This window comes from Phyllostomus discolor, chromosome 14, assembly GCF_004126475.2.
Source record: "Phyllostomus discolor isolate MPI-MPIP mPhyDis1 chromosome 14, mPhyDis1.pri.v3, whole genome shotgun sequence".
In the NCBI taxonomy this organism is placed as follows: domain Eukaryota; kingdom Metazoa; phylum Chordata; class Mammalia; order Chiroptera; family Phyllostomidae; genus Phyllostomus; species Phyllostomus discolor.
The window spans coordinates 46,382,238-46,454,326 of NC_040916.2; the positions used below are offsets into that span (position 1 = coordinate 46,382,238).

General features: G+C 41.4%; 1 protein-coding gene across 1 annotated transcript; it reads left to right on the plus strand.

The window, feature by feature from the left end:
- The first annotated feature begins 19,168 nt into the window (after positions 1 to 19,168).
- Positions 19,169 to 48,969, plus strand: LOC118498117. Its single transcript, XM_036015229.1, has 9 exons — positions 19,169 to 19,535; positions 19,770 to 19,897; positions 20,210 to 20,222; positions 20,571 to 20,741; positions 20,859 to 21,103; positions 21,260 to 21,376; positions 21,533 to 21,649; positions 21,806 to 23,161; positions 48,820 to 48,969. Exons 1-9 carry the CDS (start codon positions 19,292 to 19,294, stop codon positions 48,967 to 48,969), a joined length of 2,541 nt encoding a protein of 846 aa, XP_035871122.1. The 5' UTR covers positions 19,169 to 19,291.
- Positions 48,970 to 72,089: the final 23,120 nt, after the last annotated feature.

Consider the following 72,089-nt stretch of genomic DNA (forward strand, 5'->3'; position numbering starts at 1 on the left):
CCAGCCTGCTGAGCTCAGCTTCTTCATAGGCTGAGTTGTATGGCTGTGAGACGGGTCATTTCTCCCTCACACAACCAACCAATACAGAACCCTCTGCTTACATGGCCAAATCTTAGTCTGTTCAGACCTGATAAACTGCTGGCCTCACCCTGATGACTCCCTGAGACCCTAACACTACCACAAAGGTCTGCAGGCACCCAGCAGATAGCAGCTAGGTTTGGTATGTCCTGGGACATTCATTTCCTGAGTGGCCACAACCCAGCATTGGCACTGAGTGTGGCCCAAGAAAATTCTTCTTCCAGTGTGGCCCAGAGATGCCAAAAGGCTGGACACCCCTGCAATACAGAGTTCAAAAAAAATTATAAGGATGCTCAAAAAACTTAGTGAGAACTTCAATAAAGAGATAGGAAGCATTTAAAAAAACACAGAAACCACAAAAAAGAACTAGTCAAAATGAAGAACAACATCTGAAATGAAGAATACACTAGAAGTAATGCATAGGCAATGAAGCAGAGGATCAAATCAGCAATTTGGAAGTCAAAATAGCAGAAAAACCCTATCACAGCAGAAAAAAAATCTTTAAAAATTAAGATAGTTTAAGGGACCTTCCAAAAGAAAACAAAACACAAAGCACAGCAACATCAACATCATAGGGTTACCAGAAGAGAAAAAAGAGAGCAAGGGATCAAGAACCTATCTGAAGAAATAACAGCTGAAAACTTCCCTAACCTGGTGAAGAAAAAATACTCCCAACTCTAAAAAGTACAGAGAGTCCCAAACAAGGTGAATCTAAAGAGGCCCACACCAAGACATATAATAATTGAACTGACAAATGTGAAAGACAAAAAAAAATCTTAAAAGCAGCAAGAGAAAGAAAGTTAGATACCTATAAGGGAGCTCCCATTGTACTGTCAGGTTATATCTCAACAGAAACATTTCAGGCCAAAAGGTACTGGTATGAAATATTCAAGGTGATGCAAAGCAAGGACCTACAACCAAGACTACTTTACCCAGCAAGGCTATCATTTAAAATTGAAGGAGAAATAAAGATGTTCCCAAACTACAAAAAGCTAAAAGAGTTCATTACCATGAAACCAGTATTACAAGAAATATTAAAGGGTCTTCTTTAAGATAAAGTAGAAAAAAACAGAGAAACATAGTCACAAAGAATAAAGTGGCAATAAATACACATCTATCAATAATCACTTTAAATGTAAATGGCTTAAGTGCTCCAATCAAGATACATGTTACTAGAAATGAAAAGAAAACAAAACACATATGCATGTTGTGTATAAGAAACCTACCTGAGAATAAGAAATATAAACAGACTAAAAGCAAAAGGATGGAAAAAGATATACCATGCAAATTAAGATGAAAATAAAGGTGGTCTAGCAATACTTGTATCAGACAAAATATACTTCAAAACAGAGGCTATAACAAGAGACAAGGGAGGACATTACATAATGCCGAAGATGTCAATCAAACAAGAGGCTACAACCCTTGTAAACATTTATGCACTCAACATAGAAGCATCTAAATGTATAAAGTAAATGTTGATGGACAAAAAGATAGAGATTGACAGTAATACGATCAGTAGGGAACTTTAACAACCCATTGATATTAATGGATTAAACTTCCAGACAGAAAATCAACAAAGAAACAGCAGCCTTATAATGATACACTAGATCATATAGATTTATTGATATCTTCAGAGCATTTCATCCCAAAGCAGCAAATAAACATTCTTTTCAAAGAGCACGTGAAACACTTTCTAGGACACACCACATGTAAGGACACAGAACAAGTCTCAATAAATTTAAGATTAAAATCATATCAAGCATCTCCTCTGACCATAACGGTATGAAACTGGGTATCAACCACAAGGAAAAAAACTGAAAAACACACAACCACATGGAAGTTAAATAACACAATGAATGGGTTAACAATGAGATCAAATGAGAAATCAAAAGAGGACTTCCAGCCAAGATGGAAGCATAGATAGATACACTTTGCCTCCTCACAAAACCAAAAGAAGGACAACAACAAATTTAAAAACAAAAAATAACAAGAATTGCCAGAAAATCGAACTGTATGGAAGTTCAACAACCAAGGAGTTAAAGAAGAAACATTCATCCAGACTGGGTGGAGGGGTGGAGATGGGCAGCAGGGGTGGAGAGGACTCAGAGCAAGGTGGTGGCAGGCAGAGTGGAAATGCCACATTTGCATGCAGATAAACAGGGAGGAACAACTGGGGAGTGAGACAGACCTCTCAACCCAGCGTTCCTGCTTGGGGAAATAAAGCCTCAAAACCTCTGACTGAAAAAACCTGTGGGAGCTGAGGCAGCACGAGTAACTCCCAGCCTCACAGGAGAGTTCATTGGAGAGACCCACAGGGTCCTAGAACATACACAAAACCACCTACCCAGGAATCAGCACCAGAAGAATCCAATTTGCTTGTGGGTAGCAGAGGAAGTGACTGAAAGCCGGCCATACACTGTGCAAGTGGCATTGTTCCCTCTTGAACCCCTCTCCCACATACAGTGCCACAATGCAGCAACATAGGTTGCCCCACCGTGGCAAATACCTAAGGCTCCACCCCTTGCTAGGTAACATGCATGCAGAGACAAAAAAATACAGTCCAAATGGAAGAACAGATCAACGCTCCAGGAAAAATACAACTAAACAATGAAATAGCCACCTACCAGATTCACAGTTCAAAACACTGCTAATCAGGATGCTCACAGAATTGATTGACTATAGTTGCAAAATAAAGGAAAATGTACAGGGCACCAACAGTGAAGGGAAGGAAACTGGGACTCAAACCAACAGTCTGGAGCAGAAGGAAGAAATTAAACATTCACCCAGAACAGAATGAAGATATAAGAATTCAGAAAAATGAGGAAAGGTTTCGGAACCTCCAGAACAACTTTAAACATTCCAACACCTGAATCATAGGGTTCCCAGAAGAAGAAGAGGAAGAGCCAGAAATTGAAAATTTATTTGAAAACATAATGAAGAACTTTCCCAATGTGGCAAAGGAAAAAGACTTCTAGGAAATCCAGGAAGCTCAGAGAGTCCCAGTCAAGTTGGAACCAAGGAAGCACACACCAAAGTGCACTGTAATACATTAGCCAAGATTAAAGATAAGGAGAGAATGTTAAAAGCAGCAAGAGAAAAGGAGACAGTTACCCCCAAAGGAGTTCCCATAAGACTATCAGCTGATTTCTCGAAAGAAACCTTACAGGCAAGAAGGGGCTAGAAAGAAGTATTCCAAGTCATGAAAGGCAAGGACCTACATCCAAGATTACTCTGTCCAGCAAAGCTATCATTTAGAATAGAAGGGCAGATAATATGCTTCCCACATAAGGTCAAGTTAAAGGAGTTCATCATCACCAAGTCCTTATTATATGAAATGTTAAAGGGACTTATCTAAGAAAAAGAAGATCAAAAATACAAACAGGAAAATGACAACAACCTCCCAATTGTCAACAACCAAACCTATAAAGAAAAAACAAAAACAAACTAAACAAACAACTAGAACAGGAACAGAATCACAGTAATGGAGATCACATGGAGGGATATCAGCAGGGAAAAGAAGGGAGGAGGATGGGGGGGAAGGTACAGGGAATAAGAAGTATAAATGGTAGGTTCAAAATAGACAGGGAGAGGTTAAGAATAGTATGACAAATGGAGAAACCAAAGAACTTACATATATGACCCGTGGACATGAACTAAGGTGGGGGAATACTGGTGGGAGGCAGGGTACACAGCAGAGGGGAGAAAAAAATGGGACAACTGTAATAGCATAATCAACAAAATATATTTTTAAAAATAAGTAAAATAGAAAAAATAAATAAAGGCTTAAATATAAGACTCAAAACCATAAACATCCTAGAAGAAAATATAGGCAATAAAATATCAGACAGTTCTCATTGTACTATGTTTTTTTCTAGTATATCTTCATGGGCAGGGGACACAAAAGAAAAAATAAACTAACAGAACTACATCAAACTAAAAAAAGGTTTTGTACAACAAAGGAAACCATCAATAAAATGAAAAAACAACCCACTAATGGGAGAACATATTCACCAATGATACATCTGATAAGGGGTTAATATCCAGAATTTGTAAAGAACTTATGCAACTAAAAACCAAAAAAACAAACGCTCCATTGAAAGATGGGCACAGGACCTGAATAGACACTTCTCTAAGAAGGACATGCTGATGGCCAATAGATGTATGAAAATAGGTTCAACATCACTAATCATCCAAAAAGGCAAATTAAAACCATGACAAGATATCACCTCATGCCTGTCAGAATGGCTATCATCAATAAATCAACAAACGAGTGTTGTTGAGAATGTGGAGAAAGTAGAACCCTCATACACTGTTGGGATTGTAAATTGGTACAGCCACTGTGCAAAGCAATATGGAGTTTCCTCAAAAAATTGAAAACAGAACTGAGTTATGACCCAGTGATTCCACTTCTGGGAATACATCTGAAAAAAAAACAAAACACTGATTCAAAAGAGTATGTACACCCTGTATTCATGGCAGCATTGTTTGTAATGGCCAATATTTGGAAGCAGCCCAAGTGCCCATCATTAGATGAGTGGATAAAAAAGCTGTGGTACATTTACACAATGGAGTATGGCTCAGCTATAAAAAAAAGAAAATCTTACCTTTTCTGACAACATGAATGGACCTGGAGAATATTATGCTAAGTGAAATAAGGCAGTTAGAGAAAGACAAATTACCGTATGACTTCACTATATGTGGAATCTAATGAACAAAGTAAACTAACAAACAAAATAGAAACAGACTCATAGATACAGAGGACACACTGACAGCTGTTAGAAGGAAGCAAGGTTGGGGGTCTGGGTAAAATAGGTGAAGAGATTAAGCACAAAAAAGGGGGAGCTGACCAGGTGGTTTGGTTGGTTGGAACACTGTCCTGTACTGCAAAAAGTTGTGGGTTTCATCCTAGGTAAGAGCACACACCTCAGTAGCAGGTTTAATCCCTTTGGGGACACACGCAGGAAGCAATCGATTGATGTTTCTCTTTCTCCCTCTCTCCCTTCTCTCTCTCCCTCTTCCTCTTGCTCTAAAATCAGTAAAAACATGTCCTTGGGTGAGGATTTTTTTTTAAACCCTGGCCAGGTAGCTCAGTAAGTGAGAACATTGTCCTGATAAAACAAGGCTACTGGTTTGATCCCTGGTCATGGCACATACAAAAATCAACTGCTTACTTATTTATGATCCACTATTTATGCACGCATAAATAAGCGGATCAACAAATAAATCTCTCTCTCTCTCCTCTCCTCTCCCCCCAAAATAAGTAAATAATTTAAAAACTCATGTCTATGAAGACACAGACAGCAGTATGGTGACTACCAGAGGGAAGAAGGAGTGGGGAGGTAGAAGAGGGTAAAAAGGAGGTAAATGGTGATGAAAGGACACTTTACTTTGGGTAGTGAACATACAATACAATATACAAGTAATGTATTATAGAATTGTACACCTGAACCCTAATAATTTTATTAACCAATGTCACCCCAATAAATTCAATAGATTTTTTTAAAGAAATAAGTGTTGGAGAAGATGTGAAGAAGAGAACCCTTATACATAGCTGGTGGGAATATAAATTAGTGCTGCCATTATGGAAAATAGTATGGAGTTTCCTCAAAAAAAAAATTAAGAATAGAGCTACCACATGACCCAGCAACCCCTCTTCTGGGTTTTCATCCCAAAAATTTGAAAATGCATATTCATAAAAAAAATATATATATATATATATATAAACTGCAGCATTACTTACAATAGCTAAGACATGGAAATAGCCTAAGTGTCCTTCAACAATGACTGCATAAAGAAGATATATATTAGAGGGGACCCCAAAAAATAGAATTATCTTCTGGAGGATGAGTCTCTTGTAGTACAGGCATCCCCCACTAGGTGAATGTTCTAGGAACCCATCTGTATCAGTGTACCAGTTGGCATTGTGAGAGACTGCGTTCAGCTTCAGTGAATTTTTTTAAGACTCTTTCAATGCATTTGCCCATTTTATGAAGGGTGATTTTACAAGCACGCTTGCCCACACCACAGTGATGTTCAACAGTTTTTGACCCAAAATAGCATGACTCCCATGCTCCAACCTCCCTATTCACCTGATCTCCCCAGAGCAACTCTTTTTTTGGTTTCCCCAAATGAAAAAGTCCTCAAAAAGAAACATTTTGCCGATGTGGAAGAAGTGAAACAAAAAGCAACAGAAACACTAAAAAGGGTCAAAATTGAGTTCAAAAACTACTTTGAGCAGTGGAAAAAGTCTCAATAGGTATATTGTATCACATGGAACATACTTTGAAGGTGACTGGAGTTTAAACATGTAGAAATAAATACACAATTTTTTATAAATAAATTTCAAGTTTTGTGGGGTTCCCCCTGGTATATAGAATACTACTCAGCCATAAAATGATGAAATATTGCCATCTGCAGCACCATGAACTGATGTTGAGAATATTATGCTAATTAAAATAAGTCAGACAGAAAAAGACAATAACTATATTTCACTCATATGTGTGAAATAAAACAAAAAAGCCACAACAGAACAAACAAACAAAAAAACAAACGCATAGATACAGACAACAGAATGGTGATTACCAGAAGGGAAGGGATGTGGGAGAATGGCAAAGGAGGTAAAGGGGTCAGATATATGACGACAAAAGGAGCCTAGACTTCAGGTGGTGAGCATAAAGAATATACAGATATCATATTATAAAGTTGTACACCTGAAGTTTATTTAATGCTATTAACCAATATTACCTCAATAAATTTAATATTTTTAAAAACACATGGATACAGCCTTGACCAATGTGGCTCAATTGGTTGGGCATCATTCTGCAAAGCTAAAGGTTTCCAGTTCACTTCCCAGTCAGGGCACATGCCTGAGTTGCAGGTTCGGTCCCTGGTCAGTATGCATGTAAGAGGCAACCGAACGGTGTTTCTCTCTCATGTTGATGTTTCTCTCCCTCTCTTTCTCTCACCATTCTCATCTCTCTAAAAATACATAAATAATTTTTTTAAAAAAGACATGAATCTAGCTATAGTCAATCAGGAGAGCTCTGGACACTTCTCTCAGACAATCATCACCTATTCAGCCTAGAACTAGTACTAACAGACAGTAAAGATCCAATTTCACTTAGTCCAATGATTATGAAGAAAAATCAGGAGACTAAGATAGTCACTCTGCTCAGATGGTCTAGCTGAACATGGGCATGGGCAGTCTGTATCTAACATAAGAAAAAGAGATGTCTCTAACCATGGAAAATCAAAAGACAGGCCAGGAACTCATCAAGGCTGGGTATCCACTTATAAGCAATATGGGTCTTCCAAAAAAGGATCTCTGTTCAACACAAGGGTAAGAAATTGGTCCACTTATGGACATTCAAAAGGCAGCACAGATTTATCAACTCACAGACAAGCACTGTTAACACATTCTGGATCCAGTATCATTAGACATTAAGGAAGCAGTTATAGTCAAGTAGGTGTTAATAAAATATAATCTGGAGATAGACAAAGTCAAATCACTTGGACAGTCTGAGTATGGACAAAGACAACTAAGCTCTAGCACAAGACGAAAACAAAGATTCAGTCATAGAAACTCATGAGATAGCTCTATAAACCCTATAAACTCTAGATCTTATCTGAGTTGGACATCCACTAACAGTCAGTCTGAATCTACAAATGGGTGGTCAAAACCCAACACCAGAAATAGACAAACAGCAACCATGAACAGACATGATAGAGTTCTAGATAATCAGTGTCTCATCATGGTGAGACATAAATGTATAGACTGTTTGGGTCTAGTAATGGACAAGCTTAGTCCAGTGAAAATATGAAGACACAGAAACACCGTGAACACTTGGAATATAGTGCCAGATGCTTAGAGACTGATCACAAACAATCATCACCGACAGTCTGGAGCAAGTACAAACAGACAATAATGTGGTTATATCAGCTGGTGATGGTGAAGGATAATCGGGAGATTCAGATGAGGAATCAAAATTAAACCATGAAAACTCTAGGTCCAACAGAAGAAAGAGCCAAGGATATAGCCAGAGATAGTCAAGAGATGGCAATGGACATTCAGGGTCTACATTCACACAGTGTGCTATCAGTGTAAGCAGGAAATAGGCATCCAATGAATGTCAATCAGGAGACTGGGATAGATAGTCAGCTTCTATTCATGGTCAGTCTGAATGTGGTCATAAGCTATCTTGGACCAATGAAAGAAAAAAAAAACCAAGGTTCTAACCATGCAGAATTAAAAGACAGGTCTAGACATTCAGGATGTCAACATGACCAGACAGCAATTCTGGGTCCACCCAAGAAGACTCTGGGTCCAGTAAACAGGCAGACATATATCTGGTTATAACAATCTGGAGATAGCTCTAGATACTCTAAGTCAGCTTACAGAAAATCTACATATACAAGGTCTGTATCAAGTATAAGCAAACATTAAGTATCCAGTTATAGTAGTGATAACATACAATCGGGAGACTAACATAGGAAGTCAACATCAGTCCATGGACAATCTGAGTATGATTATGGACAGTTAAGAGATATGCAGTCTCACCAGCAACAGACACATACTAGAAGGAGTCTGGACCAACCCATGAACAGCCAAAACCCAGCACGAAAAGTATACAATTTAGCCATAGATAAACAAAATACAGCTGTGGACATTCAGTTCTACTAACACATAACCATCATTTGTTCAGTCTGGGTCCCATATCATCAGTGGACAAGAAGGATGCAACAATCAGCCCAGTGATGCTAAAGGACAATCAGCAGACAAGGAAAAATAGTCTTTCTCTTCCCATGATACATCTGAGTATGACCAGGCGGAGTTTGGATCTAGCAAAAGAAGAGATTACTCTAGCCATGGAAATCTGGAAATAGGCCAGGGCTCTATCAAGGATGGACATTTATTTATAGGAGAGTTAGTTCTCAGAGAATTAGAGTCCAATACAAAAGAAAGATGTAGATCTATTTAAGAACAATCTGGGTCATCTCACAGGCAATTTTCATCTATACAAACTGGACCCAGAAGAAGCCAGTATCAGGGATCCTGTATTGGTAAAGCCAGTGATACTGAAAGATAGTCAGAAGATCAGAGACACAGTCATAAAAACCCATGGATGGTTTAAGTTCAGTTCAAGAAACCAATATAAACCCACTCATGGACAGTCACTAGGCAGGTCCAGATACTCAGTGTCTCATGAAGGCCTGGGAGCTCAATGGAAAATATAGGAATCTGGACAGAGGACAGCAGAAGGCACAGACAGGATAAACATCCGCATGTTTGTCAAAAGGGCACCTCCGGGACAACAAGTAACAATAGAATCAAGCAAAAAAAAAAAAAAATAAGCTTTTACTATTTTTTTTGTACCAACATTCTAGTCTATAAAGATAGCCACAAGTAAAGGTACCATTATCATGAGACACTAAGAGGAAAGGAAGTAACTAAAAAAAAACTAAGTGGAGACATGAGAAGAAAAATATAAAGCACAGAAATTTATTGTGAAAACTTATTTTTGAGGACAGTTATCTGTCTCTACCCTTTTCTTTACTCATGGCATTCAACTTTAATCCACTTAGCACTAATTTTCTTTTAAAAGATAATGTATATTTGCCTTCCTCAGTTAGCATGTTAGTAGTGTAAGTATAAGTTGTAACAAAATCATAGAAAATTTGTTATGTGGGGTTCAATTAAGATTAAATGAGTGCTCAAGTTTGAAGTTTTTTCCAAATTTCATATCACACATGACCCTTAAAGGAGATTAGATCACACAGCATCATCAGATTGCTGTGACTATAATATCCTTGAATTCATAGGCTGAGCTTCCAAGTCTCTGGTTTCAGACTATCTAATTGCCATTAAGAATTTAGAAATAGTATGTCTTGCCTCTTTTCTGCTCCACTATCCTACTTTATTAATGGTAAAAACTGATCCAAACAAGCATAGAACTAAGGATGGATCTTTGGAGAAGAGTAGCCCTTGAATAAGCCAGAAAAAGGGTGACAATCCAATTGTAAAGTGTTGAAGAGGAAATGGAAGATAAGAGTTACAGACAGGGAGTGCTCACTGCTCTTTCAAGGAGTTAGGTTATGAAGGGATAACATGAGTTCGATAATGGGGATAAATTAGATGGCAATAGTTCATCAGTCCCTTAGCTCAAGCCTTCCCTTTCTCATTTATTGTTTTTCTTAGTGAATGATACCACCACACACACACAGTCATCCAGGCCAGAAACCTTGATTACATCCATTCCCTCATCTTTCACCTCGTGTTCCTTATTTTACTTCATCTCCCCATGGTCTCGTGTCAGTATAGTAGTGAGCCAGGTCATGTCACTCCTCTGCTTAAAATACTACATAATAAATAAGCCAACTATATAGTATGTTAGAAGTATGTGTCAGATAGAGTGGACAGGATAGGTCTTACTGAGGTAATATTTGAACAAAGACTTGAAGAAGATCCACAATAAAGGCAAATGGATATCTGGAGGAAGAATATTCATTAAAAAAACATTTCCAAAGGATGGACTGTGCTTGGAGGTTTTGGAGACTAGCAAGGAAGAAATACAGAGACTATGTGGAGAAGGAGAGTAGAAGGAGAGAAGTTCAATGAGGAAACAGAGGCCCAATCAGTTTGATACTCATTATACCACTCACACTGAAGTCTCTCTCTCTCTCTCTCTCATGCACACACACACACTAAAAGACAAAGGCTCTGGATCTGAGTAAACAGCCAAGCTCTCTATGTCTTGCCTATTCCCTTCCCACACCTTAAGCTGTGAAGTCCCCTCTGGTATCTCCCTGCTAGCGGGTCTTTTGTACTACCTCTATAACATCTGATGGGCCCCTGGGGAACACTTTCAATCATTCTCGTCCATCTTCCCACTTTGATGGATCGGGCTTGCATGCAGAAAGCCTTGAGAAAGTGGGAACTGAGGGATACAGGCTAGGAATGGCCATGCTAATAAGAGCATGAAGTAGCAAGTTAAGGACATGGAAGGAGAAAGATATTGACAAAATAAACAAGAGGATACAAGAATGGGCTTTGGATTCCAAGCGTCTGGGCATTTTTTGAGGTCTTGGAGGATGAAAAAAAAAGAATACTAAGAGGAGAAAGAGAAACAACTGAATAGGAAGATCGATACTCAAGCAGAGTATATTCCAGGACCTGGCTCTGGAGCTAAAAGATGTATCACCATGCCTGCCACATTTCCCCCAAAATACCACTAAACTGTAAAACTATATCAGCTCCATTTTTGATTTTTTGAGATGAAAGAAAAAAAATGGCCCTTGTACCTGGGGAGAAGGTTATGGAGGGAAATGCTTACTGACCAGTTTCATATTATAGCTAAGTTCTTTTGACTCCACCCACCCAAAAAATCATGACAATGAACACTCTTTGCTTGTTATGTCCCTATTTTTACCTAGACTCCTCCTCATTCATGGAGACTGAGCTACAAAGAACTGTCAGAAATATCAAGGGGGAGGTGAAGGAAAAGAAAAGCACAGAGACATTCTGTAGAATTTCCCTACAGCCCAGCAGATGGCACCATAGGAACATTACCCTCTCTTCCAGATGGGCAGGAGAGAGTGCAGGGCTGGAAGGGAACTTCAGTTTTTCCTTACCAGTTTTGGTTGGTTGGTTGTTGTTTTTTTAGGTCACTCACTCCATTCCTCAAGAACAGTTCCCCAACCCTGCCTTTTGCAAGATATGAATAGTTACCCCTTCAGTGCTCTTCCTAGGCAGAAGCAGGTCTGAGTTTGAATTGTGTCTTCTCTACTTAATAGCTAAGTGACTTGAAACAAGTTACATATTTTCTCTAAGCCTCAGTTTTCTCATCTGAAAAATGGAGGTAATAGCACCTACAACATATGGCTGTTGTGAAAACTAATAAGATAATATACTTAAGCCCACAGAGCATTATATTTGGCATGAAGGAGACTGTAATTTCCCTTCTTGTGTCAATACAAGGTGGCCCTGAATGACCTAGAACAGGGGTGTCAGACTCATTTTCACCAGGGGCCACATCAGCTTCACTGTTGCCTTCAAAGGGTTGAATGTAATTTCAACTCTTTGTACAATCCTAAAATTATTTCAGCCCTTTGAAGGCAACTGTGAGGCTGATGTGGCCCCTGGTGAAAATGAGTTTGATACCCCTGACCTAGAACATACAACATACCACAAGAAACCTCTTCTCCTGAATCCTGTCATCTTCAAGGGGAAAACCACTAGCCAAACTTAGGAAGGGGGATCTTCACGCCCACCCTATGACTGTAGAACACATATTCTAGTAAAATTGTGATTCTCAGTTTTGGAAAAGACCTCTGTGATCATTGACTCCAGCTCTCACATTAGTAATTCTCAAAAGGGAGAGGAGAAGCCAAAATGCACATTAAATATGCTTCTTGTTTTGATGACACAAGCCAATAAGTAAAGCTCAAAAAAACTTTGGTTGGTGATACTAAAGGACATTCAGAAAGTAAAACAATGGAAGGATTAAAAGTGCTCACGTGACACATGAAAGTTCTATAATATTCCTCACAATAAACTCAATTACTGGTACTCTGCAAAGAGCTCATTGCACTTTCAGCCAACAGATGTTAGAAATTTCTTCCTTACATCAAGTCAAAATTCACCTCACTTTGATGAGCACCCCTAGGTCCTTTGTTCTGTTCCCTTTACCTACAACCTCAGACATGCACATTTTCTCTCTCACAAGAATTAGTGGCTCTCTGCCCTGGTTGGTGTGGCTCAGTGGACTGAGTGCCAACCTGCAAACCAAAGGATCACCAGTTTGATTCTCAGTCAGGGCACATGCCTGGGTTGCAGGCCAGATCCCCACTTGGGGATGCATAAGAAGCAACTACACATTGACCTTTCTCTCCCTCTCTTCCTCTTTCTCTTTCTAAAAATAAATAAATAAATAAATAAATAAACCTTTTAAAAAAGAATTAGTGGCTCTGATGTCCCACACTTCACAGCACTTCTCTTCCCTCAGATTCTCCTTTCCTGGCAAATCTTCCTCACAAGCAAATGCAGAAGAGGGCCAAGGTGGCAAACTATAGCCCCCAGACCATACCTAGGTCATCACCAATTTTTGGATGGCCCACAAGCTATGAATGTTGTTTACTTTCTGAAGTGGTAGAAATAAATTATGACATGTGAAGTTATATGAAATTTAAAAGTCAGTGTGGATAAATAAGTTTTATTGAGACACAGCCATGAGCATTCATTTACATATCATCTATGGCTGCTTTCACACTACAAGGGCAGAGTTCAATAGCTGTAACTAAGAATGGCCCACAAAGCCTAATATTTACTATCTGGTTTCACAGAAAAAGTTCGCTGACCCCCAGTTTTGGAGAACACTGGCCCCAAGAGCATGTCCACCTGGAGTAGTCTTCACCCTCAACCCTCGCTTGCCTCTTTGGCAACAGCCTGATCCTGCAGGAAATTAGTCTTCACTCAGCAAATTCCACCTCCCCTGCACTCCCACAGTCTGTCACACCTTTAAAAAGTGCATTCCTCTGATGAAGCAGGATGACCCACATCAGGTGTCCAGAGGGAACATGGCCACAGTATGCTGATTTATCATTTTCCAATAATTGCTGTCACTCCTCCCAAAATCCTGATGGTCGTGCTATATAAGTTTTAAGTCTATACAACTTCACTCAGCTTCAGTGAAATTTGTGGCATGTGTTCACAATGGATGGAGTGCATCTGCCTCAGAGACAGGCAGAAAGGTGCTCATGGATTCCAATGCTAAGATTCAATCTATATTCAGGTGAAATCATATCCTCTGAGATGACACTGGCAAGAAAGAGAGGAGACCCTAGTTCTACCATGAAAAAGTAGAAGTTGGGCCCTGGCCAGGTGGCTAGTTGGTTAGAGCATCATCCTATACACCAAAAGGTTGCAGATTTGATCCCCATTTCAGGTACATACAATCCCAGGTCCGGGTGCATATGGGAGGCAACCAAGCGATGCTTCTCTCTCGCATCAGTGTGTGTGTGTCTCTCTCTTCCTTTCTCCCTTCCTCTCTCTCTGAAAGCAATGAAAAAACCTGTCCTTGGGTGAGGATTAAAAAACAAGTACAAGTTGGTCAATGAAGAGCACTGTTGTCATGACCCTCGCTCCTCTTTCAATTCAATTCAATTTGACAAATATTTATTGGGGATATTTATGTGCCAAGCAATTTGCTGAGTCTCTAAATGACTTAAGTATTAATGATGCCCATTCCCTATTGTCAAGCTCATTGTCCAGAAATGATACAGGCACATAGACAAATGTGTGTGTAAGGATATAAACCAAATAACTAACAGTAGCTATTTCTGGATAGTAGGAGTATAGGTATTTTCACTTTCTTTTCCTGGCCATCTTTTCTTTCTAATTTTTATATTAAACATTAATTTCATAGTAAGATAATTTTAGAAGATTATAACAGTATGATTGATATTACAATAGAATTATGAATAAGGTACATAATTGTAACTCTCTCGATTTATTCAAGACAGATTTCCTACAGGGTATCTAATGTGGGTTTTGAGGAATAAATAGGAGTTTACTAGGCAGATAATGAGGAACGATATTTCAAGAAAAAACATGAAATAGTATGGTATTTTCAGGAATTGTAAGTACTCGATTCATGATGGAGCATTAAGAGGAAGAGGGAGAGAGAAGATGAGGCTGGAGAGAAGAATCTTGAACACTAAAGAGCAGTGACTTCTTCCTAAGGTTATACAGTGATTGAAAAGAAAGCTATGTTGACAAATAGCCACTAAAGTCTGGTAAACAGAGTTAGGTAAAGAGACAATACGACTTCTGCAGCCATTATCCATTTCAAGAGGTAATAATATCATGGGTGACACCTTGGCTGGAATCCTGCATAAGAAAATTTAGCATTAAAAAAAAAAGACTTCAATTAGATAACCTTTAAGCTTCCTTTTAAAAATATTCCATGACTCTTTGACATTTGTTCCCTGATGTCCCTGTACACAATCCATTCAACTTCAGCTAAAGTCTACATAATTTGTTATCGATGCATTATGCGAGCTACATAATTGAATACGCAAGAGGTCTTGGTACAGCGTTCAAAGACTCTGACAGGTGGAACTGATACTCGCCCAGATCTGGGACCTGCTAATGCAATCTCAGGTGACTGTGTAAGGAAGTAAGAAGGTAAACACTAGGAGGTGGGGATGGAGGTGGAGCTGGGTGTGTTTGGGAGGGCATTAGGACATCTCAAAGACAGCAGCTCCTCCCTAAGAAGGGCTATTATAAAAAGGCCACTATCCCCAACTGGCAGCACCCTGTAAGCTGCTTCAGCCTCCATCCTACTCATTCCTCTGGTGAACTAGGTAAGTGAGCAGGAGTATTTGGAGCTATAAATGATGAGAATCTAGGATGTGCTCTAAGGCAAAGAGGCACTGGATACCAGTGTTCTTTTTAATATACTTTGGAAAGCTTTGGTATAAGTTTATTGAGAAGAAAAATGAAGAGATAACTAGGACTGATAGCACCTCTTTTCTTTTGGGTGATTTCCTTAAAGATTATGGGCTCAAATTACCCAATAGGCAGGTTGTCTCCTTTTCTGCTGAGCCTTTTCTCTCTGTTGTCTAACTGATAAAGCCTGAGGGTTACCATATTTTTTCGGACCATAAGAGACACCTAGGTTTTAGAGGAGAAAAATAGGAAAAAAAATTTTGAAGCAAAAAATGTAGTGAAATATTTAATAACATAAATAATATAATATTTCGCCAATGTAAATATAAACAGAACTTAACAGCAGCATTAACAACCATTATTCCTCCCAAATTTGCACAGGAGTGGGGGGAGGGGTTTGTTTTATAATCCAAAAAATAGTAGTCCCTGCCTAAACAGTGAAAACAGAAGCTGAGCCTGAGAGTAGACGCCCCCAGTTCCATATCACATAGGCCTGCTATTGGCTTTGCTCACTTTGTCTACTTTCTCCGGCCTAGAAGTCTTGAGAGTCTAGTTTAGACACTGGCACCTTTTGGTTGGGTAATAGACTTGTCCCTCCGTAGTGGGATGGTTGAGACCTGGAAAGGAACTGAGGAAATGGCTGAACAGGCACACCCAGGATTTCTACAGCTCCAGAACACAGCTCAGAAAATTATCCCTGGTAGAGACAGAGAGACCAAAAAAGAAAGTCATTGCTTATATATTCATTCAGGAGTAGAAATATAAGATACAGATTCTGTTCCTAATTTCTTGCTCCATGACTTGAACAAATCATTCAACTCTGGATTGGCCCTTGATTACAACAGACTTAAATTAGTCATGCCTCATTAATTTTGAACAATTATTACAAATGATTGAAAGTACTTATGTGTTTAAGCAAGAAAAAAGAACAATAAGAAGTGGGTCTCTCCTTTTTTCCTCCTTTAGGTTAATTATATCAACAAAAAAGATGCCTAAACTTCTACAAAGCATCGTCACTGTCATCGAAGTTTTCTACCAATATGCCACCCAGGATGAGGAGTGTGACATGTTGAACCAGGCAGAACTAAAAGAATTTTTGGAAAATGAATTTCATCAAATTATGAAGGTAAGAACTCCATATCAGGACTGAAAACAACTGCAATTCCTTTCTCCTCTCTTTCTACCTTTTGTCACATATGTCAAACACCTAGAGGACTCTCTCTACTTGGTAACAGAGAACACTTTTTTGGTAAAGGCTTGAAATAAGATCAAAAGTTGACTTGTAATGGTTTCTATACATTGACCAAGGGAAGTAATCCTACAGAAAAAAACAGACAAAGGTCCACAGATTAAATAATGTCTTACGTGAATTATTCTTCTTGAACAGCAACTGAGATGATCCTTGGAAAAACTGGAAAGTACATAATAGGCATCTTCTTCCCTTTCTTTGTCTTTCTTTAGACCAAAACATCCTAACCACTGTCCATTTCTGAAAATCTGGCACTGAGTTGAGGAAATTAGCATCTTACTCCAAAATCATGAAAGAGAGTGACCACCGCCTTAAAGTGTCAGTTCTGGAAATAAATATTTGGGGGATTAGATCTATCTATTGATCTTTAACTCATTAAATCCAGCTGCATACTAAATATTTTTATCTGGACTCCTATCAGTATCTTAAATTCAGTATGTCAGACACAAAACTTATCATCCTCCTTTCTAAACTCTCCTCTTATTTGCCCAAAGCAGAAATCTGGTACCATTCTTAACTTCCTCTCTCAGCATGTTCCTCTACCCCCCAACCTCCATCAAATTCACTAAAAGTCTCTCAAAAGAGCCCATTTCTCCACCAGTCTTGCTATCCTCTCATTCAGCCACTTCTTTCTTCCAATCTCACCATTACATAGAAATCTAATCATTTCACATGCAGTTCAAAATCCTTCAACAGGTCCCAGTTCTTAAAGTTCAAATTTATTTAATATGACTTAAAAGGCATGATTTGCTCCATATTCATCTCTCTAGACACATCTCTTGACTTTTGAGACTCTAAATTTAGCAATCCTACATTTCTTTCACTTCCTTGTATATGAGTTATGTTTTCTCTCATCTCCAGCTCTTTGTTCATATTGTGCCCTCTGCCTGGGTCCTACCCTTCAAAGACATCACTTACTCCCATTAACCATCCTTGAACCCCAAATGGTTCCCCTCTGGTATACCCATAGAAACATTATCTCAACAAATTGTAATTTTAAATTTGTGTATATGGCCCACTAAACTTTAAGTTCCATTTTGTTAAAAACCAACTTGTTCACTGCACCTAACTCAATGCTAGACAGATAGTAGTAGGTACACAATAAATCTTTGTTGAATGAGTAAATGAATTGAGTTGATCAATTAAGCTACGCAAATTTTTTAAAGTCATATATAATTAATATAGGTATCCAAATTGTTATTTATAAATTAGCTAATCATTCACATCTCACCCATTCCTTATAAAAATAATATTCCAGCTGCATACTCTTCTAGCTATCACTGCACCAGAATTTCTCACTGCATTATTCATTACATATCCCTTCTCTCTTCGTGCTCAGCCTAGGGCAGCTCAGCCTAAAGGACCATGTGGTTTGACTCTACCTATGTAAGCCAAACATTCACGTTTCTACAGCCCTCCTTCAACTGGTTAGCTGCATGTGTGGTACATACTGACAGAGTTGCCCTTGTACCTTGTTCCTATACAGAATCCAGATGATCCAGACACTGTAGACATCATCATGCAAAGTTTGGATCGAGACCACAACAAGAAAATGGATTTTACTGAGTATCTTCTGATGATATTCCAACTGGCTCAGGCTTGTAATAAAATCATTGGGAAAGATTACTGCCAAGCTTCAGGGTCAAAGCAAAAGGGTCGTAGTCACCAGCACCAAGAGGAACATAGTGAAACAGAAGAGGAAAACAAGAAGCAAGAATCATCTTGCTTCCCTTCAAGGAAGGGTACAGGAGAGAATGATTCATATTCCAGGGGCTCTGGAAGAAGCATTAAACACAGGCCTCAATTCAGCTCCAAAAGAATTGGACATCAAGGAGGTTTATCTAGTTTGGGGCACGGACAAAGCTCTGGGGAATGCCATTTCAAAGATGGTAAGAAAAATAAGTATGGTTCTCATCAACAAGAAAGGTCAGGGAGCCAAGAAGTTAGCTATACTCATTCAAGTAACTATAAAGAAAGATCACATTCAGCAAATCAGTCAGGTGGTTATGGAGAAGGGCATGTTTGCCACTCAGAAGATCAGTCTTTCAGTTCTGATCAACACTGCTCTGACTCAGACAAATCTTCAGGAAATAGCCAACATAAGAAGAAATCAAGCCAGCATCATGGATTCAGCTCAGGAAGCCATGGAGGACAAGAACACCAGTCAAATTCAAATACACCCAGTGGCTGTGGTCATGAGTCTGGCTCAGGTCAGTCTTCTCAACAGAGACGGCATGAATCAAATGCAGGATCTCAATCAGGAAACTGTGAAGAACAAGGATATTGTTCTAGTTCAAGTGAGGCATCCAGTTATGGGTCACGCTCAGGCCAGTCTTCTAGTGAAAGAACATATGGATCCAACTCAGGTAGTCAGTCATGCAGTTGTGAAAGACAAAAGCATGGCTCTGGATCAGAGCAATCCTCTAATTATGGGGAATATGGACCTGGATCTAATCAATCTTCTAGTCAGAGGAACCATGAGTCTCATTCAGAATCCAGTTTAGACAAGTCATCAAGCTATGGACATGGATCTGGATTTGGTCAGTCTTCTGGTTTTGGTCAACATGGGTCTACATCAGGACAGACTTCTAGGTACGGAAAACATAGTTCAAGCTCAGGTCATTCCTCAAGATACAGTCACTATGGGTCTGCATCAGGTCAATCTTCTGGCTTTGGACAACATGGTTCCACCTCAGGACAGTCATCAAGCTATGGACATCATGGAACTGGCTCAGGTCAGTCTTCTAGCTATGGCCAACATGGGTCTGGCTCAGGCCAGTCTTCTGGCTTTGAGCAACATGGGTCTGAAGCAGGTCAATCCTCTACTTATGGACAACAAAGTTCTACTTCAGGCCAGTCATCAAGCTATGGCCATCATGGAACTGGCTCAGGTCAGTCTTCTAGCTATGGCCAACATGGATCAGGATTAGGCCAGTCTTCTAGCTATGAACAACAGAGGTCTGAAGCAGGTCAATCCTCTTGCTACCCCCAACATAGGTCTGGCTCAAGTCAATCTTCTAGCCATAGCCAACATGGGTCTCAATCAGGTCAATCCTCTGGGTATGGACAACATAGATCTAGCTCAGGTCAGTCTTCTAGCTATGGACAACATGATTCTGAAGCAGGTCAATCCTCTACTTACGGACAACAAAGTTCTACTTCAGGCCAGTCATCAAGCTATGGCCATAATGAAACTGGCTCAGGTCAGTCTTCTAGCTCTGGTCAACATGGATCAGGATTAGGCCAGTCTTCTAGCTATGGACAGCACAGGTCTGAAGCAGGTCAATCCTCTTGTTGTGGCAGACAAAGATCTGGCTCAAGTCAGTCTTCTGGCTTTGAACAACATGGATCTGAAGCAGGTCAGTCCTCTGGCTATGGCCGACACAGGTCTGGCTCAAGTCAATCTTCTAGCCATAGACAACATGGGTCTCAATCAGGTCAATCCTCTGGGTATAGACAACATAGATCTAGTTCAGGTCAGTCTTCTAGCTATGGACATGGGTCTGAAGTAGGTCAATCCTCTGGCTATGGCCGACATAGGTCTGGTTCAAGTCAATCCTCTAGCCATAGCCAACATGGGTCTCAATCAGGTCAATCCTCTGGCTATAGACAACATAGATCTAGTTCAGGTCAGTCTTCGGGCTATGGCCAACATCAATCAGGATCAGGCCAGTCTTCTGGCTTTGGACAACATGGCTCTGGCTTAGGTCAATCCTCTACTCAAAGACAACATAGTTCTACTTCAGGGCAGTCATCAAGCTATGGACATCATGGAACTAGCTCAGGTCAGTCTTCCAGCTATGGCCGACATGGGTCTGGCTCAAGTCAATCTTCTAGCCATAGCCAGCATGGGTCTCAATCAGGTCAATCCTCTGGCTATAGACAACATAGATCTAGTTCAGGTCAGTCTTCGGGCTATGGCCAACATCAATCAGGATCAGGCCAGTCTTCTGGCTTTGGGCAACATGGGTCTGAAGCAGGTCAATCCTCCACTTATGGCCAACATAGATCAGGATCAGGGCAGTCTTCTGGCTTTGGACAACATGGCTCTGGCTTAGGTCAATCCTCTACTCAAAGACAACATAGTTCTACTTCAGGCCAGTCATCAAGCTATGGACATCATGGAACTAGCTCAGGTCAGTCTTCCAGCTATGGCCGACATGGGTCTGGCTCAAGTCAATCCTCTAGCCATAGCCAACATGGGTCTCAATCAGGTCAATCCTCTGGCTATAGACAACATAGATCTAGTTCAGGTCAGTCTTCGGGCTATGGCCAACATCAATCAGGATCAGGCCAGTCTTCTGGCTTTGGACAACATGGATCTGAAGCAGGTCAATCCTCCACTTATGGACAACATAGTTCTACTTCAGGCCAGTCATCAAGCTATGGACATCATGGAACTAGCTCAGGTCAGTCTTCCAGCTATGGCCGACATGGGTCTGGCTCAAGTCAATCCTCTAGCCATAGCCAACATGGGTCTCAATCAGGTCAATCCTCTGGCTATAGACAACATAGATCTAGTTCAGGTCAGTCTTCGGGCTATGGCCAACATCAATCAGGATCAGGCCAGTCTTCTGGCTTTGGGCAACATGGGTCTGAAGCAGGTCAATCCTCCACTTATGGACAACATAGTTCTACTTCAGGCCAGTCATCAAGCTACGGACATCATGGAACTAGCTCAGGTCAGTCTTCCAGCTATGGCCGACATGGGTCTGGCTCAAGTCAATCCTCTAGCCATAGCCAACATGGGTCTCAATCAGGTCAATCCTCTGGCTATAGACAACATAGATCTAGTTCAGGTCAGTCTTCGGGCTATGGCCAACATCAATCAGGATCAGGCCAGTCTTCTGGCTTTGGGCAACATGGGTCTGAAGCAGGTCAATCCTCCACTTATGGACAACATAGTTCTACTTCAGGCCAGTCATCAAGCTACGGACATCATGGAACTAGCTCAGGTCAGTCTTCCAGCTATGGCCGACATGGGTCTGGCTCAAGTCAATCCTCTAGCCATAGCCAACATGGGTCTCAATCAGGTCAATCCTCTGGCTATAGACAACATAGATCTAGTTCAGGTCAGTCTTCGGGCTATGGCCAACATCAATCAGGATCAGGCCAGTCTTCTGGCTTTGGGCAACATGGGTCTGAAGCAGGTCAATCCTCCACTTATGGACAACATAGTTCTACTTCAGGCCAGTCATCAAGCTATGGACATCATGGAACTAGCTCAGGTCAGTCTTCTAGCTATGGTCAACATGGGTCTGGCTCAAGTCAGTTCCCCAGCCACAGCCAACATGGATCTGGCTCAGGCCAGTCTTCTAGTTATGAACAACATGGCTCTGCAGGAGGCCAATCCTCTGGCTATGGCCAACATGAGTCTGGCTCAGGAGAATCATCAAACTGTGGTCAGCATGCATCCAGATCAGGTCAGTCTTCTAGCTATGGCCAACACAGATCTGCCTCTCACCAAAGTCAGCATGAGTCTGGCTCAGGTCAGTGTTCTAGCTCTGGACAATATGGGTCTGGCTCAGGTCAGTGTTCTAGCTCTGGACAATATGGGTCTAGCTCAGGTCAGTGTTCTAGCTCTGAACAATATGGGTCTGGCTCAGGTCAGTGTTCTAGCTCTGGACAATATGGGTCTGGCTCAGGTCAGTGTTCTAGCTCTGGACAATATGGGTCTGGCTCAGGTCAGTGTTCTAGCTCTGGACAATATGGGTCTGGCTCAGGTCAGTGTTCTAGCTCTGGACAATATGGGTCTGGCTCAGGTCAGTGTTCTAGCTCTGGACAATATGGGTCTGGCTCAGGTCAGTGTTCTAGCTCTGGACAATATGGGTCTGGCTCAGGTCAGTGTTCTAGCTCTGGACAATATGGGTCTGGTTCAGGTCAGTGTTCTAGCTCTGGACAATATGGGTCTGGCTCAGGTCAGTGTTCTAGCTCTGGACAATATGGGTCTGGTTCAGGTCAGTGTTCTAGCTCTGAACAGTGTGGTTTGGGATCTGGTCAGTATTCTGGCACTGAACAATATGGGTCTGGCTCATGTTATTCACCTAGCTCTGGACAATGTGGTTTTGGCTCTGGTCAGTATTCTGGCACTGAACAATATGGGTCTGGCTCATGTTATTCACCTAGCTCTGGACAATGTGGTTTTGGCTCTGGTCAGTATTCTGGCACTGAACAATATGGGTCTGGCTCATGTTACTCACCTAGCTCTGGACAATGCGGTTTTGGCTCTAGTTGTTCTAGCTACAGGCAACCTGAATCACAAGGGAGATGTGGGTCAATTTCAAGCAGTACTTATGATGAGTACAGTAAACCCAAAACAGTCTCTACCCCAAATCAATCAAGAAGAAATAGCCAGGAATGGTCAGGGTACAACCAAAAAGAAAGTAGTGGTAAGTCTGATAGATATGAGAGTATTCATGGACAAACACAAGTACAAAGCTCATCAAATTGTGGCATTAGACAATTTACACCCTCCTATGGACAGTCTAGATCCAACACAACCAATACATTATTAATTTGCAAGGAGGACAGTAGACAAGATGGCTATTATTATCAAAGAGAAGGAGGTAACCATGGAGGTAGAAGCACCAACTCAAGTTTACACAGTTTCCGTAGCAGCACTCCACTCTATGAATATGTCCAACAACAGAGGTATTAATTCTGGTGGTGAATAATAAATAGAAGTAAAATTAACTCAAGTAGCAATTTAAAAAATAAGTAACCGTAATAGACAAGCAATTTATTTTAAAGCTTCTTTCTAAAAGTGGATGTACTTGTTCCTATCTTTTTCATTTAACTGCATTCCTTGTGACTGGGTTCCTTCCAAAGAAGGTAGAGTATGCGGGTGACACTGTTAGGAAATACTGAGTTGAATAAATAATGTATGGGACTAAATTTGGAAGAATAATAAAAAGCACTTATGGAGATTGGGGTTTAGTGGAGGTGTCTTTTTAAGAGCTCCTTATTTATGATTTATGCCACATCAAGCCTTCATCTCTAAAAAGCAAAAAATTAGAAATGCATTACCAGTTCTGGAGCTAAAGCTTCTCCTATAGCAATGTGGAGTATAATTTTTGGTGTGTCCCACATCGAATGGTAACAGAAAGAAGACCCTAAAAGCAAAGATGTAATCTTGGACATTTCTTAGTTTATTAAACCACCAAGCCCTTATTCTTGGGTACATCTTTAATCAGTAAACTACAGAGGCACCAAAAAATGGCATCAGATGCTTCTTTCTCCCTAGCCAGTGAGAGAGAGCATTATGTCTTAAATGGATGGGATGGACAAGTTCAGCATTAACAGATCCAAATGAGGGCTCTAACTTTGTTTTAGCAAGAAAGATGTTGCCCCCTACTCCTAAGAACTTGCTCCAGGTTTAAAAAAAAACTTTGGAAGAGCAAAAGCATGAAAATACAATGGCTCCAACCTATTTCTATGGTTCATTAGCCTTTCCACATAGGAAAATATCCTTTTATACTCAGAGGGAAAGAAATATTATCTGCTACTGCTATATAGTTTCTTGGTTTGACTATAACATATTTATTTCAAATAACTGGATTGCATTAAAATGAACAATAAATAATAGTGATCAAACATTGAGGTTCTGTCATTTCTGCTTCATTTCACTCTCACACACAGACGGTCAGACTTGAAACTAACTCAAATGTTGGGAGCCGTCCTGCTTGGTTTCAGGGACTGCAGCCTCATTAACGGACAAAAGGGCCCCTAGGCTAGGGTTGAGTGAAAAGGCCTTAGGGACATAAGCCACTAAGGAGATAAAAAACCTGTCCCCGCTCTCACATTCCCCTGCTTGGCCTGGGCAGATGACTGGTTAGCCAATGACAGGTAAGATTCCTCAAGGGAGGAAGAACCTAAGACAGGCAGAGTCATGAAAGGGCCATCAGGGAAGGACTTAGGGGACTACAAAGAAGAGGTAGAAAGACCCTCACCCCTCAGCTTTGTCATAGCCTGAGTCCTCATACTATCCATAAGAAGTCTCCTAATCCTTTCACTGCTTTGCTCCCCCTGCCTGACTCAGCCTGAAAACAATGACAGAGGCAGCTGTGGCCTTACTGCCTTACTGGAATGGATGACCCCTGGGGGGTGGGCAAATCTGGCCTTAGAAAGAATGTACATTGTTTCCTTTGAGGCTTGCTCTGCCCCATTGTGCTATAAACTAAACATTTGAGCTCAAAGCGTAGGGAGTGAAACTCCCTACCTCATAATGCATGCCTCAATAACCTTCTGGCATTGGCATATCTCACTGACCCTGACCAGAGACAATCCCTGTGTTTCTTCGATTATTATCTGTAAACGACATCAGTTTTTCCTGACTGTAGCTTTTTGGACATTGATTGATGAGCTGATTACGTGCACTAATCAGCTCTGTGTGAGCTGAACTCAGTAAATACACAGGGAAAGAGGTGCTAAATGCCTATCCCCTCTGAGAGACTGGTCGGCCTTCTCTCCCTAAGCAGACCATGTCTTGGTGGACTTATACTCATCAGCAGCAGCAGTGGGGCTTTGCTGGACGAAGCTTCCCCACACTCAAATAGCAATTTTCCAAGGCCCTATCCTTCACAAACAACCCAGATTTTATAAGAAATTTTTAAAACTCAGTAATAAGAAAAATAATTTGATTTATAAATGAGCAAAATATCTGAATGGATGCTTCACCAAAAAAGATGTACAAATGGCCAATAAGCACAAGAAAAGATGCTCAATGTTTCAGTTATCAGAGAAATGCAAACTAAAATATAATGAGATACGATTACCCACCCATTAAAATAGCCAAAATTAAAAATAGTGGCAACACCAAGTGTTGGTATTGCTGGTAAGAAAGTAAAATTACACAATCATTTTGGAAATAGTGTGGCAATTCCTTATTAAGTTAAATATACTTGACTATATGACCCAGCTATTTTATTCCTAAATGAAATGAAAACATATATCCACATAAAGCTTTTTACATAAATGTTCATAGCAGCTTCAATAATAGTAACCCAAAACTTGATACAACCAAATGACCACTAACCTATGAATGGATAAACAAATTGTGGTATACTATTACAATGAAATACTATTTAACAAGAACAACAACAACAAAAAGACAATACACATGACATGGATGAACCTCAAAAACATTATACTAATCAAAAGAACCTGACCCAAAAGGATACACACTATATAATTCTATTTATATGAAACTTACTGAAGACAAATATAAAAATAAAATGTAGATCAGTGGTTGACACGAGTTAGGAGTAGAAGTTATTAACTTACAAATTGGCTGGAAAGAAAAACATAAGGGAACAGTCTATGTTGATGGAATTATTATTTTTAAATTTCTTTTAGTTTTTGTTTATTAATATTTTTAGAGAGAGAGAGGGGGGAGAGAGAGAAAGAGAAACATCAATTGTTATTCACTTATTTATACACTCATTGGTTGATTCTTATACATGCCCTGACTGGAGATCGAACCCACAACCTTGGCGTATTGGAATGACTCTAAACAACTGAGCTGCCCTGCCAGGGCTTTACACACCTCTAATGTCTTTAATTTTTCATTAGTCTTTGCAACAAATCTTTCAATGAAGCTATTTGAATTATTAAGCCTTTTGCAGGTTTTTCACGCTGATTAAAATAGGTATGTCATTCTGCTTGTTTGATTTGGGAGCCCTTGATTTTACATAAACTCCTTATCTGTTTGGAATGTTCCTTCCAGTGGTTGTAATCTCCCTGAAGATGGGCAGCAGTTTGGTAGCATCCTAGCTGCAAATGGCTTCTGGGGCCATTTTGATGGTTACAAAGCCAAGTTCTCAGAACACAAGATTTTTGCCATTTTTGTAAATATAGCTTCCTGGACCATAGTTCTTAAGCAGATATGCTGGAAGGTGGCATGCTTAACTTTTCATTTTTAATTTATTTTAGGTGTCCCATTTTATTTTACTTATTTTTAAAAAATTATTGGGGTGACATTGGTTAATAAAAACATGCAGGTTTCATACTTTAATTTTTAATTGAAGTATAATTGACTTACAATATTACATTAGTTTCAGGTATATAACCTAGTGATTCAATATTTATATACATAATGAGTGATCACCATAAGTCTACTTACCTTCTATATTAACTATATTCTCTTACTAACTATATTCTCTATGCTATTCCTTACTTCCCTGTGACTTACTCATTTTACAGCTGGAAGTTTGTACCCTTTTATCCCCTTCACCTATTTTGCCTATCTCCCTGCTGCTGTCTCTCTGGAAACCACATTTCTTCTCTGTATCTATCAGTCTGTTTCTGTTTTGTTTTGTTTTGTTTGTTCATTTGTTTTGTTTTTTAGATTCACATATAAGTGAAATCATATGATATTTGGCTCTCTGTCTGACTTGTTTTATTTAGCATAAGACCCTCTAGATTTATCCATGTTGTCACAAATGGCAAGATTTTATTCTTTATTGCTAATATTATATAATGTGTGTGTGTGTGAGAGAGAGAGAGAGAGAGAGAGAGAAAGAGAATATCACATCTTCTTTCACCATTCATCTATCAGTGGACACTTAGGTTGTTTCCACGTCTTGGCTATTGTAAATAATGCTTCAAGGAACATAGTGGTGCATGTGTCTTTTTGAATTACTGTTTTTGTTTTCTTTGGGTAAATACTCAGAAGTGGAATGCTGGGTTGTACAGTAGTTCTATTTTTAATTTTTTGAGAAACCTCCATACTGATTTTCATAGTGGCTGCACCACTTTCCATTTCCACCAACAGTGCATGAGGCTTCCCTTTTCTCCTCATCCTCACCAACACTTGTTAGTTTTTGTCTTCTCCATAATAGCCATTCTGACAGGTGTGAGGTAGCATCTAACTGTGGTTTTGATTCGCATTTCCCTCATGATTAATTATGCTGAGCATCTTATCATGTAGTTGTTGGCCATCTGTATGTCTTCTTTGGGAAAAGGTCTGTTCATGCTCTCTAGTTTTTAATCAGATTATCTTTTTGATACTCAGTTACATGAGTTCCTTGGCATATTGGGACAATGCTCTAACCCAGCAGTCCCCAACCTTTTTGGCACCTGGGACCAATTTTTCCACGGGGGATAAGGGGGTTGGGGGATGGGAGGATAGGAGGTGGGAGCTTCCCTTGCAGCCCAGTTCCTAACAGGACAAGGACTGGTACTGGCCTGCAGCCCGGGTGAGAACCCCTGCTCTAACCAACTGAGCTACCCAGTCAAGATTGATGGAATTACTCTAAACAGAGATATATTTTTTCAAAACTCATGAAATTGTATACTTAAAATTGTTGTAGTTTATCATATGTAATTAAGTTATACCTCAATAAAGACCTCAATAAAGTCGATTTTATTTGAAGTCCCTACAAAGATTTTTATAAAACTTGACACACCAATTTTAAAATTATATAGAAGAGCTAAGATTCAAAAATGGCCAGGACAATTTGTAAGATAAATAAGGAGGAGAAAAGTCACTTTATCAAGTATCAAAATATATGACAAAGTTACATTATTTAAGACACTGTGGAATTCTTGTAATGACAGACATATAGAGCAACAGAACATCCAGAAACAGACCCATGCATACTTGTTTTATCACAGTATGCTCTGCTTATCATTGAAAGACAAACCTTTCAGTAAAGTCTGCCAAGATAACTGGTTTTCCATTTTTTTTCCAAAATTTTTTTATAATTTAAAAAAATTATGTCTCCACTTCATATCACATACAAAATCAACTCTAAGTAAGTTAAAGACTTAAGTGTGTAAGCCAATTTTTTAAAAAATTTAAAGAAAATAAAGAATGTCTTTATGACTTCAAATAATGAATTTCTTAGACAAGAAATATAAAAACCACGAAGAAAAGATTCATGAACTTTTACCACCACTAAATCTAAATGTGTGTAAGTCAAAAGACACTCTCAAAAAGTTAAAAAGACAAGCCACATGCTAGGATAAAACTTCTGCAGAGATTATAAACAACTGATTAATAGCCTGATTATACAAAGTACTCATAAATATCAAATTAGGAAACAACAGCAAAATGTATAAAAAGAAAATTCACCCAAATAGAAATCTGAATGGGCAACTGGCATTTTTAAAACAATGCTCAGGAAAACAGAAAACGAAAACACAATGAAATACCATTTCAAACTCATCAGATAAGAAAAACTAAATTCTAGCAATATTCAGTGTTGGGGAGGATAAGGAGCAAGGAAGTTCTAAACTGGTAACCACTTAGGAAGCAATTTTACAAACACACAAGAGTCAGCAAAAATGCTACAAACAACTTAGAAGTTCAACAGAAGAATGAATGAACTGTGATATATCCATAAACTATAATGCTATTCAGCAGTAAAATTAATGAGATAGAGGAAGATTAGATGTAGATGACATAGGCATAAATATCTATATATCTATACCTGTGTCTATATAGATATCTATATAGATATATAGATATATAGATATATACCCCTCAACATGGACAAGTCCCCAAAATATAATATTGATTGAAACACACAGCCTACCCCTTATTCTTCTCTTTTAGCTGCAACACTATGGTTCTTAGATTCTGGAATCATAACAAGGAGAAGACAATGTAGAGGGAGAGGGCAACCAGGAAGGTCAAGGGAGACTTCAACCAGATACCAGGGTCCAGGTTGTTGTTATAGAACAAGAAAGAACTCAAGGGTATGACAGAAAGATTTAGCAAAGCACAGTAAATTTATTAAAGTGATAGTATGCACTGGAGAAGTGAGAGTGAGCAACCTTGGAGAATAAGATATCCCAAGGGTCTTGGAGGAAGGTTTTTATTAAACGTGGACAAGGTGGGGATAGGGTGGTCCTTGGCTTCTGATGCTGGTGGGGTAACTGCCAACGCAGCTCCTCCTTGTCCCTTATCTCCAGAGAATGATTTCCTTTTTGGTCTTCTGCGAACTCTCATGACCATTTGGGGACCAGGTCCTAAAACCATAATGAAAATTTTAAATTATTTTTAATTTGTTGATTTTTAGAGAGAGAGAGAAAGTGGGAGAGAAAGAGAGAGAGAAACATCAACTGTTGTTCCATTTATTTGAGCATTCATTGGATGATTCTTGTATGTGCCCTGACCAGGGATTGAACCTGCAACCTTGGCTCATCAGCACAATGCTCTAACCAACTGAGCTACCTGGCCAGGGCCATAATGCAAATTTATTGTAAAGAGATAATGGTCCTGTTGGTCACTTTTAGGTCAGTATGACTACCAAATCTGGTTGAGGCTGGTTTTGTCTTAATTACAGGAAACTGAGGAGGGGAAGGCAAAGTGTGGGGAGAACAGGCGTCAGTGAAGGTCACATCTGTGATGTTCCAGCCAAGACAGAAAAGGGGAGGGGTAGAGTTGAAGCCTTCCTTCCCTACTCTTTCCTGCCTCAAAGAGAAACACTATGAAAAGTGACTTAGCTAAGTCTCAAAATAGACAAATCCCCAAATATAATATTGAGTAAAAAGTTGTAAAACATGTATGTATAGCATAATATATATAGTCTTAAACATAATAATACTATATACTATTTGTAGTTAACATATTTATAGGAATGTCAAACACTAAATTCAGAATAGTAGTTACCTCTGTAGAGGGGTTGGGGGGAATGAGATTGAAAGAATAAACAAGGCCAAAGGTTTTCTTAAATAAGATGATGTTTATTATATTATTCCTTAGACTTATTTGTAAACCTCCAACTACTTCACAAGAAAGAGGGAGACACAAAGATCAATGTTAGAATGCCATCGAGGAGTCCACAAGGAAGAACATGTTGTGACAAGCTAGTCCACTGGCATATGTGGTCCAGCACATCCCAGTTGTTGAAATAAATGTATCAGCACATCAAGTGCCTGATAATACTCATCATCTGAATCATCTAACCAACTGTTTGGCTCACAATTGAAATTCATCAGAGAGTCTTCTAAAAATTTTGGCTTTCTATAACTTTCCCAGATTAATACAGACACCTAGTGCTTCTGCATTCCTGACTGTACATTAGTAACCTGGCATTATACTTTTAATACCTCAGTCCCTGGTGATTTAGTTACGATGAAAACAGCTTTCCTGAATCGAATCAACTCCAGGACAATGACATGAGTGGCTATCTGAATCTACAAGGATGAGGACCAAACCCTGACTGACCATTTTTCCAGGCAATATCTCAACCTTATTCTTTGCCTCTTCCAAATCTCAAGAGTTCAGGTTAAAGAAAATTATTCTAAGTAAGAGAAAACAAAGAAATTTCAAATAAATGCTCTCACTCCCTCTTTCCTTCCCTCCCTCCCATTTCCTCCCTCTCTCTCTAAAAGGCAATGAAAATATGTCCTCGGGTGAGAACTTTTTTTTTAATTCCAGCATAGGTAGATGGATGTGTCAGCTCTTTGATATCTAAGTGGTAAGCCAGTTCTTTGAAGAACTAAAAGCAGTTATCCTAGCTGGCCAGGGTGGCTCAGTTGGTTGAAGTGTCATCCCATAAACTGAAAGACAGTGGGTTCAATTCCTGGTCATGGCACATGGTGGGGTTGCAGGTTTGGTCCTAGTCAGGCTGCATGCAAGAGGCAATTGATTGATGTTTCTCTCTCATATCATGTTTCTCTCCCAATCTCTCTCTCTCCCTTACCCTCTCTCTAAAATCAATAAGCATATCCTCCGGTAAGGATTAAAAAAAAAACAACAAAAAACAGCTGTCCTAGTTTTACAAATCTAGTCTTTTTTTTTTTTTTAAATATTTTATTTATTTTATTATTTATTTTTTTAGGGAGGGAAGGGAGGGAGATAGAGAGAGAGAGAGGGAAACATCAATGTGCGGTTGCTGGGGGTTATGGCCTGCAACCCAGGAATGTACCCTGGCTGGGAATCGAACCTGGGACACTTTGGTTCCCAGCCCATGCTCAATCCACTGAGCTACGCCAGCCAGGGCTACAAATCTAGTCTTTACATGACCAGAGGTGTGTGGCTCCAGAAACAATTCAAAATCCACCAATCATTTACCAATCCCAGAACCTCCCCTATTCATCTCAAAAGGCTTGTAAATACTGGCCTTAAGAAACCAAAGTCCTTCAGGCCAAGATGGAGGTGTAGGTAGATAAGCTTTGCTTTCTCACAAAACCAAAAGAAGGATAATAACCAATTAAAAAAAAAAAAACCTGCCAGAAAACTGAACAGGATGGAAGTCCAACAACCAAGGAGTTAAAGAAAAAACATCCATCCAGACTGGTAGGTGGGAGGAGATGGGCAGCCAGGGCAGAGAGGACATGCAGCAAGGTGGCACCTGGCAGACCAGGAGGTCCCACATTAATGTGCAGATAAACTGAGAACTGGGTAGTGAGACAGACCACATAACCCAGGGTTCCAGCATGGGAAAAATAAAGCCTCAAGACCTCTGGCTATAAAAACCTGTGGGGGTTGTGGTAATGGAAGAAACTCCCAGTCTCACAGGAGAGTACATTTGAGAGGTTCCCACAAGCCCACCCACCTGGGATCAGCACCAAGGCAGCACCTATAAGGGCATAATTCGCTTGTGGTAAGAAGGGGAAGTGACTCTGAAAGCAGGGCAAGAGTTGAGCAAGCAGCATCCTTCCCTTTCTGACCCCTCCCCCACATACAGCACCACAAGGCAGCAAAGTGGGTTGCCCCGCCCTGGTGAATACCTAAGGCTCCAACCCTTATAACATAATAGATGAACTGAGACGAAGAAATATGGCCCAAATGAAAGAACAGACCAAAACCCCAGAAAAAGTACTAAGCAAATGTAAATATATAAATGTATAAATATATATAATGTGTATATATAAATGTATACAGAATGCAATGTATATATGACATAAATATATAATGTGTATATAATGTAAATATGCAGGTGTATGTTAATATATATTTAATATATGTGTATATTTATATAAATACATAAATGTGTATATATTTATATCATACATGTAGAAATGCCACACATCTATAACACATATATAAAATGTAAAATGACACAAAAAATATACATGTCATAGATGTGTGGCATTTTCTACCTCCACATGGTATTGCTAAAATTAATGTGGAAAAGAACTCTTGTTTTATTAGTTTAAGAAAACAAGTACTTAATATGAAATATAGAAATTGACAATTATAAAGTAGTCACAGGAATTTAAAATACAGCACAGAGAATATAATCAATAATACTATAATAACTATGTATGGTGTCAAGTGAGTACTAGACTTATGGGGGGATCACTTTGTAAATTATACAAATGTCTAACAACTATGATATACAACCTGAAACTAATATTGAATATCAAGTGTAATTGAAAAATAAAAATAAAAAAGAAATATAATAGAAACTAATCCAAATGCTTTTCAAGTCCACATGGTCTAAGACTAATCTTTAGTAAATATTTTGGGTGGTTAGCACATAATGCAATATATAGATGATGTATCATAGAATTGTATATTTGAATCCTATATAATTTTATTAACTAACATCATCCCAATACATTTAATTTTAAATAAAATGGGGGGGAAGCTAGTTTAAGGTGGTTGGTTTAAAAGAAACAGCCATGTCTTTAGAGTTATCAACACTGAATATAATGTAATCTTACAACTTTTATTCTACTGGGATTTATTAGTCAGGTAAGATCATGTTACAAAATTTGTCAACAAGAAAAATAAGTTGGTATAAAATGTTAAGTAATCTAAACCTAAGTTTTGAAACAAGAAGATTAAATAAATGTGAGATGAAAGTTTCTAGGAACTTTTAAAATAATTTTTCCAAATCTTTTTGATAACTTGATACCTTAAAGTTTTGCTAAGATCAAGCTAAATGATGAAAAAGTATTAAACATCCAGATCATTTATAAAATACTGAAACATCAGCCTACTGGACATAGGTTTTCCACTTTTGGCTGCTGTTTACAAAGTAACTAAAAATATTTGGGTCTGTTAGTAAACATGTCTTGTGCCATGCTGAGAAATGTGTTATTGTTACCAGACAGGAACTGGCCTGGAGCAGTCTGCCTCAGACTGGCCTGTAGTGTGTGGTCCTTGACTTCATACAGGAAAGGCTTCACAGCACAAGTCCAGGTGATTTTGAGAGTATGTATATTAAAGCAGGGAACAGTGAAACAAGAAAGTGATGGAAGTAACAGAAGAAAGACTAGGTGGGGCTACTTTGGCTCTCTAGAAAAGCCACAAAAAAGAAGTGAACCAAGGTAAGGTTACTGTCAGTTCACTGAAAAGTCAGAAAAAAGGGGACTTTGGAGACAGGTTCAGTGAGTTGGCCTGAGACAGGCTGCCACTATCTGATGCTCCCCTGGCTGCAAGTGTCATGGGGACCCTTAGAGCTTGGGAGAGAAAAGGACAGCTGCACACCGGGGAGGGAAGAAAAGTACAAGCGTGCTCCCAAGGGAGAGCGCACACTGGATCCTGCATCTCCAGGGTTTTAAAAGCTAGGAGTTCTCAATAGAATATTCATCAGCTTTCTGTTGATGTGCCAAAATGAGATTTATTCCCTTAACTTCATCTGTCCTTGGGTGTGGTCAGCACGAATGCCACTAGTCTGCTATCTCCCTGAATAGGGTGATTTAAGTTATTTACCCTCTGGCTGGGGAGAAGTGTAAACCATTCACTTTTGTATCCTTGGTTAGGGAAGATAGTATTTTGCAATTTACTGGATGGCTGTAAACTGCTTGGCCATTTAACTATCTTTCTCAGTGTCCCTATTCCACTTATTCTGGCTTACTAGCCTGTCTCACTATGAGAAAGCAACATGTTTCTAGAAAAAAGTATCTATAAATTTGCCAAAGCACAAGATGCTAACACAGTACACAATTGCTACTTCTTAGCTTTAAATAGAAATTAAAGATTTCTAAGGGTTAATCATTCAAATTAATATATGTAATTAAAGCTACAAAAATAAGGGAAACATCTCTATGCAAGGAGTGGAATGTGTGTTTTAAGAAGGTATGAGGAAGGGAAATGTATTTTGTTGAGGGAAAATAACACTATTTTTTCCCAAAGTAAAACTGGTTATTTCAAAAAGGGAAAGTGGGGAATAAAGGACAAATTAAATAGAAAATTGGACCCTAGCTGGCGTAGCTCAGTGGATTGAGCGCGGGCTGGGAACCAAAGTGTCCCAGGTTCGATTCCCAGCCAGGGTACATTCCTGGGTTGCAGGCCATAACCCCCAGCAACCACACATTGATGTTTCTCTCCCTCCCTCTCTCCCTCTCCCTCTCTCTCTCTCTCTCCCCCTCTCTCTCTCTCTCTCTCTCTCTCTCTCTCTCTCTCCCCGCCCCCCTCCCTCCCTCCCTTCCCTCTCTAAAAATAAATAAAATCTAAAAAAAAAAAAAAAAAGAAAGAAAATTGGGACGAAACTTGACTAAAAATTGAATTGTTACAAGGGTTTTTTAAGATTAAGCTTTAATATCAGTAGTGTACGAATATAAAACTGAAACTTAATTTTCTTTCATCTGCTAAAAGGACAACGTTTTCTTGGACTAGATCCTGAATTCTACTAGTTGACTCAAACATATGACTATGACTCTCCAAACTAACATTTCCTATTTCCTCCCACCCTTCCAATTTGGAATCAGTAGAACAAAGGCTGCTTTCGAGTCTCCTTGGAAGGACTTATGCCAGGTCCTCCTCACTATCCAGATGGAAGCCAAACTTCAGGGACTTGAACCTTGGGTACATATCTCATAACTAATGAAGACTCCACCTGACTTCTATCCTGTACAGATGCTGGATACCCTTCAAATCAAATCAATGAGAAAGAGAAGTAGCTGACATCAATGTGTATTACTCCCACCCAAGAAGCTAGATAAAACCTTCTTTAGCTAAATGGGAAATCATTCTTTCTTTTCTTTCCTTTACTACTGCATTTGCCTGGAAAGATAACATCACCCATATCCCCCAGGCCATTGCTAAGTGGGGGTAACCTCTGAAATTTAGAAGAACTTTTTAATTTGGGCTACGAGAAAACCTCACTAAAGTATATGCAGCAATTCCTGTGAGTGAATCCACTAACAATACCTCCTTAACAAGAACAGTTTATGCCCAAAAGGGTTTTTGTCTTTTTCGTGGTGGTTATCATTCTCCTTAAACCTGTGAATGGTTAGATAGCTGGTGCAGTCAGGCAGGCAATGCCTCTTCAGTTAATTGTGCCCCTAACTTTCCACAAAAGAACTAGGATACCTCATTCGTTGACTCCCCTGAATTTATATCATTGAGCTAGAAAGAAATTACCAGGAAGCGTTCATAATTCAGTATTCTCTTCCTCTGGCAGGGCCCTGCTTCTCTGGTTAGGAGTAAATGTGAATGAAGCTATGATCAGGAACTTCTCCTTAACTCACATTGCAGAACCTGCTGTTAGAGTAGTAGTTGCTCAACAAAAATCCTTGGGCTTTCTTGTCAAGGTTGTTCTTGATAATAGGATGGCCTTTGATTATCTTTTAGCTGAGCAATGAGGTATCTATTTTGAAGCCAACACAACCTGCTGCATCTCAATTAACACTTCTAGGGAAGCAGAAACTCAATTATGTAAGATACATGCGCAAGCCATTTAGCTTAAAAAGGTGACTCCTCTGCCAGGTCTTTCTTTGACTTACTTGATTTTGATTGGTTTGGCTCCTGGGAACTACAGGTCTGAAGTGCACAACAAACATTAAGAATTACCCTGCTTATAGTCATCATAACAATTTCCCTAGCACGTTCTATGCCCTCATAAGCTTTAAATGCATGTTCACAGCCACTAACCAAGCAAATAATCTCCCTAAGGCTGGAATGTCAGAAAAGAAACAGAGAATGACAGACAGACTAAAAGACTGTGAGCCGGAAGCTGTGACTTTCAGTATTACAGATTAAGCAAAAATATCATGACCTGTGAATAACACAAAGAGAATCAACAAAGCTGTGAGAACTGCAGAGTGGTAGATGAGAGTGGTCCTCATGCCTTAAATTTTTATCACATCTCAGTCAGGCTGAAAGTTTGATCAAAAAAGGAGGTGGGGGAGGTTTAATAAAAACAGCAGGCCCTAAATAGAGTGACTTATATTTAAGCCCCATCAAGATTTAATACCTAACCTAATTAGTTTCAGCTTATCCCAGGAGTGAAATTTTGTTTTATTTTATTTATTTTATTTATTATTTATTTGTTTCAAATTATTTTATTTATTTATTTATTCTTAATTAATTATTTATTTATTTTTAATTGAATTTATTGGGGTGGCACTGGTTAACAAAATTATACAGGATTCAGGGGCACAGTTCTGTAAAATATAATCTGTACACTGTTTTGTGTGCTAACCACCCCAAGTCAAGTTTCCACTCATCACCATTTATACCCTACCCTACACCACCTCCTCCAGCCCTTACCTCCCCAACAATCATACTGTTGTCTGGGTCCATTAGTTTTTTTCTCTTTTTTTTTGCTCAATCCCTCAAATCCCCCACCCAGCACACCCAATTCACTCTCTGAAAACTGTCAGCCTTCTCTCTAAGAGTCTGTCCATTTTGCTCATTAGTTTATTTTGTTCATTAGATTCCACATATAAGTGAGATCATGCGATATTTGTCTTTCTCTGACTGGCTTATTTCACTTAGCATAATAATCTCCAGGTCCATCCATGCTGTCACAAAAGGTAAGGTCTTCTTTTTTATAGCCAAGTATATTCCATTGTGTAATAGTACCACAGCTTTTTTATCTGCTCATGTACTGATGGACACTTAAGCTTTTAAATCTTGGCTATTTGTAAATAACATTGCAATGAACATAGGGGTGCATATATTCTCTCAAATTAGTGTTTTGGGTTTCTTCAAATAAATTCCCAGAACTGGAACCACTAGGTCATTAGGCAGTTTTATTTTAAATATTTTAAGTAAACTGCATACTGTTATCCACAGTGGCTGCATCAATCTGAATTCCCACCAACAATGCATGAGGGTTCCTTTTTCTTCTCATCCTTGCCAACACTTGTGTTTTGTTGATTTATTGATGATAGCCATTCTGATAGTGTGAGGTGATATCTCATTATGGTTTTAATTTGAATTTCTCTCATGATTAGTGATGTTGACATATTTTCATATGTCTATGGGTCATCTGTATGTCCTCTTTGGAGAAATGTCTATTCAGGTCCTCTGTCCATTTTTTAATTGGATTGTTTGTTTCTTTGATGTTGAGTTTTATAAATTCTTATAAATTTTGGACATTAATCCCTCATCAGATGTATCAGTGAATATGTTCTCCCATTCAGAAGGTTGTCTTTCATTTTGGTGATGGTTTCCTTTGATGTGCAAAAACTTTTTTGTTTAATGTAGTCCTACTTGTTTAGTTTTTCTTTTATTTCTCTTGCTCGAGGAGATATATCAGAAAAAAATATTGTTGCAAGAAATGTCTGAGATTTTACTGTCTAGGTTTTTTCTAAGATTTTTATGGTTTCAAGTCTTACATTTAAGTCTTTAATCTGTTTTGAAAGCTAGTCTAGTTTCATCTTTTTGTATAAATCAGTCCAATTATCCAACACCATTTATTGAATAAACTACCATTACCTCATTGTATATTTTTGCCTCCTTTGTCAAATATTAATTGACTATAAAGGTGCAGGCTTACTTCTGGGCTCTCTATTCTGTTCCATTGATCTACAGTTCCACAGTTTTCGATTTCTGCTTCAATTTCACTTTACTAGTTGTAATCTGTCTGTTCAGAGGCTCTGATTCTTCCTGATTCCATTTGAAAGATTGTATGTTTCTAGGAATTTACCCATCTCTTCCAGATTGTCCAACTTGTTGGCATACAGTTGTTCATAATATTTTTTTATAATCCTTTGTATTTCTTTGCTGTCAGTTGTTACTTCTCCTCTTTCATTTCTGATTTTATTTATTTGGGTCTGCTCTCTCTTTTTCTTAATCAGTCTGGTTAAAGGTTTGTCAATATTGTGTATCTTTTCAAGGAACCAGCTCTTGGTTTTATTGATCTTTTGTATTTTTTAGATCTACTTCATTTATTTCTGCTTTTATCTTTATTATTTCCTTCCTTCTACTCACTTTGGGCTTTGTTTGTTGTTCTCTTTCATGTTTCTTTAACTATAAAGTATATTGTTTATTTGAGACTTTTCTTGTTTCTTGAGACAAGCCTATAATGCTATGAATTTTCCTCTTAGGACCACTTTCCCTGTGTCCCATAGAGTTTGGGTTGTTATATTCTCATTTTGATTTGTTTCAAGGTATCTTTTGATTTCTTCTTTGATCTCATTGTTAACCTATTCATTGTTTAATAACACAGTATTTAACCTCCACGTATTTGTTTGTTTTTATTTTTTTTTCTTGTGATTGATTTCTAGTTTCATATCATTATGGTCAGAGGAGATGCTTGATATGATTTTAATCTTAAATTTTTTGAGACTTGCTTTGTGTCCTAACATATGGTGTATCCTAGAAAATGTTTTATATGCACTTAAAAATAATGTATATTCTGCTGCTTTAGGATGATGCTCTGTAGATATACATTAAATTCATCTGATATAGTGTGTCATTTAAGGCTACTGTTTCCTTGTTGACTTTCTGTCTGGAAGATCTACCTACTGATGTCAACAGGGTCTTAAAATCCCCTACTATGACTGTATTACTATCAGTCTCTCCCTTTATGTCCATCAAGATTTCCTTTACATATTTAGGTGCTTTTATGTTGGGTACATAAATGTTAGAAAGATTATATCCTCTTGCTGGATTTCTCCCTTTAACATTATGCAGTGTCCTTCTCTGTCTCTTACTATAGCCTTGGTTTAAAGTCTATTTTGTCAGATACAAGTATTGCTACCCAACCTTTTCTTTTTCCTTTCCATTTGCATAGTATATCTTTTTCTATCCCTTTTCTTTTAGTCTGTGTGTATCTTTTGTTCTGAGGTGTGTGTCTTGTAGACAGCGTGTATATATATATATATATATATATATATATATATAATCTTGTTTTCTTATCCCTTCAGCTACCCTATGTCCTTTGGTCTTTTGATCTTTTGATTGGAGCATTTAAGCTATTTACATCTAAAGTGGTTATTGGTAGGTATGTATTTATTGCCATTTTATTATTTTAACTATGTTTCTCTGCCTTCTCCTCCTTCTCCTAGTAGGCCCTTTAATATTTTTTGTCACTTTATATCACTGATTTGGTGATTTAAAAACTCCTTTAGCTTTTCATTCTCTGAGATGTTCTTTATTTCTCCTTCAATTTTAAATGATATTATTGCTGGATTATAGTAGTTTTGATTGTAGGTGCTTGCTTTTCATCATTTTGAATATTTCATACCAATCTGCTCTGGCCTGAAATGTTTTCTGTTGAGAAATCAGCTGACCGTTTTATGGGAGATCCCTTTTATGTAACTATCTTCCCCTTGTAGCTTTTAACATCCTCTCTTTGTCTTTAAACTTTGCCATTTTAATCATGATATGTCTTGGTTTGGGCCTCCTTGGGTTCATCTTGTTTTGGATTACCTGCACTTCCTGGGCTTTGTGTCTTTTACTGTGTTAGGTTAGAGAAGTTTTCGGTCATTATTTCTTCAAATACATACTCAATCCCTTGCTCTCTGTCTTCTCCTCTGGTAACCCTATAATGCAAGTGTTGTTACACTTCAGGTAATTGCAAAGGCCCCTTAAACTATCCTCATTTTTTAAAATTCTTTTTTCTATTTGCTGGTCTGATTGGGTGGTTTTTTTTTTAGCTTGTCTTGCAAATCACTGCTTCAGTTCTCTGCTTCTTCCAATCTATTTATTCCCTTCAGTGTATTCTTCATCTCAGACATTGTAATCTTCCTTTCTTACTGGTCTTTTTTAAGGCTTCTATGTCCTTTTCTTATGCTGTTGTGCATCCTTATAACCATTACTTCAAACACTCTGTCTGATAAAGTGATTGCCTCCATTTCACTTAGCTCTTTTTCTGGAGACTTCTCCTATTATTTCATTTGGGGTCTGCTTCTCCCCACCCCACCCCCCAGCTTTTGACTGCCTCTTTGTATTTGTTTCTATATATTAGATAGTTCTTCTATGACTCCCAGTCTTTGTGGGGTGGCCTTATGTAGTAGGTGTCCTTTGGGGTCCAGAGGTACAATCTCCTTAATCACCTGAGCTGGGTGCTCCAGGCATGCCCCTTATGTGGGTTATGAGGGTGCTCCTGTTTTAATTGAATCTTGATTGCTATCAGCCAGGTTGTGCATGGAATAGACCCTGAGGCTGGGTTGCTGTGAGGCTCAACCTAAACCATGGTGTGCAAGCTACTGTGTAGGTACTAACCACATAAAGCAGAATTTGCTGCTGCAGATATGGTGCCTGCTGAAATCTCCCTTTAGATATGTTGCTTGTAAAGCTTAAGGGATCCTGCTCTGATGTTGTCTGAAGCTGGCCACTGGGTGTGTTGGTTCTGGGCCTTCGGCGAGGGACTCTGGTGCAGTCCAATGTAAGACACTACCTGTGACTAGCCCTTGGCAACCTGTTAAGCTACAAGTAACAGGAGTGGAATTTTAAACCAATCAGCCTATAAATACTTGATAAGACCCCTGTCACCATTCCTCCAAAGAAAGGTGATTCTGCCTAAAACAATACTTTCTTTCCCTTTGCTAATAACTTTCTTATCTCGCTCAGTTTCTGCTTATAAAAACCTTCCATTTTGTACAACTTCTCAGAGCCCCTCTCCATTTGCTAGATAGGATGCTGGAGGATTCATGAATCATTCAATAATTTCAAGTAGATTTTAAATTTTACTCAGTTGAATTTTTGTTTTTTAATGAGGAAAGCAAATAACATGTAGTAAATAGCTATAAATAATCAGAATGCTGGTTGAAGGGGTCTGTACATGGGGGATGTGTGGGTGAAGGAGAGATCAGGGTGGACAAGGAAGTGCGAGGAAGAAAATGTGATTAGCCCACTCACCGTCACATGTGACTTCTCTCCAAGGAGGTGGAGGCCTTCTCTACATAAGGACAGTCATCACACCTACCAGAAGGAGGTGACTCTAATTGTACCCTTTACCCCCTCCTTTCTTTCTGCCCTCATTAGGAAGCAATGAGGGTGTCTAGGTTTGCTCCTCTTTGAGATGCTTACCCATTGTTGACAATAATTAAATGCATTATAACAGTAATTTTCAACCAGTGTGGCTCAAGAATTTTAAATCATGCAACACTCTACTATTTAGTCAGGGACACTGACCTCTTTTCCATTTGATTGTCAAAAAAAAAAAACCCGACAACAGCCAACACAATACCCATTCAGTGTGAACAAATTAAAAATATATCTATTTTTTGTCAGATCAGCAAAGAATATAATAGAATTTATGGTGTGCCACAGAATTTCAGTAATTAGTTTGTGTGCCATGAGATGAAAAAGGTTGAAATCACTATATTATAACATCAAGTCTCACAATTTCAGAAGGGTGATTAGGAAATCCAGTATAGATACAAAAGAAGGTAAAAAGAGGGCTGACAGACTAAAGAAATAGAGGTGGGATAAAAAACAGAACAGAGTTATTTAAAAATTGCATGCCCTACCAACCAGGAACTATACTTCCAGTCTCATACTTGAAGGGAATTTACATATGTGACAATAATATTATCTAACATTTACATAAAACTAACTATATGTCAAATATTAATATTTACAATCCTCTCAATTACCCCATAAGAGAGATAATTTCATATTCCTATTTTACTGATGAGGAGAGTGAGGTACAGAGATTAAGTAATTTGTGATGGCCTCAGTATCCAGCATTTGAACCAAGAGAGTAACTCTAAAGTCTTCATTCTTAACCCAATGCTCTAAATATGGCACTGCAATTTGCCCTTTATCCAGGGCTGCCCACCAGGAGCAAGTGCAAGAAATCCAGTCCACCTCCACTTAACAATCCATGCACCCCTCACACAAAGCTACACCCATCTGGGTGCTTTTATCTTTGCTCAGGCACCTGCCTTTCATTTGTCAAGCTATGTGTTCAGAGGACTAGGTTCATGCAAAGAAGCATTTCTAATTCACACAAAGGCACCACAGTGTCTAGCTGTGTTCCTACCTTAGCCATAGCACTACACCATCTGTTTTTTGTGAGAAGACATTTGTAAGGGTGTTTAGTGCAACACTGTTTGCACCATGATGAATGTGGAAAGTGAATAAGTAAATTGTACTATATTATCATACTGGAATGCTAAGGAGCACTTAGAAAGAATGAACTATTACATACATGGATTTTTAAAACATTGAGTGAAAAGTCACAAGTTAAAAATCTAATTATAGAGAGTACACTATGTAAATTTTAAAACACAACAGTATTACATTTTATATATATACACACACACACATTCACCATCCACCAAAGTCATGATGGGGGTTGCCTCTGAGGAGGGGAGATGAAATGAGAATGAGGGGGAAAGCACAGGAGACTTAAATGTATCTGTAATGCTTTATGAATTTTAATAATACTTAAACTCAGTATAACACAATGCTTATTATTATCAATCCTGGGTGGCAGGTAATTACTCAAAATAAAACTAAAGAGTAGTTTTTTAGCAACAGGTTTAGTAGGAGTCTGCAAGTAGGAGAGTTAGAAGCTATGCTGTATGATCAATACGTGGAATTTCAGGGTTTGTGGCTTCAGAGGTGGAGCAATTAGAGATGATGACAAGGTCCAGGTGTGGCCATTTGAATGTGGCTGAAATGGAGTGGAGGTGGAAATGAATGGAGTATAAGAAATTAAGGCTTCAGATGTGTCACCAACATGATTGTGGAAGTTTTCTAGAATGATGACAAATGCCAGGGTGGAAGAGACAGATGGCAAAGTCCTCATTAAATATGGTTATAGGGCAAGGAGATTAGTCAAGCTAAAAATGAGGATGGAAGAGGGTGGAGTACATGTGCAGCAGTGGAGGAGTGGCTGTTGAAAGAAGCCACAGCTGCAAGCAAAAAACAAGCTCAGCCCATCTCTAGGCCACAACACAGTGCAGGGAAAAATCCATACCCTGCACTAGAACTGCTGAAAAGTAGTGTCATTCAGCAAAAGCCTGGTTCCAGGAAAGGTGAGAAGGTAGTTTCCTCAAAAATCCTACTGAAACTCTAACTGTGCAATTCAATGACCCAAAACTATATGTTCAATAAGATGGGAGTGGCAGGTTTTACCAGCAAAGAACTGGGGATCTCTCAGAATGGAAATAAAGCTGCCAACTGCATCAAGGAGGACAGAATGCTGAAGGAAATTAACACAAAGCCAAGGCCAAACACTCAGTAAAATATTCAGTCTTGGGAAATCAAGTTGGCACAGAATGAATGAAATAACCCGAGAGAACAGACAGAGAACTCTTACAATACCATAAATAAAGTGATGACTATGGTTCAGGAAAGTATCAAGAAACAAATGGAGGGAGCAGCCCACATAACAAGAGACTTGAAGTTTAGAGTAATAAATGGACCCACATGACAGGGAAAAAATAATATCCTGAGACTTAAATCCTCTTAAAGATAGAATTAGAAAACTGACTAGATCAAAAGAGTGAAGAGGAACAGAGTCAAAAAGTCAGGAAAGGAACGGGAATAATTGGTACTTCCAGACATCCTCTCACGCCACTGAGCCTCTCCAGCACTCCTGCTAACACATTTTCTACTCCACAGCAGTGAAGGGTCTCTCTGCCAGGCTTGCAGTCACCTTGGCAACACTCAGAGAGGGAAGCACATGTCCTCTCAGCTCTGGGATTCTCACACTTAAAGAGAGTGAGCTGCTTGTTGATACTGGAACTGTTAAAGAAACTCCTTTATTTTTAGAATGTGCTACAAAGACAATTGATTACCCCGATTAGGCCTTATTCAGAAAACACACCTATGCCTTTCTGTAAAAAATAAATAATAACAATAATAACTGACCTCATACTCAGTCTCAGGTAAGAGAAGAGCACAGGCCCACATGCTACATCCTACTCTTTATTTTTTTCTCCAAACTCCTCTTCCCTTGTGTAGATGGTCCTTTTTCTTTTTTTTTTTTTTTTTTGATAGAAGTGTAAAAAAAGATAAATATTCTGTCCAATAGCATCTTCTTTCAAATTTTAATGTCTCACACCTGCACCTTGCCTTTTGCATCCAGAAGAAAAGAATGTTGATGTCTTCGTTCTCAGGGGCCTCACTGAGGGCCCCTCAGAGTATGTGTGTGTGAAGCCCCACAGAGGGTCTGGGAAAGACCTCATTGGTACTGCATATAACTAGCCACAGTTGTTTCTATAGCTCTGAAATGTCTCACTTCCAAATATCTCAACATTCAGCAAAATAACATCACTCCAAAGTATAAAATAACTTGGATCTAATCCATCTTTACTACTTGTCAGTGAGAATGCTAAGTGCCTGAAATGGTAGGTCACAGGGACCCAGAGGTGAAAAGTAACTTTTTATGATTAATCAATTTGGTAAAATCACCAAACCTCTTAGCCCAGCTCTTGGAATGAAATGTTCAGTTGTTTTCACCGAGGGTGGGAGAGTCATAGTCAGAAAGGAGAGGATGGGGAGGTGGAGGAGAACTTCAATGCTGTACTAACAACCATGCTCATAATTTGCCTGGCTTCAGGTTTGGCTGTCTTCTCTTCCTACAAAGAAAAATAGGGTAGGAGCAGAGTTCTTTTAGTTGTCTGTACAGCCCCTCATAGAGATAGCTAAGTGGCAACACTTCCTGAGTGTGTCAAGGAATTCACAGGCACATTTTACCAGAAATAATACCATCTAGACCTGGTACCCCCCCCCACCCCCGCTGTGTCCACAGCCATCTCCCACAGGATCTCGGTCCTCACTCAACAAATTCTAACTTCCCTGCACTATCACACTGTCTTGTCTCAGAACAGCAGCCCAAATGGCAACAGAATATATGCTGTCTCAATGACTCACTGAATATTAACAGCTACTAATGGCAAACACTTGTTATGCACTGTATGTGCTAGTACTGCTCTAAGAACTTAATCAAATCCACCTTAAGAGGTAGAACTTAATACTACCTCTGTGAGGTAGTATTCTTACCCATGTTTTACAGATGAGAAAACTGAGCCACAGACAGGTAGAGCACCATTTCCAAAGACACACAGCTAGTAAGTGGCAGTGCCGGGATCCAAGCCCAAGCAATCTGACTCCAGAGCCCATACTCTTAACCACTCTTAACTTTACAGACAAGATAGATGATATTAGCATTAACAGAACTCAAGCATTCAAAAGGTAGAGCAGGTTTGGAGAAACAGATGTTTAGTTTAAGGTATTAATTCAGTCAACAAATATGTTTAGAGTGTTGAGTATCTGATACTGTGCTGGATTCTGGGGCTACAATAAGGAATCAGAGTCCTGGCCGTCTGGCAGCATTCACCTAAGACGCACAAGAGGAGACTGAGAATAAACAAGCGAACAGTAAGTAAGAAACGGGATGCCATGGCATAATAACCAAAGGAACCTCTTTTATATGGGACATTCAGGAACATAGTAAATTTAAGATGCTCAAAGATAGGCCGATGACTATATAGGTCCTAGTGACCTGTCATTATGGCTTTAAGCCACCTTCCCGGGAACTTCCTTATTTAAAAATAGTTTATGATGCTGTAAAGCAAACTCCCTGGCCTGGTGCTCCAGGCCCTGCTCTTCTCGCCCTGCCTACCAGTCCTCTTCCCACCACCACTCCCAAACACACCCTCTTCCCTTTAGGCTAATCTCTCATTGGGCCACAACGCCTCCAGTTCACCCCCACCCTGTCCTCTTCCCTGCACCTATTAATTCCAGCCAGCCTTTGAGACCACGCTCTCATTCCACCTTTCCTTCTTTGCCACATTCTTATCCACAACAGGCTTACCAAACTACTAGTTCTCAGAAAATTAATTACCTAAAAATGCAGCCTTCTGTTCTTCAGTGATGTTTCACAAGTGCCATAATGCAGGACTTGAACACATGGCACCACAGTCTCCTCCTAGTAAATGTAGGCAGGAAGGACTCAGCTCACAGCCAGAGTTTTCAGGCCAGAGGCTGAGTGAACTGACTCAGGCTCAGAGAGGCTGCTGAAGGAAACCAAGCACACCATCTGGGGAGCACATTTCCAAATGGGAGGACACAAAGTCTCTAATCAAGGGGACAGACAGAACTTGACAACTGTCAAATACAGGTGGCAAGAAGACAGTTCTGGAGGAGAACTAAGGATCCAGGTGGAGCACCTCTCCAAAGCCTAGGAAGAGAGAGAAAGCATAAGCCTGCTGTGATGGGCTGATCCAACACTGGGTAGAGGAAGTGGAAACCAGTGACCTAGGGATCACCAGGGGCACCATGGATCAACTGGCAGCAGAAGGAATCCAGGGGGAAATTCGGGAACCTACAAACCAAGTTTGAGAGCTTGCCTTAATTCTAAGCTTTAGGAAGACATCATCGGTGAACTTGTTTGGGGGAAAGAAGGGAAAGGACACGAAAGCCAAAAACGTTTATGGACAGATCATTAGTCCCTTAGGTGCAGTGGCCGCACCTCATTTCTATCCTCCACAGCACTTAGCAAAATCAATATTTTATTGATTACTTAAAAAGAAAGATTGCAGGCATTACCTAATGGGAAAATATGCGAAGTAATGTGAGTCATCACTTAAGCAAGCTATGCATGGCACAGGTTTACAAGAAGGTTCCGTCATCTTGGCAAACAGAATGGTAATATGATCTGGTGAATAAACATGAGGCTAGAAATGAGGAGGTAAAACTACACCAACTTTGCCAGCAACCTCTATAAGACCTTAAATAAGTCATTTCACTACTCTGAGTCTTGATTATCTTATCAATAAAAGGGTAAGTGTAACCTCCACATTTTTTATGGTATCTAGAACACTCCTCCCCCAAGATCACTGCTCGGCTAACTTCATTTCTTCTTAATCTTTGCTCAGATCTTCCCTTCCTAATGAGGCCTCGCCTAGCCACATTATTCAATACCGCAACCCGCCCCTCCCGACAACCCCATCGCCACACATTCTAGTTCACACTTTTTCTTAACACGTCTAACACACTATATAAGTTATTATCTTTATCGCTGTCTGCCAGAATGTAAGCTCTACGAGGGCAAGAATCTTTGTTCAAGTTCATTGATATATATCAAATCTCTGAATAGTATCTGAAACAAAGTAGGCATCTAATTAATATTGTTGAATGGATATATGAGTATGAATTAAATAAAAGCCAAAACTTATAAAAAAGATTAGAATAATAAATCATTAATGTTATCCCTGAAGCCAAGGTCTCCTGCCTACACCCTCCAACATCCCTATACCCCATACCTTGAACCACTGGGGGAAGGGGATGGGTAAGCTGTTCAGTAAACCCTTAAAAAGTTATGACTCACAAAAGGACAAACACACCCACGGTGCTCTAGCGCCACCTGCTGGCCACCCTACTTAGTAGTTAACTAAGCCATTAAAACGGACAGGAATTCCCAGGAGCGAATGGAGTTGCGGAGGAGTTATCTCCCATTAGCCAGGGAGGACAGTCAGACTATACACTAAACAGGAGGAAGGAGGCTAGACTGACGTCAAAAGTTTTCAAGAGCTGCCGGAAAAGTTAAAACCTTCTCTGAAGGCCCATATGCCCCATTGTCCCAGTGTTCCCCAGAACTCATTTTCCCTAAAACAGTAAGAGCCGTGTAGGCTTCAGGCACTGGTTTAAGCACTTTCATATATTATTTCATTTAATTCGCAAATAAATTCGGTGATGCAATTACCCATTAAGACCATTTTATAGATGAAAGCTTCTTTTTAGTATAACTGTTTTCATTTAAGTAAAGCAGGGAAACCATTTACATTAAAATATTAATACGAGAAATCAAGCAAGGGTGTGCCCATGATGCTTGGGGGGTACTGATGTGACACAACATTCCTGTTGGATCATCTTGGAATAAGGACGCGGCACCCTCCGCCACGAGCCGCGGTCGAGCTCTGTGCAGGGGACGCCTTCGGGCCCGCGGCTAACAACTGCCCTTCCTAGCTGACTGGGCGGCCCCCCTCGACCTTTCTTCCCGGGAAGTAGCTCTCCCGGCTCCCTCCGACGGCGCTGGCGGCTGTGCTCGCCCGCCTCTTACCTGAGGGCCAAACGGAGGCGGTGCCTCCGGCAGTTTCCAATGACGCTGCGCTGGAAGAGACCGCCCTTCCACTGCAGGGTCCTCACACCTCCATCTGAGAGTCCTCCGTGCTCTGGGAAGATGGCTGCGCCTGCTCGGTGCCTTACCGCCCCTCGGGCTCTCACACTGACTGGGGGCTTGGACGCCGCAGGACTCGGCTCTGGGCCTCCAAAAGCCTGGATCGTGGGCGCTCTCGGCCGCCACTCCCCGGGGCTCAGTGCCGTGGAGGGGGCCCTTTGGCTGGATAAGGCCCAGGGCTCTCCTCTCTGCCTTGTGCCAGGTGGGCCTGAAAAACCCTGCCCTCTGCCCCCAATTCCAACCCCCCACCGCATCCCCAAAGTGGGGCTTCCCGGGTCGACCGACCACTGCGCCCCCTGGTGGCCACTTGCAGCCGCAGGCACCTACAAGTTGGTACCACACACTTTTAAAATGTTAATTATTCTTATGTATGTTAAAAAAAATACACCTATTACAACAAACCCCTTTTATCTTGAATATCTAGTATATAAGGCTTAGTTTAGGTGTGTTAACATTGGTTTAAAGAAAATATTAAATAAATACACAGATACTGCAAAATATCATGAAAGTGGTATTCAAATGACTAACATGGAAAAGTTCCAGTGTCACAACAATTAAGGAGATAGGTAACTATGATGGTCCATTGTATGTGTCAACTTGTAAGGTGCTTTTGGATGAGATTAACATTTAAATCAGTGAACTCTGAGTAAGGCAGATTATCCACCATAATGTGGGTGGGTCATGCCCAATCAGTTGAAGATCTAAGGAGAATAAAAACACCCGCCTCCTTGAGGAAGATGAAATTCTCCAGCAGAATGCCTTTGGGCTTTATCTGCACCATTGGCTCACCTAGGTCTTCAGCCTGCTGGTCTATGTGCAGGATTTTGGACTTGCCAGCCTCCATAATCATGTAAGCCAATCCAGTATTTTACACACACACACACACACACACACAACATACATCCTATTCATTCTTTCCCTTTGGAAAACGCTAGCTAATAAAGTGGGTGATCTCAAGCCCTTCCAGCTCTGACACTGGGTGGGGCTGTGAGGAGGGCAGCAGGGGAGAGAGGGCTTGACTCCAATACATGATTCTCTGACATGCTGAGGAGGGTCACCCCATGCCCTAGTCACTAAGCACAATTATCCTGGCTTTACTACTTCTGTCCCCCTACCCCTTCCCACCAGGTCCTACAGAACTCCCACTGTCCACTTTTCCTGGAGAACAATGCACAATGTAGATGGAGCTCTGGGCTCGAGTCAGGATATCTAGTGTCCTGGTCCATCTCCTTCATGATCTTGCAATACTTGCTTATCCAAGTCCTTTCTGCTTCCTGGAATCCTGTTGTGTCTGTACAATGAGGGGACCCAAGTAGATGACGGTTAAGGTCTCTCCTGGATGGGGGCACTTTTCCCCCACTCCTGGCCTCTTTCTACCCCTTTCCTCTCTTTGCCCTTGAGATAGTAGGATTTAACTGATGGGCAGATTTTGTAAGAATAATTGGCTCAGGTCAGCCCTGCTTCTACTTGGAGACTGCAGAGATCCTCCATGCCATAACGAGGACCAACACCTGTGCAGGGGCCTGGCCAGCCTGAGGCTGCCATTGGACTGGTTAATCTGCCTGATTCTTGGGTCTAGTATGAGCAAGTCCTGGCTAACAGACCCAGAACCAGTGTTTATAATTTAACCACTGTCAGTAAAAATGTGGCATTTAGGCTACCATATTTTCTTTTTGTTTAATTTTTCAGCCCTGTTTAGAAAACGTGCAGGAAAATGGGTGTTTATTGTGTTTTCTTTGAAGAACCCAACAATTCCTCTAACCCTGCTAGCACTTTCATTCAATAAGACAGTAAAAACATCTAATAAATAAATTCACACTGATGAGTTACTGTAAACTTTCAAAGGATATCTCCACCATATATAACACTAGAAGAAACCTGAGAAAGGGCAATGTTTGATGGTAATATTATATAACTCCACTCCCCTGACGGACAGTATAGTTTGGAGTAAGACCTGTTTTCTGGGTCCCTCAAGTAACAAACATGTCTGTCAACCAATCAACCATTGTTTATTGAAAGTTAAAAGTAGAGATTATGGAGTTAGACCATCTGGGTTCAAATCCTGTCTATTTTCTTGACTAGCTACGTGACCTTAGGTAGGTTATTAACCTTTCCATATCTCAGTGTTTTCATCCATAACATGGGGATAATAGTAGAAGTTTGAAATACACTTGTAAGCACCATAAAACTTCTATTATGTTCCAGATATTGTCGTAGTCCTAGATCCACAAGTATTTTGCCTCTAGAAGAAAATCTATGGGACCTCCCCCCCAAAAAAGAAATGATTGTCAAGTGTATAGGAATAGTAAAATTAAACCAAATGTGAACATTTGGGCCAGCAACAAGATACATTTCTAGACAAACCCAACTTAGAAAACAGGACTATCTTCCCAAGATGAACCCCTCCAACTGGTAACAGACTAACTCAGCTTCCAAACCCAGGACACACTTTGGGGGCCCTGAGACAACACTGACTTTAATTCCTCTAAACCTCTACCAGGTGCCTACAACTACTCACACTTCCCCTCCTTGGCTCTGGAGTCAACAAATGTGGAAGCTGAAACAGAGAAGCAATTGACTAACCCCAAGGGCACACAGTTTGTCAGGGGTGGACTCTGCACTAGAACCCAGGTTTGGGTGTCTGGTGAGTGTTCAGCGCTGGCTCCCAGGTGCCCCAGTGGTAAGAGGAGAAACAGATTTCAGAGAAAGAATCATAGGCCCAGGAAGAGCCTGAGACTCCAGCATGTCAACCTATCTCCTTTTTCTCTTCACAGCATAGTGCTTAAGTCATCCCAGCCAAAGAAGAATCCTCTAGTCCATGGGAAAGTGGACTTAAATCTCCCCTTTGTCTCCTGAAGCCTACACCCCAGGGTCTGACACTTTTCACAGCTGAGAGGTTATTCTTGGCACTGCCTTTGATGTCAGAACTAAAATGTCCAGCTTGCGCCAGCAGGCCAGATGCATTCTCTTCCTTGTGCCTTTAATGCCTGTCTCCCATGAGCACAGAGTATTGTCCAGTGCAAAGCAGGGGTCCCCAAGTGCAAACTTCCAACGCTCTGCCTCCTCTAAGTCTAGCTGTTGACGAACCTGGACATATCATTGTTCTGCGTAAACTCCTGGCACTTATAGCTCAGGGGCCATCATTAGCCACCAAGCACATTCAGACTTGAACTACAGCTACTTAGGCCTTCATCTTGTTTACACAAGTGCACGTGACCACCACTACTGGAGCATAAGTTCCCTGAGGACAGGGACTCTGGACTTCCTCTTCCTCACATCACCACACACTGTAACTTACATGTAGTAGATGCTCAATGAGTGCTCGTTGAGTTGACCCCAATGGTGACAAACTTGAGAGGTTTGTGTGAAATCTAGATGTGAGATTTTATGTCCACATTGGATTATTGCCTCTCTACCCTAGGGCAATGCTGGCCTGGAGAACGGCAACATCGGCTCTGTCTGAAGGCCCATGTGGGTGGACTGATGCATTACATGGGACCTTAGGGTGCTGGGGCGAGGCTCAGGCTGAACCAATCTGAGGAGGCCAGGGACATGGGCACACACACTCCATGGCCTGAACGTCCCCTGACTCCCTACAGCTGCCCTTCTCACCATTCTCATCTCATCTCTTTCTCTTTCCCTCCTGCCTTTCTAACCAGCCTCACCTCTCTGTTCTTCCCTTCACTGCCCTTTATATTCTCTCCTCTTCCTTCCCCTTTCCCTCTTCTCACCATACTTTCCCTCGTGTTTCCTCTTCTTCTTTTCCATCTCCCAGCATTACATGAACAAAACCAGAGCTCCATTCCTAAGACTTGGGTCCCTGGCTAAAAGGGCTCCAAAGACCAGCTCAAACACAACTCTAATGCAGTGGCATTTGGAGTCATCTGGCCTAGAGGAGCCTGCACCTGCGAGGACTCCTGTGGAGGACACTTCACTTCTGTACCTCGGTCTGGCCTTGTTCACATGTGTTGTTTATTCACAGTCACTTGCCCCCCAGATGCTGGCTGCCATTGTCCTTTCACTAAACCCCTCAGAGTAGGGCCAATCCCATCATGTTCCATGGGAGCCCACCTGCAGGCCAGTCCACCTGGGACCCCCCAGTTTACTCAGAGGGTTGTCAGAAGCCATCAGACCCCAGGCCCACTTTAGGAGCCAACCAATCAGTGCCCCATCCCCAGGGATGATGGCAGTACAGCAGCTTCATCCTCAGTCAGAGAGAAGCAAACGTGCAACCCTGAAGCAGGCTTGTGTCTGGGGAACACCTGAGCCAGCAACAAGACACATTTCTAGACAAACCCGACTTAGAAAACAGGACTGTCTTCCCAGGATGAACCCCTCCCAGGATGAACCCCTCCGACTGGTAACAGACTAACTCAGCTTCTGCCCTTGTCCTTTCACAACCGTGCCAGTTCCCTGCTCCTGATCTCCACTCAGCACTTCTTTGCTGAACATCTGCTCTGAGCAAGGTGCTGAACTGCTTTCCAGGCTGGATCTGAACTGAAAGTCAACTTAAACACATCCTGTCCAGTCCGGAGATCCAATTAACCTGAGGGCAGCTGTGCCAGCGGCCTGCCGCGCTGCCTCGCCACTACCCAGGGGATCCTCCCACCCACCTCCTTCATAGGCCAGGCCCTGATCTGAGAAACACATTATCTCATGCATTCCTGCAAAGAGGTCTCTTCAGGACCTGGTGGGCAACTATGTTTTCATTTACATTTCTGGTCATGATTATAGGAGATGAAAAATGGCAGAAAAGGAGACCACAGGGGGAAAAGTCCATAGTGAAGCACACTGGAAATGCCAGCCTCCAGAGAAACTCCTTGGGCTGGTGCTGCTGACGGAGGTGGAGGATCCCCCTTGGCTCCTGATGTACCAAGACCATGCCCGGGCATCTGAAAGCCAGGTGTCCGACAAAGTTGAAAGGGGCTGATACTCTCTTTTCTTCTCCCCACACTCAGCTGTTTTCTGCAGGAGCACAGAGGTAGTGACCTGGCCAATGGGCTATGGTTGATCAATGAAACAGCTAGAATGCGAGCACAGTTTTTCTGACTCTCATTCGAAGACCAATTTCCATTACAAGAAACTACAAATGCCAAAGGTAACAGTGAATTTGTGGCAGCTTTCAGCTCCCTGGCCTGAGACCAAGGCCATTTTCAACTCCACAGCCAAGACTGCTCAGCCTTCCCATCACAATGTGCCTCACCATGTGCAAGGTCAGAGCCCACCACCACATGGCTCCAGCGCTGTCACCTGACAGAGGCCTTACTCTTCCTGACAGGCCTTTCATAATGCCCTCCAGCTATGCCTGGCCTGGATGAGCTGCCAGATCCCAGGGCATCTGGGTGAGATCAAACTCCTCTTTGGATTTTGCAGTGATTAGAACAATCAGTGCACAGTAATAACAGTGAGCAGCAGGAGTAACAATAATACTAGTTACCATGTGGTCTCTTGTCATTTATGAGCCAAGGAGAGACCAGGTTCCTACAGAGCAGGGCCTGACTTCTCCACTGTGTGCCATGCAGTCTGTGCTCAGGCTGTTGCCACACCGAACATGGCATGAGGAGCCACCTCACCCCAGCATTCTCCCAGCCACAGTGGACATCCAGAGCTCTTAGACACAGCCAGCAGGCCAGCCTTGGACAGCTGAGGCACCTTGGCTCAAACTGGTGTTCCAGGGCCCGGAAGGACGATAGCAGGACTCACAGGTCTGCCTCAGCTGAGGGGCAGCCCTTGAAGTCTGTTCTTTAAAAAATGAAGGCCACCCAGACATAACCCAGAACTGGCTGAGCCTAGCAATCCATGTCTCAAAACTCCTCCAGAGCCTTTCCCAAGACTCTCTTTGTGAAACTTTGGCATGTCTCTGCCTGAGTCTTCCCCAAAAGAGAAAGAGAAAAGGGGTGAGAGAGACTGGAGATGAGAGAATGAGTCTGGCTACAGACCACCAGATCTGAAGCTATCTGAAACTCCTCACTATTTTGAGGTGAGTAGTCAAAAGGGCACTTCAGGTCTTCCATGAAAGCCCAGGACTTGGCATCCTGAATCTCCCCTGGGGCCTGCTGAGCTCTGGATTCTGCCCTCACAGGCCAGGGTCACCAGGGGCATCCTTCATGCTGCTTTCAGAGGCTAAGAACCTCTCCCAAATGCACTGCACTTCTTCACTGTACGTATCCCAACTTGTCATTTTCTGTACATCATTATGTGGTTATTAAATTAATCAAGCAAAGCACCACACAGTCAAGAACTGAATCTGATCTTATATCCCCCAGACACTTGCCCAGTGTTTGGTGTAGAACAAGCACACATGAATTTTTGTTGAATAAACATGAATGAATATGTACCAATCCATTCTGAGTGCCAAGATCTATGAGAGGAATTGACAAACTATAACACGTCCAGAGATGGCAGCCAGCATTGTACATGTTCTGGAGACCTCATCACATGAGAAAAGCTTAAAAGAACAGAAGAAACAAAGACAGAGAAGAAGAGACATAACAGAGAGCCTGGCCAATTGTGTTCTGATGTCACATGGGGAAGAATTCAATGAAAACTGATTTAACATTGTTGCAGAGGCAGAATGGGAACCAAGGAGCAGAGGACCAGGAAGATCATATCTCCAAGCAGACAAATATTCCCTGTGGCTAGAACTACCCAGCTGGGGGACAGGCTGCCTTCTAGGGAGGGCTTCCTCCATGGGAGGGAACGGCCAAGCAGAGACTGGATGCCACCACAGGGAGTGGCACAGGGATGGTCCAGCACCTTGTGACATGTTCAGGCAGCAGGTCAACCACTGAGATTATCTGGAAGATTCCTTATTCATTTCTCTCGTGCCCCAAGAGAACAGAAGGACAAGTTTTCTTGTGACAGGAGTCCTGTGAGCCCCGAGCAAAACCGTGAAAGAGGGAAACTCTGACTTCAGCATCCCTCACCTTTTCAAAACCCTTATTCTTTACGTGCCAAACTCCTAACACTGAGATTCTGGCCTTGAGTGCAAGTAAATGAGGAGGAAACCTCACTTAAGAGTGCTACTGTCTAGTTCACATCTTGAAAGAGGGTGCCTCAAGAAAGCAATAGGCAAATCCAGTAATGGGTCTGTCGCGCGATAGCATGAATGGGAAAGTCTTCTTGGACACCCTCTAATCAGTCAGCCAACAAGAGCTCGAAACCTACCCCAAGTTCAGCATAGTGCTAGGCAGGCGGGATGGGCACTGGATTGGGAGCTAGAAGTCTTAGGTTGAAGTCCTAGCTCTACCTTATACTACTATATGGTCTTGGTTAATTACTTAGCTTCTCTGAGCCTCATTTTCCTCCTCTGTAAAAATGGTGTTACTGTGCCCTTCTTAAACACAAATACACAAAAGTGCACAGAAAGGACATGGTGGCAGGAGGAGAAATAGAAAGTTCAGGCCCAGTGGGAGGACTGAGCCAAGGTCTAGGCCACGACCCTATTTTTCCCTCCTGGCATAGCAGGCTCCTCTGTTCTCACTCCATCATCCCAGGCATGCCCAAGGCCCTTGAACTTGTACATGAACTTGAACCTGCTCCCTTGTACAACCACTTCAAACACTCCAGAAGCTGTCCTCGACCTCCGCCCTTTCCATCCCAACCAGCATTTACCTGCTGTAAAGGGAGACAGTTGCCTTAAATGAAAAACCAGCATAACCCATTCAGGCAGCTAAGACCTTGGGTTTCTTTATTGCAAATAAAGGAGTTCACTATTCTGTTGCATTGTGATTTCCACAATGATGCAATGACCTCACTCTTCACTGAAGATATGACAGTACAAAAAGAAATCACTAAGCTGCAAGACTAGGGATTTAACTGAGATTCAAGAATGTATTTTCCGACAAGAAACAAACCGTAAAGGAAGAGATCATTTGATCACTGTCTATCTGCCTGTTTGATCACGGGTGAGCAAACTTTTCCTGGAAAGGGCCTGATAATAAATATTTTAGGCATTTGTGGTACTTATATATAACAAGAGAAAAACCAAGTTTCTACAATTTTTAATTGGTAAAACTCAAAATATAATGATAATAACTGAAATCAATTTTTTAATACAGATCTACCAATGAGGAGGAAATGTACTTCTTATCTTAAGGAGTAACATTTCATTTAATTGAGGTTCAAAGCAACCCTTCCCTATCATCAAAGTCTCTTGCAAGTGTTCATCTGCTAATGCTGATGTATAAGAGATTTTATATATTCCACCTTTAAAAATATCTTTTCACATAGGTGGGTATTGCCAAATACTGATAGTAATCCACAAACATGATTTTAATTGAGCATATTCATCACTTGGAAGGTATTTATAGAATTCTGCTAGATTCATCTCTGGACAGTTGCCTCATAACATGGCATTACATTCATTGAAGTTTAAGGGAAAAGCTCTTCAATTGCATAGTTCATTGGATTTTGAAATATGGAAATTTCCTTTGCAATTGCATTGAGGTTCCCCCCACTCCAATTTCTTTTTGCTAGAACTGTAGTCTGAGCTCATAAAATACAGCTGCTACAAATCTGTGTGACAGACGTCCCACAGAAATCACTCCACACAGAAGTGGAGGATGAAGACCTCTACTTCTTATTTTAACTTTTGACAACAAAGGAACTGTATAAATCAGTTTGATGTTAGTTGGATTCAAACAGTGCTAGTTGTCTTTGAAACAACTCTACCACAGTGTACATTTCACATTTAAGGGATGTTTTTGCCTTGTAACTTTAGGTTGAATTTATTAAGAAACATTATCAAACCTGCCACAAAGTACCTGCAGATGAATAACAAGGATTAATCATAGGCTTTAAACACTAATTTTCATGAGCTTTGAAAATTGTTTCAACTCAGCCTTTTTCCTCTCCACATGTATTTTTATCATTAGTTGTAACATATCTCAGCAGATTCCACTTTAGAAATTAATATTTTCTCTACTTTGAAAATATCTTTGCAGGCAGTTGTCCCATAAGCTATCATAGAGACTAATTATTTTGTCACTTCAAACTCAACATTAACTACTCGAATAAACAACTGAGCAGTATCAGAAAGACCTGTCAACCCATCAAAAAACAAAGAAAATCTTCAAAATGGTTTTAACTGACTAGTGATGTTGTTCCCAATGCCTTCACTCTTTGCCAAAACAATGGTAGTTTTAAGCAAGCTTGTTTTCTCTGGACACACTTCTTCAGCTACTGCCATCAAATGTGATTAATTAGTCACCATTTCTTGCTTAGCTAACAGATGAGTCACTCAGAGACTTATCTTTGGTTGAAGTTTCATTTTCATTTTTTTATTAAAGAAAGTGCTGTGATTAGAAGTTTCATTTAAAATTTCCTAATTTTTCTGACTATTGCTTCCTGTGAGTTGGGAACACTGTGGTGAGTGCTTAGTCTGAAAACATCAACATATTTTATTTTAACACAGCTGTAGTGTCACTGCATAATAAATGTGAAGATTTGCCCTCTGATTCCATAATGACCAAAAAAAAGCTATACTCCACTGTCTTAAAAGTGTGACAAAATTTGAAGTCTACTTTTCTTCTTCTTCTTCTTCTTCTTCTTCTTCTTCTTCTTCTTCTTCTTCTTCTTCAACATGCACTGGGAAGGAAGGAAGGAATGGAGGAAGGGTGGGTTACAGTACAGTGATACATGTGGCCCTGGAAATGCTGTCAAGTTTTAACGGCACCACGGCAATTTATAACACACCCAGCAGCAGAGTGAAGCTGCCAGACAACATGTTACAAATGAGCATTGTGGTATTCCAGTAAAACTATTTATGGGCATTAAAATTCAAATTCATATGATTTTATGGGTCAAAAAATCATGTTCTTCTTTTAATTTTTTTCAATTAGTTAAAAATATAAAAACCATTCTTGGCTTGTGGGACTTAAAAAACAGTCAGTAGGCATGATTCGGCCTGCAGCCATAGTTTGCCAACCCCCAAATTAGATGATTGATTGTATTTCCTTGAAAGGTATAGTTGTAGTTAGGGCTACTTGGAGCCAGGAAAATGGACCAGATACCTTCGAACCTTGCCATCAATCTGAGACTTTGTGGCATGTATCACAGACTATGGGTGCTCTAATGCAATCAGTTTAATTAGTGGGGTGAGCGCCTGGCCCAGCTGTCTTCTAGGTATTTGAATGGGGTAGGGAGGAAGACAGGGGATGAAAGAGGAAGGAAACAAAGAAGCTGCTCTCAAAGGGGTGGCAGTCAAGTTGGGAAGGTGAGACATGTGGAAACGCTGAGAGGATGAAGCAGTTTAGCACATGCTCTTCACATTATTTAAGGGCTCTTGAGTATACCGTGCCTAACAAATATTCAACGAAGGAATCCCTGAGCAAATGATGCATAACATGGCTATTTCTAAACCTAACAGGAGCTCAGTATGGATGCACAATTAAGCTCATAAGTTCTGGGGTCTGAGTACATGGACTCCACTCTTGCTGCTACTATTCACTACCCCTCTGTCGTGAGACAAATTATTGGACAACTTTTGGTCTTATTTTCCCATCTCTAAATTAGAGTAGTAGTATTACCTATCTCATAAGCTTGTGATAAGCATCAAACAAGATCATAGTTGCAAAGCATTTAACATAAAGCCTGGAGAGCTCAAAATAACATACACTATGTTTGATAACACTGTGAGTACAATGGGAATTTCATGAGAGAAGAAAATTTAAAATTCTTCAGAATTTTAAAAAGATTCACACACACAAAAAAAGATAAAGATGTGAGGTGATAGATGAGTTCATTAGTTGAATGGGAGGAATCCTTTCAGGATGTGTATGTGTATGAAATTATCACAAGGTATACTTGAAATATCTCACAACTAGTCAATTATACCACAATAAAGCTGAAAACCAAAATAATAATAGTTAAAAGTATTATTATGAAGAAGAAAATATTATTGGGAGCCTGAGTAATTACAGCAGACTTCACAGAGGAAGTGAGTGTTAAAAGGACATATGTAGAGAAGAGGAGAGGGTGAGCGTAGCCAGGGGAGCAAGGACACAGCTTGGAAGCTGGGTTTGCCAGGGAGCATTTGGGAGCCTCCAGACTGCCTGGGAAGTTAGCTTTAAGGCCAATGCTGAAAGGGTGAGGAATCAGGGCAGAGTTGGTTCATAGTAACGTTACAAAATAATCAAAATCATAGTTTGGAGAGCAATTAGGATGCCTCTGAGATTATTCCCCCAAAATTATGGCTTTGCCTGGATTTAAGGCCCAACCACTGTCATAGTTACAGCCCTGGAGGGGCCACAGCCAGGGAAGCCAGCGAGGGCCTCTCCAAGGCTCAAGTGACGTGTATGTCGTTGTTATCACCACCACCAACAGCAGCCAGTGTTCACTGGGCATCTATGTGCAGGGCATGGTGCCAGGGAACATGGAGGTATAATACTTGTATGATTTCAGAGAGATTATAACTTATATTAGATAATGCAATGGAGCATGCCACACCTCTAGAATGACTTTGGCCACAGGGCCCAGGATCCCGGCCCCAGCCCTGCCTAGCTGTGTGTCATTGTGGACTCTGTGGATCTCTACTTCTATTTTATAAACCAGTCAAATCTGATCCTATAGTTTTCAAACTGTTTTGACTGCATAATCCCTTCCTCAAAGAAAAGCTTATGATGTTTTAAAGATAAACGCAGTTATTTGAATGGGCATGAGCGACAGAGTCCTTCCCACCAAGCCCCTCACCTCAGCCCCTGATAGGAACACAATTTGAAAACCACTGGGTTAGGGCTATGCAGTGCTGGTCTGTTCTGACTCTTTGGTGGTAGCAGTTTGCTCCGAACCAAAGTGCTGTGCTAGATAAGATGTACCCTGAAGCGCAGTTCAGGGAGAGATCAAAGAAGAGCTCAAGGACTGTTTGAATGAGGGGCTGGTGAAGAGGTAGATTTAAATGAGTGGGAGGAGAAGAAACCACACATCAGAGAGGACTTGCCCCCTGAGGTAAGGTGTGGAGATGGGCCCAGGGCTCTGCAAAGACACCATTTAAACTAGCGCTGGGGAGTTGTGAAGGGGAGATGGAGTCAGAAATGGGAGCTGGGTCAGGTTAGAAAGACCCAAAGAAAGGTGTCCTGTTGCAAGGCCCCTGGTGCCCACCCCAATGGTGAGCCCTGTGCCTCAGAGTGTAACCAGAATACACTGGCATTTGGGCTGCCTGTCACTACCAAACACAATAAGCAATGACAGCAATTGAATCTTTATGAGTACTTTATTCAGATGGCCAGTGATCTGAGAAGATGGTGGGTTCATACCCTAACAGACCATCTTGTCTTTTCTTTCCAGGCCACACCTTTTATAAGGGTGGGGGGAGGAGATAAACAAGGTGCAGTGAGGGCTTTGAGAAGCTGCAACATTCCTGTCCTGGGCAGTTAGCTGTTCCCAGGGGCGGGTGGTGGTCCTCCGTCTCTCCCTGGAACACAAAGGCCTGATGCCCCCACTTGTCCCCAGGTGGTAATCTCTAGCAGTGCCCCAGGAGGTCGGCTGTTTTCCCAGGAGCCAGGATAGGCCTTATCTGTAGTTTCTGAAACAAAAGCTTTAACATACACATTACTTGCTAGACTTATAACTTTTTACCTTAAGTTAAAATTTTCCAAGTCTTGAGTCCCCTATCAAGAGGACAAGGGAGCTATTGAGGTGTCTACGCTGTGTCCTGCTGTGGCTGTAAGTGACCATCACAAACTTCCCTGATACCTGCCACATCCCTTGCAAATTCATCAGGTGCCGCATACCTGAGCTCTGTTGTCACAGGCCCTATAAGGAAGAGGGGTGGGGTCCAAGAGACAGGGACTCAACACCCAAAGCAATTGTCCCCAGATTTCCCAAACAGTAGCCAGTGTGGGGACCAGAGAGAGACAGAAGTATTGCCACAGGAAAATCCATGAGGCTTAGTAATGCATTGTGTAAAGTAAGTCTCCTAATTTAGGAGGAGCTAAAAGCCGTTAAACTACCTTGTGTCCTTAATCCTAAAATGCCACTAATTCCCTGTAACACGCCTGCATTTTTATGAGCATAAGGAGGCAAAAGCTATTATATCCATTTAACTGGGCTATGAGAAAAATCAGTCATGGTGCCTAAAACAGCAAGAAGTATGAGATGGGGAAGAACTGGAAATGTGGGGAGACATTCTACAAACAAAGGAGTGAACAGACAGCAAAGATAGAAGACTGGCAATGGATAACAAACTCCAAATCTCAGCTGGGAAGTCCTCTCTGACCGCCTCCCCAAGGCAGGATGGCACAATGCTCTGTGCTGCCACACACCCTGGAAATGTCCTAATGTGACACCCACATGCTGTCAGGTAACCATTTACTTGTGTCCTTTTTCACACTGAAAGGTCTGCAAAGGCATGGATCCTGTCTGACCTGTTCAGTGTGCCCCCAGTGCCCAACGTTTACTGAGTAAACCAGATGGTATGGGATGGGGAAGGAAGCTCGGGTAGATGGTGCACAAAGGAAAGGAGTCTCAGAAACACATGGCTAAATGTAAATAACCAGGCTGCTGAGAACCGACTAGGCCTCTGGTTGGGGCCAGACACAAACTTCCACCTCCTCTGGGTCATTATCAAATCTACCTTCTCAGAGAAGCCTTCCCCGGCCACCCAAAGCACAATCTGTTCCTTCTCCCCACCATGCTGAGATGGTGGCATGGGGTCGTGGGGCTCCCCACCACCCCATGCCACCATCTCAGCATGTCCTATTCCCTCCCCTGTTTATTTACTCCATAGTACTTGGCACAAACTGACATACTACATATGTTACTTGTATACTTATGTCTCCCCATCCTAGAATGTAAAAGCTGTATGAGAGCAGGAGTTCACTGCTGTAGCCCCCATTTCTAGAACAGTGTCTGGTACATGGTAGGTTATCAAGATACATTTGTTCCATGAATGAACCATTGAATGTATGGCTGGCTCTCCAACACAAGGTTTACAGTAGTCCCCCAAACTCTTCCTTCAGGAATTCTTCCCTGTATCTCCAACTCCCTAAGACCATGGGAAAGGTAGAGCTCTTGTTCCTCACTCCATCCCTCTCCATCTCTCCTCTTTGCTCTCAACCACACTTACCCCTCACCCTGTCACTTCTCCCTCTCACTGCACTAGTACATAGAATCATCTCAAATAGCCAACTGGAAGCCATCCTTGTGCACATTTGCCCAAAAGCCCACCTATAACAGAGGCACCAGGGGTGCTATACAGGAAAGCTATGGACCTCCACCCTCCAGTGTCAGATGGCTAGAGAGGGTGCCCAGAGCTTTCGGAAATCTATGAGTAGAGTCTTATTTTTCAGGTGGTATCATTTCTTGGAGCAAAGATTTCCCCCAAATTATGGCTGTTGTATAAAGTAGAACCTTCTTTTCTTTGCCTTCCACTTACCTTTCAAAAGCTTCACAGAGATGGGGACTTCCTTATTCTACTTTAGGTGTGTGGTCATGACAATATTCATATAATACGCACCCTTCTTGATCTTATGGTCTTTCACTTAACTCCTTCCCTGGGGTTATCCTCCCTAAATGGTCTTAATGTTGCCATTCAATCATGTCGACAGACATTTACGAAGCAGTCACCAGGTGCCAGGCACTGTTCTAAGCACTGGTGCGGCAACATGCTTACTTGCTACTCAGGGGGAGAGAGAACGAGCAGATATATACTGAATCAGGTGGTGGTGATAAGTACTAAGATAAAAATAAAGCAGAGTAAGGGAACAGAGAGGAGAAGATGACTACTCAGGGCAGGTTGCTATTTTCTACAGGGCAGCTAGGAAGGCTTTTTTTGATGACATGACATTGAGCAAACACTTGAACAAAATGAGGCCTTAAGCCATGTGACTACCTAAGGAAACAGCATTCCAGGCAGAGGGAACAGCAAGCAAAGAGGCCTTGAGGTAGGAGGTTCTTTGTCATGGCCACCTAGTTACATTTTACTGAAATTTTCCAGTTATTTCTCACTTATGGTGTAGAGAACAAAATTGTACTCACTATCTCAGGGACTGGTCCACTGAAGACTCTTAATAATAATGATGGTAAAAATAATCACAGCTTACATGTATCGAGTGCCAGTCCTGCCAGTTTCACTCAGCTCACAGGCACCAGAGCCAGCATTCAAACCCAGGCCTCCTGCCTCGGGAGCCAGGGGGCTGAAAGTGTTCCTAGTTCATCTGTAGTGCACATTTCAGTGGCCTCCTTCACTTGAGTCTCTTTTTCAGTTTATTCATCCTGAGAACATGCTTTGTGCTGGGCACTATGCTGCCAACAAGGGACGCTGGGATGGAAAAGCTGCAGATGGAGCCCTCAGGAGGCCCAGGTTCAGCAGGCAGGAGAGGCGAGCTGGCAGCGGGAGTGCAGCCCTGAGGCTGAGCACAGCAGAGGCAGTGACACAGTGCTGGTGACACAGTGCTGGTGACTTACTGCATGAAGAGGAGGCTTCCGAACCTCTGCACACTGAGGCAGGTCCTCGAGATGCAGTGCAGCGATTCCTATCCCCTTCCTGGGTCACGTGGACAGCTCAGAACCCACCACTCCCTATGGATAAAGTGGTTTGGTTTTAGGAATAATAATTGTAATAATAGCTACTAGTGTTAAGTTGATCATATAGCAAGTATCACACTAAGCCTTTTACATACAGAAAAATAATACTGAAAACAAACACTTCTCAAATGCCTGCTATGTCCCAGCAGAGTTCTAAGCACTTCGTCTTCACTACAATTCTGTGCTGTGACAGGGGTTGGTGGCACTACAAAGCCCAACATCTGTATGTTCACAGTCTAAAGCTGGACATCTACGGAGCGATAGGAAGAGAAAAGGTGGCTACTGGGTCCACTGAGATAAGCCTAGAACAAAAATGCTGGACTGCCACTGTGGACAAGCTCATGCATTAAGGGAAGACTGTGGCAAAGGGACATTGACATAAACCAGGAATTAATAACAGAGTCAAGCAAAAGCTGGCTTTCCAAAGCAAGGATCCCCACATGAAGAGGAAGCAGCTGATAGCACAAAAGCTCCCCTCATCTAGTATCCAAGCCTGGGCCTCCTACACAGCGAGGCATGGCCTGGTGATGGGGAAACGTGGGTGTAACCAGTAAGTAACTAACTTCAGTCACATCTGGTTCAGGTGTGTTTTGCAGAGTCAGCACATGTCTACTTTAGTGTATGATGTCTGCAGCACTGACACCCCTCCTCCCTTCTCAGTTTCAAATGAATCCTTTCCAGCTGAATGGTGCCCAACAGCTGAGAGTTTGCACACCCAGAAAGGAAGCGGTTCCCCTGACTCCAGGTCCAGCTTCTCTCCACTATGGTGCAGGTCCAAGGCTCCACACCTCAAACATTTTTCACTAAATGTCTTGTTTTGCATTTGCCCACTAATGAAATTCATGTCATTTTCCTGCCCCCTTTCTGGATCAATGAGATGGTCGCTGGAAATCACAATCATCACTGTATGAATGAGGAAATGGCCCCTGCGCCTCTCTGTCCTCCCCTCCCCCACTCACGATCCTTCCATTGTGGAGTTGCCCACCTCCACCTTCTCTTCTGCAAGACACAGGGCTCTCTCGGGAGCATTTGACGAGAGCTTTGCCAGTTATGTTAAGTAGCTGTGGGACTGTATTGTGAAAGGCCAGGTTATGGCAAAGGGGAGAACATAGCTTAAAAAAGATTGTTTAGCCCTGGCTTGTGTAGCTCAGTGGATTGAGTGTGGGCTGCAAACCAGGGCATCGCAGGTTCGATTCCCACTCAGGGCACATGCCTGGGTTGCGGGCCACGGCACATTGATGTCTCTCTCTCTCCCCCCCTTCCCTCTCTAAAAATAAAAGCAATTTTTATTTCTAAAAATTAAAAAAATGTTAAAAAAAAAAGATTGTTTAAACAGCCTACTTTCCACAGTCCAAACCCTCAAGATGCAAATTAATGGCATAGATCTTATTAGCCTCACAAAGTTCCCCCATTGCTTCTCAGAGAAGCATCTCACCACTGTGAGTGGTTAATATGTCAAATCATGACAGCATTTAATCTGTGCCCATAAAGTACTTGAGCTCCCGACACATGCTATAAATGGAGGCCCAAGTATGCCCAGGGAGGCCAGGACCTCTGGTGCCCTGTGTGTTTCCAGAAAGATGATATCAGCCAAGCCAGCTCAGAGAAGTGAAGGAGAGTGCCGGCTGACTGCCCCTCTTCTGTGCCAGGCCCTAGGCAAGAACTCTCCCACTCAAGTTTATTTAATTCCTACAACAATCCTAAGCAGACCTGCCTGACCCTCAAGCCCTGGTTCTTTCTGCTGGGTCAGTCAATGTGACTTGAGAAAAAAGATCAGAACCTATCGTGTCAAGTCAAGAAAGATGCTGAGTCATGCAGCTGTGTGGAAACATTTGGATTCTAACTGTAGCTTTACTATTGACTTCTTGTAGGACCCTGTGTGACCTTGTAAAAAAAATTATATCCTCTCTCCTGGGCCTTAATTTTTCCCTTTTAATAGGCAGGACGACTCTGAGTAGTTGAAGCTCCTTGTTTTGTGGGGCCCGAGAGGTTTAAGGTGCAGGGGCTTCTGTCCTTTCTTCCAGGTGGCAGGGAAGCTCCCTGCACTCAGCCTCACCAGCCACTTCCTCATGGCAGAGTCAGGCTCCAGAACACCCTGCTGAGGGGACTCCCAGCCCCTCCTCTTACATGCCGGCAGAAGAGGCTGGCACACTGTACACAAGAACTCTCAGGTGAGATGCTCAGATAGGCAGCAGCCAGGCTCCTACTGACTTTGAACAGCCCAGTCAACATGTCACAAAATAATCCTGCCCAGGTCCTTCCCTCAGCTGCCACTTTTCCTCTCCTAATCCCTGAACTGTTGTTACTGTGTCCTATGATGGGAAGGCGCTGCTGTTTCTGGATCCTGCAAGAAACTAATGATTTCTTTCCTGCAGGGTGACTGGAGCCACGTGGAATATTTGTGACCACAACAAAGAGTTGGAGATTAGAGAAGGATGAGTAGGCAGACCTACCACAGCAAAGTGGTGTGATAATTGAGCTAAGTCATAGCTGAGGCACACTAAAGGGTGTGAACCTGCTGGGGCGTAGGTATCAGGGGATAGGAGCCAAGGGAAGAGAGTGCTTGCCCAGGCTAGTCCCACTCTAGGGGGAGAATTAATGCTGATGAAAGTTTGCTCTTCCCCCAAGCCTGGCCATAACCTCTCTTAGGACCCTTTTCTTTGTTAATGGGTCTATCTTCCTCACTTAACATTTGTCAAAAGGATCAATGAAAAATGAATGAATGAATGAATGAATGAATGAATAAACCAGCCAATCCAAGAAGAAAACTTTGGCTTGGCCTCCAGCCCCTCAATCGTTCTTTCTTGTTTCCTGATTATGCCAAGAATTTGTTAGGTGGACATGACAGGTACATATATTATTTGAGTCAACTTACCTCATTTTGGGGACAAGGCTATAAATCACAGAGGATTGGGGACAGCACCTCTCCACACTCCCAGATCATCTCCACCAAGGCCCCTAGGCTATGCACTAGTGACCGGCCATGCTGCTGTGCTCTGCTGGCAAAGGCTTCAGCAGGATTATGTCCCCTACTGAAGCTTTTGCAATAGTTTCCCATGATTCTTACTTTTCTTTCCCTTCTATCTCAGGACACTGGATCTAGCATCCTGCTATGCCTGACTGTTGAGGAAATGAGACACAGATGTGAGCTTCTTGGGGATGGTGGGAACTCTGCTCCTCCAGGGAGTTTTAGAATTGACACCTGCCGAGGAAGGCCTGTTCAGTGACCCACCCCCCAGGGCACAGGCAGGGCATGATGACCTCCAGAGGCCTGACTGTCACCCAACACTGTTTTTGGCTTTTCTGCTCCAGAATGGCCTGTGCACATGCTGGCCAGTGTCACAGACACATTCTGGTGTGTGACTGCTGAGAGCTGCGGCTCCCAGGGTGTGCCTCATATCCCAGCTTCTCAACTGCACCTGGGAACCATAGTATCCAGCCACTTCTGGGGAAACTAAAGCACTGCCTGTGTTCCTTCCCTGTGTAAACACTTCAGGCTGCCAGCAGCCACTCCCCAGGACTCCTGAGGTTATCATAGTCAAACGCTGTTCCAACTTCCAAACCCGTCTTTCTGCCCCATACTCTGTAAGGAGCTATAATTTTCACAAGGCATTCTCTTTATTCCAAAGAGTCAAGTTAAAACAGGGAAAAACAACCCCACAGGCCTGCCTGCCACCACGAAAGCCAAACTTGTGAGCCAGATGCTGTTGAGAAGAAAAGTGGTTTTATTTCAGGTGCTGGCAACCTGAGAAGATGGCAGGTTCAAGCTTCAAAAACCATCTGAACACTTCAGTGCAGGCAGAGGTTTTTATAAGGAGGGAGAAGAAAAACAGAACAAAGAGATCAAGGGGAAAGGGTTGAAAAGTTCTCTATGTGCATGAGGGATCACAATACCTGATACCAAACTAAACTGTATTATAAGGCCACTGTAATCAAAAAAGCCTGGTCTGGGGAAAAAAAACAGACAGACCAATGGAACAGAACAGAGAGCCCAGAAATAACCCCAAGTCTATGGTCAATTAATTTTTGGCAAAGGGGGCAGCAGCATAAAATGGAGTAAAATAGCCTCTTCAACAAATGGTGTTGGGATAGCTGGACAGCTACATGCAAAACAATGAAACTCAAGCACCAACTTACACAATACACAAAAATAAATTCAAGGTGGATAAAAGATTTAAATATAAGCGGTGACACCATTAAAGTCCGAGAGGAGAACATAGGCAGGAAAATCTCAGATATTTCATGCAGCAACACCTTCATGGATATGTCTCCTAAAGCAAGGGACATAAAGGAAAAAATAAACAAATAGGATCTCATCAAAATAAAAAGCTTCTGCATGGCTAAAGAAAACAGTATTAAAATAAAAAGAGAACCAACCATATGGGAAAACATATTTGCCAACGATACCTCAGACAAGGGTTTAATCTCCAAAATATATAAAGAACTCACATGACTCCACTCTAAGAAGACAAGCAACCCAATTAAAAAATGGGCAAAGGATTTGAACAGACACATCTCCAAGGAGGACATACAGAGGGTCCAGAGACATATGAAAAGATGCTCAGTATCGCTAGCTATCAGAGAGATGCAAATTAAAACCACAATGAGATACCACCTCACACCAGTCAGAATGGCCATCATAAACAAAGCAACAAACAAGTGTTGAAGAGGGTGTGGAGAAAAGGGAACCCTAGTGCACTGTTGGTGGGATTTCAGACTGGTGCAACCACTATGGAAAACAGTATAGAATTTCCCCAGAAAACTAAAAATGTAACTGCCTTTTGACCCAGCAATTCCACTGCTAGGGTTATATCCTAAGAACCCTGAAACACCAATCCAAAAGATCCTATGCACTCCAATGTTCATAACAGCACAATTTACAATAGCCAAGTGCTGGAAGCAACCTAGGTGCCCATCAGTAAATGAATGGATTAAAAAACTATGGTACATTTACACAATGGAATTCTATGCAGCAGAAAGAAAGAAGGTGCTCCTACCCTTTGTGACAGCATGGATGGACCTGGAAAGCATTATGCTAAGCGAAATACTCCAGGTGGTAGAAGACAAATACCATATGATCTCACCTTTAATAAGAATCTAAACAATAAAACAAACAAACAAGCAAAATATAACAAAAGACACTGAAATTGAGAACAGGCTGACAATGTCTAGAAGGGAGAGGGGAGAGAATTTCAGATGGAAAGGGTGAAGGGTTTCCAAGAACAATTATAAAGGACACATGGACAATAATGGTAGGGTGGTGGAAACAGGGGAGGGAGGTAGCGGGGCTGGGATGTTGGGCCAGGGGTGGGGGGTGGGGGAGGCAGAAAAGAAACTGTACTTGAACAATAAAAAAAATTTTAAAAAATTTTAAAGGTTCTCTACGTGCAAACCAGCACAGTCCATTGTGTTAAGGACATTGCAACTGGTCAAGTGATGGTCTGGTGTGTGTCATCCTGGTTTTACATCATCCTGGTTTTACAGTTGAAGGTCAGCAAATCTCCCAGGCTGAAATGACTGAAGGTTGGAGTTTGTATCTTTTGAAGTGAGTTCTTAGGATTCTAATACAAATATGCTAATAATCTATAAGGTACATATTAGTCAGATTCAGCACTTACAGAAAAAATGTCAAAAGAATGGTGGAGTGAGTTACAACTCCCCACTGTCACAAAGTCAGAAACAAGCTCTAAATTCCAAATCATAACTCCTCGTGGAGCACAGATCCAATAGCATTGCAGAGGTGGAAAGTCATCCAGTTCAGCCATCCACAGGGGCTCAGCACTGTGGCAGGATACCTGCAGGGATCAGAGGAAGGAACATCAAGATCTCACCCTCAGAGAATGTGTCCTCTGATTCGCAGGGAAGAATTATACATAGGAAACAGCAGAATGTACAAAAGACTGCAGGAAATCAGAGCTGAACTGTTTATTTTAAAATCCCATTCTACCAGGGACCTGGGAGCTACAGAAAGCCACCTGATCTCACACTTAAAAGATACAATCCTCCCCTGACTGGCATGGCTCAGTGGATTGAATGTTGGCCTATGAACCAAAAGGTCACTGGTTCAATTCCCAGTCAGGGCACATACTTGGGTTGCAGGCCAGGTCCCCAGTTGAGAGCATGCAAGAGGCAACCAATCAATATATCTGTCACATATTGATGTTTCCCTCCCTCTTTCTCACTCCCTTCCCTTCTTTCTAAAAATAAATAAATAAAATATTTTTTTAAAGACACAATCCTGTGACAGGCAGAGGAGAGACCATCTTTTCCCTCATACAGCTCAAAGACTAATGAGATAGATATGTGTGCAGCCATCCACAGAACATCAACAAGAACATTACAGACCCTGTGAAAGGCTGTAGAGTTAGGCTGACAGAGGAAAGAGAGGAGGATTCTAAGAAGGAAGGCTTGGAAATGTTTTTATAGAAAAGGTAAGTATGGAAATGTGTTTAAAGCAGGTAGAATTTTGATAGATATAGAGAAGGGTACCCAGGGGGAAGAAGCAGTGCAGGGTTTAGTTAGAGAACACTGAGAAGTCCACTGTGGTTGGGAAGAAGGAAGACCACTTCCCAATGAGACCACTTGCTATGGGACACCTTGAAGAGCATGCTAAGATTTTTTTTAACTTGATTCTCAAGGGAAAATAATAACCCTTTCTGAGAAGAGAAAATTATTCTAGAGATAGTATGAAATAAATTAGAAAGGAATATTGGTGGCAGGAAGATGACCTGATAGCTACATGCAGTCCTAGCAAACAGCATTGAGTTCCTCTCCTGAGCTATGGCAAGAGAGGAGAGGCAGAGAGAGAGAAGAGAAACTCAGAATTCCCAGTGATCTCAGGCTTGCAGTGGTGGAAAGCCATCTCGTTCATCCAGTCATCACTTCAAACCCCTCCCTTGTTTATAGATAAGGAGGGAAACTGAGTCACAAAGTAGCAATGTCATTTCTAAAGTCACAATGAAAGTGATAGCTGGGCCCTAATGAGAACCCAGGGCTTCCAATTCTCAGGTTCCTTGGAGCACCAAGGTGAGGGGCCAGGAAGAGTTGCAGGGAGAAGCTGGAGATCTGAACACTCTTGAAGGGGAACAGGTGATTGCCTGCCTGAGCACTGAGGTCCACAGGCCCAGATTCCCAGATTCACCTCTGCCCTTCCTGATGGAGTTTAGTCTAGGGGTGGGAGGGTGGGGGCAAAGAGCTGAAAACACTAATGAATTGCTAATAATGCATAAAATATGATTAAAATTTCACAGACTACAAAGCATATTTACCTACTTCCTCGGCCCATTTCCTCCACTCCCACTTTACCTCAGGACACATTCATTCTTTTGGTCAACAAATGTGTATTGGGTGCCTACTATTGTGGGTTCCTTGGTGGCTGCTGGGTTGCAAGGTTGTGCAAAACCAGGAAGACTCAGAGCCACAGCGGTAACTCATGTGCCCTGCCTCTGCTGAGCTGCATCTCAGCCAGGCTGGTTTAGCCTGTTGGTATCTTCAAGCCAGGGCCTTTTAAACCAACCATTCCTCTCCAGAAAGTTTCTTAAAAACAATTCAAAATGTGTGTGTGGCAGTCCCTCAA

Excerpts from the sequence above, each read along its gene's own strand:
- LOC118498117 (XM_036015229.1), top strand. The coding sequence starts at position 19,292 with ATGGACATGGATCTGGATTTGGTCAGTCTTCTGGTTTTGGTCAACATG. Across the intron at positions 21,104-21,259 it reads ACAACATGGATCTGAAGCAG|GTCAATCCTCTGGCTATAGA; the intron begins GTCAATCCTCCA and ends GGTCTCAATCAG. Across the intron at positions 23,162-48,819 it reads CAACCAAAAAGAAAGTAGTG|CTCTCCCGGCTCCCTCCGAC; the intron begins GTAAGTCTGATA and ends CCCGGGAAGTAG.